The sequence below is a fragment of the Mesocricetus auratus genome, unplaced genomic scaffold (genome assembly GCF_017639785.1).
Source record: "Mesocricetus auratus isolate SY011 unplaced genomic scaffold, BCM_Maur_2.0 Super-Scaffold_15014, whole genome shotgun sequence".
Classification (NCBI taxonomy): domain Eukaryota; kingdom Metazoa; phylum Chordata; class Mammalia; order Rodentia; family Cricetidae; genus Mesocricetus; species Mesocricetus auratus.
Genome location: NW_024429186.1, coordinates 83,199,334 through 83,271,142, shown reverse-complemented (window position 1 = coordinate 83,271,142; position 71,809 = coordinate 83,199,334). Strand labels below are relative to the sequence as shown.

General features: G+C 45.1%; 1 protein-coding gene and 1 long non-coding RNA gene across 5 annotated transcripts; one reads left to right on the top strand and one right to left on the bottom strand.

Moving 5' to 3' along the window:
* The first annotated feature begins 32,550 nt into the window (after positions 1-32,550).
* Positions 32,551-65,872, top strand: Pik3cg (phosphatidylinositol-4,5-bisphosphate 3-kinase catalytic subunit gamma). Of its 4 annotated transcripts, none has more exons than XM_021230720.2 (11): positions 32,551-32,650; positions 35,152-37,158; positions 40,055-40,120; positions 40,230-40,455; positions 42,333-42,436; positions 44,469-44,615; positions 46,084-46,174; positions 46,907-47,037; positions 47,943-48,054; positions 49,314-49,471; positions 61,041-65,872. In XM_021230720.2, the coding sequence occupies exons 2-11, from the start codon at positions 35,164-35,166 to the stop codon at positions 61,317-61,319; spliced, it is 3,309 nt and encodes a 1,102-aa protein (XP_021086379.1). In that variant the 5' UTR covers positions 32,551-32,650; positions 35,152-35,163; the 3' UTR covers positions 61,320-65,872. The 4 variants fall into 4 exon arrangements, with proteins under 4 accessions (XP_021086379.1, XP_021086378.1, XP_005076296.1 ...); XM_021230719.2 differs by having other exon boundaries at positions 32,616-32,726; XM_005076239.4 differs by lacking the exon at positions 32,551-32,650 and adding an exon at positions 32,804-33,096.
* On the bottom strand, positions 52,285-61,200 carry LOC121139408. Its single transcript, XR_005876373.1, has 2 exons — positions 61,062-61,200; positions 52,285-52,492 (listed from the first exon to the last, which is right to left on the bottom strand). It is a non-coding gene; the product is annotated as an uncharacterized LOC121139408 (long non-coding RNA).
* Positions 65,873-71,809: the final 5,937 nt, after the last annotated feature.

Here is a 71,809-nt window from a genome sequence, read left to right as displayed (position 1 = left end):
GTGGTCTGATAAGATACACGGAGGTATTCCAAATTTTTTGTACCTGTTGAAATTTGCTATGTTGCCAAGTATGTGGTTGATTTTAGAGAAGGTTCCATGTGGTGCTGAGAAGAAGGTATATTCTTTTGTGTGTGAATAGAATGTTCTATAGATGTCTGTTAAACCCAATTGGATAATAACATCTAATAGTTCCTTTGTGTTACTGTTAACTTTGTGTCTGATGGTCCTGTCTAGTGGTGAGAGTGGGATGTTGAAGTCTACTATTATAAATGTGTGAGGCTCTATGTGTAATTTGTGTTTTAGTAATGTTTCTTTTATGAACATGGATGCCTTTGTATTTGGGCATAGATGTTCAGAATTGAGACTTCATCTTGATGGATTTTTCCTGTGATGAGCATGAAATGACCTCCTTCATCTCTTTTGATTGATTTTAGTTTGGAGTTTAATTTGTTAGGTATTAGGATATCTACACCAGCTTGCTTCTTAGGGCCATTTGATTGGAAAATTCTTTCCCAACCCCTAACTCTGAGGTAATATCTGTCTTTGAAGTTGAGGTGTGTTTCTTGTATGCAGCAGAAGGATGGATTCTGTCTTCAAATCCATTCTGTTAGCTTGTGTCTTTTTATGGGCAATTTAAGACAATTAACATTGAGGGATATTAATGACCATTGATTGTTCATTCTTGTTTGTTTTGGATTTGTTGTTGGTGGTAGAATTGTGTGAAGATTTTTTTCTTTTGGCAGTTGGTAAAGTGGGATTATCTATTGCCTATATTTTTCTGGTTGTAGTTAACTTCCTTGGGTTGGAGTTTTCCTTCCAGAACCTTCTGTAGGCCTGGATTAGTGGATATGTATTGTTTAAGTCTGGTTTTGTCATGGAATGTCTTGTTTTCTCCATCTATAGTGATTGAAAGCTTTGCTGGGTATAGTAGTCTGTGCTGGCATTTGTGGTCTCTTAGTGTTGGTAGAATATCTATCCAGGACCTCTGGACCTCTGGCTTTCAGAGTTTCCATGGAGAAATCAGGTGTAATTCTGATAGGTTTTCCTTTATATGTTACTTGACCTTTTTCCTTAGCTGCTCTTAATAGTCTTTCTTTATTCTGTATGTTTGGGGTCTTGATTATTATGTGGCAAGGGGACTTTTTCTGTGGCCCACTCTATTTGGTGTTCTGTAAGCTTCTTGTACCTTCATTGGCATGTCTTTCTTTATGTTGAAAAAGTTTTCTTATATGATTTTGTTGAATATATTTTCTGTCCCTTTGAGGTGGTTTTCTTCACCTTCTTCTATACCTATTATTCTTAGGTTTGGTCTTTTCATGGTGTCCCATATTTCTGGGATATTTTGTGTTAGGGATTTGTTGGACTTAAGATTTTCTTTTCTGGATGAATCTATTTCTCCTAGTGTATCTTCACTGCCTGAGATTCTCTCTTCCATCTCTTGTATTCTGTTGGTTATGCTTGCATCTGTAGTACGGGACTGTTTACCCAGCTTTTGTATTTCCATCATTCCCTCAGACTGTGGTTTTTTTGTTGTTGTTGTTGTTGTCTCTAAGCTTTCAAGCCTTGCATTGTTTGAATTGTTTTTTGCATTTTTTGCTTTGTCTTTTCCTCTATTTCTTGAATGTTTTGGTTTGTTTTTTCTTCCATTTCTTTAGGGCATTTTTGCATATCCTCCTTGAGTGCCTCTATCCTTTTCATGACATTGTTTCTAAGATCATTCTCTTCTGCTTCATCTGTGTTGGAATGTTCAGGTCTTGCTGGTGTGGAGTCTCTAGACTCTGGGAGTGTCATATTGGTTATTCTGTTGCTGAGTGTGTTTTTATAATGTCTCCTTCACATTCCTACTTCCAGTGGGTGTAGAAGGAGTCTCCTCCTCTCCTAGTGGGTACAAGACCAGGCTTCCTTTCTGGTGGGTGCAAGCAGGTCTAGTACTTTGGTGGTTCTCCTCTTCCTGTTGATAGAGGCAGTCCTAGTACCAGGGTCTTGGCAGTCTCAGGGTGGGCTGGACCCGGTCAGGATGGTATCTGAAATGAGCAGTCCCCAGGCCTCAGCTAGCTCCAAGCAAGGCACTGGAAGCTGGGCCTAAAACAGACCCAAGCTTACCTAGTCCTGTGGACAGAGAAAGGTACTAGGATACTGGGAGTCTCTGGGTGGGTTGGACCCCATCAGGATGGGATCTGCAGTGCGCAGTCCCCAAGCCTTAGGTGGTTCCAAGCAGGGCATTGTTAGGTGGGCCAGAAACAGGCCCAGGCTTACCTAGTCCCATGGGTGGAGAACAAAACTAGGACACTGGCCGTCTCTGAGTGGGATGGATCCCGCTGGGATGGGACCCCCAGTGTGCAGTCCCCAGGCTCATAAAGTTATGTTTTAAGTTCGTTTTCTTATGCTTCATCTGCGTTGGGTTATCAGGTCTTCCTGTTGTAGAGCCACTAATTCCTGGTGGTGCTGTATTGCTGCTTATGTTTTTTAGTGTATTCTTACACTTCTGTTTACCCCCCTCTTCCTCTTATCAGGACAGGTGGAGCCTGTATTTCGGGGGTAGGGGGACTCTTTCTTGCCTAACTCACAGGGCCTCTATCTCAGTTTTAATTCAAAGATTTCCTTCTTAGATGTTACCTAGCCAAAGCCCTTCAAGACATGGGTAGTGACAAAAATGAAGTTATCTCCACTTTTCACCCATCATGTGGCTCAGTAACTATCTCTCTAAAACTCACAATTAGACCTAAGGCTTGTGATCACTGTGAGTTGTCTTGTCAGTGGGAATGCTCATTCTTTTTGCCAGGGCTTCCTTGATGCAACCCTTCCTCTCTCACCCTGGAAACCATGCATCTGAAGCTGTGTGAGGCTCACATATCGCTGGTCACCCTTATCTCATTAGCTGTCATCACTCAGGTTTTCTGAAACACTCAGGTTCTCTTTGGAACACAGATCCCTCCCAGCCCCTTTCTCTTGAGACAGGGTTTCTCTCTGTAGCCTCAGATGTCCTAGAACTTGTTCTGTAGACCAGGCTGGCCTCAAATCCACCTGCCTCTGCCTCCTGAGTGCTGGGATTAAAGGTGTGCCCCACCACTATTGGGATGGCCACCATTGCCTGGCTGGCCTATGACTCTAATTCCTTCTCAAACCCCCCACACATACGGTCTATTCTTTATTATCCTGACTCTTCTTACTTCAGCAGCTTCTCATCTGCCATCTTCTCAGTCTTTTCTTATGGTATTTCTTGATATCACATCTTAGTTGCTCAAGGGATGAGACTTCTAACCCTCTTGGCTCTACCATCATCTTGGGTACTCCCCTGTGCTCCAAAGAAACAGCATGGTCTCCTGTCACTTCAGGTTTTAGGATGCGAGCCTGCACCCAGGCAGCACTACCAAGCTAGACAGTCACCCATCTCATTATACCAATTGGAAAGACCATGACTGTGAAAAGCAGAGATTTATTTAGTGTGGCTACACTGGGAGGAGGAACAAATAAAGGGCCCAGGGACCCTAACCCCATCCACAGACCTCTGAGGCACTGACTTGGATGACGAAATTGAAGGCGGGAGGTGTGCATAAGCAAACGGTTCTGCCCAAGAGGTGCGGCCTCACCTACCATTGGCCTATTGTCCAGGTTCTGGTCTGCCCTGCAAGGTGGTCTGAGAAGTTGCCCAGACTGTGTGGCGTGTCTTTCTGAGAGACAACTCCTCCTCTGGCTGACACCAGGCTTCAAACTTTCCCTTCCCTCAGTAGGAGAATCTTGGAGACATTGGAGTTCATTGTTTTAACAGAAGCCAAAGGGCACTAGACAAGTGTCTCTCTTTAAAATGTCTCTCAGAGTGTCCCACCTCCTCAACCTCTTCTCAGCCCCCATTCCTCCTGTGCCCTTGTCATGTTAGTCAAGCCTGCATCTTATTTATGGTCTCCACTCCTTTTCCTCCATAGGTAATAAAGGGGGAAGGAAGGGGAAAGCCCCCTAATTCTTTATGATCCTATAAGAGCAGAGACTCCCTTCCCATGTGCTCTTCCATGTCATCTTTGACAGGAATGAAGACTGCAGTGTGTGTGCTCCTGGTTAGGGCTCAATCTATTAGTTCCCCAGCTTCCCTCTCCAAGACACAACCCTCATCGACACCAACATGATCAAACTCTGTGGACTTTAAAGCTATGTATGATACCACAAAAAAATGCAAGACTCCCAGCTGAGCCTGAAAAGTGTAGTGTGTAGTGATTCAGCCACCTTCCAAAACACACATGCACTACTCTCTCTCTCTCTCTCTCTCTCTCTCTCTCTCTCTCTCTCTCTCTCTCTCTCTCTCTCTCTCTCTCTCTCTCTCTCTCTCTCTCTCTCTCTCTCTCTCTCTCTCTCTCTCTCTCTCTCTCCCTCTCCCTCTCTCCCTCTATCGCCCCTTCCCATCACCCTTTCTACATACTTTTTCACTTAACACTTAATGAGCAATTGATAAAGCACGTTTTATTTTCCTATGTTACGGTATTCCTCATCTATAAAAGTAGGAATTTGGATCTGTTGTATTCACTGTTCAATTTGCGGTGCTAGTGCTGGGTAAGAGCTCAATAAATATTTGCTCAATCAACAAATCGCCGGGAACAGTTTTTAAAGTCTGAAAACAGATATATAGAGATCAGAGCATGTCTGAGAGAACAAGAACAATGTCTGTGGGAAGGGTCATAGTGGGCAGAAAGCTGGAAGTGACAAACCTTTCAGAACCAGGATCCACCACTGTGAGCACAGACACAGTCACAGTCCCTGTGAGCACAGACACAGTCACAGACACAGACACAGACACAGTCACTGTGAGCACAGACACAGACACTGTGAGCACAGACACAGACACAGACACAGACACAGTCACTGTGAGCACAGACACAGACACAGACACAGACACTGTGAGCACAGACACAGACACAGACACAGACACTGTGAGCACAGACACAGACACAGACACAGACACTGTGAGCACAGACACAGACACAGACATAGACACAGTCACAGACACAGTCACAGACACAGACACAGACACAGTCACTGTGAGCACAGACACAGTCACAGACACAGACACAGTCACTGTGAGCACAGACACAGACACAGACAGTGAGCACAGACACTGTGAGCACAGACACAGACACAGACACAGACACTGTGAGCACAGACACAGACACAGACACTGTGAGCACAGACACAGACACAGACACAGACACTGTGAGCACAGACACAGACACAGACACAGACACTGTGAGCACAGACACAGACACAGTCACTGTGAGCACAGACACAGACACAGACACAGACACTGTGAGCACAGACACAGACACTGTGAGCACAGACACAGACACTGTAGCACAGACACTGAGAGCACAGACACAGACACTGTGAGCACAGACACAGACACAGACACAGACACAGACACTGTGAGCACAGACACAGACACAGACACAGACACTGTGAGCACAGACACAGACACAGACACTGTGAGCACAGACACAGACACAGACACAGACACTGTGAGCACAGACACAGACACAGACACAGACACTGTGAGCACAGACACAGACACAGTCACTGTGAGCACAGACACAGACACAGACACTGTGAGCACAGACACAGTCACAGACACTGTGAGCACAGACACAGTCACTGTGAGCACAGACACAGACACAGACACAGACACAGGCACAGGCACAGATACTGTCACTATGAGCATGGGACAAGGGTCTTAAATGGGTGGTGAGACTCTTGAAGAGGTTGTGGCAGAAAGATCCTGCAGAGAATAACCCCGGCTGCTGCTTCTGTTCGTGGGAGGCTTTGCCCAGATCTGTGCTCCTCACCGTGTCAGGCTGGGTGAATGTACATGAGTAATGACTGCTGACATTCTCTGGGCTTGCATACAGATCTACAGCCATGTGTAACGACTGTAGCTCAGCACTAAGCATATGGTTTATGGCATTTTTAGGTGCTATGAACTGTGACAATAGAATTTCCACACTCCACAACCCAATGCAGACCTCTGGGTTTAATAGGAGAAAGGGCTAAAGGCAAGCCTAAAACTATGGGGAACTCAATGGGAGAGGTTAAATTTATTAAACAAATTTCCTGCCTCCTTTAAGTTACAGGTATCTGTTGTTCTCCACCTGCCCAGCAGGTGTCAGCACAAGACAATGTTCCTAGGCTAGAGTTCATATTAAAAAGTCTCAAATTTTAAAATAGATGAGTTATGAAGGTAGGATGACAAAATTTCCACATAAGCTTATAAATGGGGTGGTTTTTAAAGGGAGCCATGCTCAACTCTGAGTGACATTATAAGAGTTAAATTGAGATGGCTGAAAAAAAAACACCCAGCTTTTGTGTATATTCCTTGTCTGTCTTGAGTTTCTGGAGCTTTGCAGAGACCTAGCGGGACTCAGCATGGCCAAACTCCAGCTGTCAGCACAGTGGGTACTGTTCCCTCGGGCTCCAGGAACCAGGATCAGAGGTGCTGGGGGAAGGTTGCACCTACACTAGACACAGTTCTCCCTCTCTGAATGTTCCCGCTAGCCAGAGTCAGAGCCCAGACAAACTGGGTTTGAACCACCTGTCCTCACTAGGCTAATAAAGCTGACAAGCAGCACTGGAGAGCAGAAAAGGAAGAATAAGAGGTCTAGTGATTCCCAGGACCATCCTCAGGATCTTGACACCAGGTTCAGGTTTAAACCAAGGAATGCCCAACTAAGCAGTTCTGCTGCGGGTGGCCCGCCCCACACTGGCCCATTATTGTCTAGGCTCCCTCCTCCCTGCAAGATAATCTGACAAGTTGTCAGAACCATGTGAAATCTTTCTCTGGCTAGCGTCGGGCTTCAGATTTCCCTTCCCCCAGCAGGAGATTTCTGGGGAAATTGAAATTTCTTGAGATCCATCATCTGAGAGCTGGAAGGAGGGACACAGGAGACAGTCTAGGACTCCTTGGACTCCTTTCCTGCCAGGTTGTTTAAATGATGCAGCATTAGAGTTATTCACATAGCATTTGCTTAAACAGAGATGTTTTAAAATATACAGTAGACGGTGTACAGGTTACAAGCAAATGTCGTTCCATTTTATATGAGGGACTTGAACATCCACAGAGTTTGGTCTCCTGGGGGTTGAGGTGTCCCAGGGCCAGTGCCCAGGAACAGCAAGGAATCTCCAGGGAGCGAGTACAGCAAGTGTGAGTGTCTGTCTTTGACACCCGGTAGCAGCTGTCTTAGGGAGTTCAGCTGCGCCCTCTTGCAAATGAATTATCCCAGCAGGGGGCAATGGGCATCCTCTGGTGAGCAACCAGCCACTTAACCTGCTGTCCTTTGCCACCCTGCCCTGATTGCATGTGGCCTGGAAAGGGCCTGGGGTGCCTAGGCCAGGGAATGGGGGGTGGGGCTCCATCTGTGCTGCTCTGGGGAACCCTCATTTCTGCTGGGCAAAGTCTTCCCAGGTGGGGCCTGTTGAGGGGATGCACACACACCCACAACCTTGTGAGTGTGCCTACACTCTGCAAGGAAACTCAATAAAGCCATTCATTAGTAGCCAGAGTGAACTTTGGAGTAGACATGCCTGCCTTTGTTGGTGGGACCTTAGGAGGAAGGGCAGATGTTTCAACCACACCGGTGTCTCACCATCAATCACACCGGTGTCTCACCATAAATCACACTGGTGTCTCACCATCAACTACACTGGTGTCTCACCATCAATCACACCACACCGGTGTCTCACCATCAATCACACCACACTGGTGTCTCACTGGTGTTTAATGGAGTCACAGAGGAGGCTAGGGTAGATTTGCAGAGTCCCCAGACTTCAGGAGTGCCTCAACCCTCCAATGACTCACCTATCGTCAGCTAGAAATGCCAAAATGCTGTGAAGCCACCATTGAACACTTGCTTTTACTTCAATGGCAGCCTCCGCATGGCCTAGAAAGGGCGCAACAGTCGGTTCAGGCATCTGAGTTATTTGTGACACTCTAACCACCTCGTGCCACACACTCACCCCAAGGGCTGCAGAGCTGCAAAAGGTGCCGTTTAGACCATATGCCGGCCTGTTGGGCACTGTGGACAGTGCTGCTTTTCATTTGGAAATTGAGTCAGCTCGTGCCTTCCTCAAAGTAGTCAGAACAGCAGAATTCCAGCCAGGGTAGCAAAAAATTTCTCATACTTCTGCTTGGATTCAGAGAACAGCCTTCTTGACAGAAGGCAGGAAGCCAGGGAGTTTGGCTCCCTCTGTGACAAGAGAGAGCAGAAAGAAACACCAGCTTCAGTCCCTCTACCACATGGCATGCAAGGTGACTGAGAGGCTGTGGAAGAGGCCACAGCAAAGGAACACAGAGCCTGGCGGGTCTCACGTAGGTGGCACGTTGAAACCTGGACAGACCTCCTCTGTATCTTTGTCTGTGCGGTTCTGGACTTCTTCACCTGGCCAGCCACTCCTCCTGGAGTAATTCCTGGTTGCTGCTCTACTTAGTAAAACCAGCTAAAGCCTCAGTTCAAATCCTCCCCCACGAAACTATCTGTCCCCATCACCACCCGGACGAAAAGTAATTCCAATTTTACCTCACGTTGCACTCACATAGCAGCAGGGATTCTCGCAGTGCGAACTGTTCCTAGGCTTCCTCGTGTGCTTGGTTACAAGACAAATGCCTTGGCTTCAGGCTGTAGCCGTTCTGGACAGCAGAAGCGGGCAGCCCTGCTGTCTGTGTTTTCCGGTCAATGATGGTCATCTTAGCTGGCATCTGCACACACCTGGGAAGGGGATCCTAACTGAGTAACCATCTCCATGGGGTTGGCCTGCGGCCACGCCTCTGAAGCGCTGTCTTAACTGGTAATTGGAGTAGGAGGGCCCGGCCCCCTGGGGATGGCGCCTTCCAGAAGCAGATGGGCCTGGGCTGCTCTACAGAGATGGCTGGACAAGCAGAGGACGCAGGCAGCACTGGCTTCTTCTTTGGTGGTCTCTGATCCAGCTCCTGCCCCGAGGCCTGGCTTTGTCTTCTGTTGGTGACAGGCTGTAACCTAGACACTAAGTGAGCCCTTTCCTTCCCCGGTGCTTCCGGTCAGTGTTTTACCACAGCAACAGAAAGTGAACCGGGACAATATTCAACAAAACATCCCCAGTGCATCTGACCCACAAAAGGGACCTTTGAGAAGAAATAGCAGGGTGACTTTAAAGGGAGCATACGGTCAGCCTTTCGAGAACTCTCCATGCTAACTTCCAGCACTGGGACAGTAGTTTGCAACCCCACCAGCAGCGAGTTTGTTGTTGTGACCTTGGCCTTCCTGAGTAGGGTGAGGTGAAATCTCGAAGTTGTTTTGCTTTGCACTCCTGTGATTGCTAGGGATACTGAACATTTTCTGAGCTGTTTTTAGACACTTCTCCCTCCTCCTCTTTATTTCATCTTCATCCGAGTCTCCTCCTCCTTCTAACTCTATGCCCAGATCCCAGGCCCAGTTGGAGTGGCTTCTCTAGTTTTTGACCCTTTGCTTTATCTGTATGTTCTTTATATATTCTGGATATTAATCCTCTGTCAGATGTATAGCTGGAAATATTCTCTCCCATTCTGTGGGCTTCATTTTCACTCAGTTGATTGTTTCTTCGGCTGTGCGGAAGCTTTTTGGTTTTATGGGATACCGCCTGTCAATTGTTGGCCTTAATTCATGAAGCCCTACCTGAGAGTTCCTTCCTACACCACCATCCCGTGGGTACCGCTTGTGTTTTCTTTAACAGCTTCAGCACTTCAGGTTTTACATTTAGATCTGCTGTGACCTACCTCTGCTGTCCCTTGGCATCTGCCCAAAGGACTGGACATCCTTCCCACTCCACAGATCCCTGCTCAGCCATGCTCACTGCTGCTCTGTTCACAACAGTGCAAACGGAAACAACCCAGATGTCCTTCAGCTGACCGATGCCTAGCGAAATGTGCTGCACATACACTGTGGAATGCTATTCAGCTCTAGAGAAGAAAATGAAGCCCTCGGGCAAACGGATGAAACTAGAGAAGATCATATGGAGTAAGGTAACTCAGTACACAAGCATCACACATGCTCCCCTCTTACTGGAGGCTCCTAGCTCCAGGTTTTCAGAAGTGGGCATGTACCCTGCAGAAGCCAGGAGAGCAAAAAGGGACCGTAGTCAGGGGACAGGAGGGGAATAACAGGAACAAATGATCTGAAGGGGAAATACGGAAAACAGGGGAGCTCTAATTAGAGAGAGATACATACAGAAGATGGGAAGAGGAGATAAATACATCTGAAAGAGCACAAATACTTATAATACACTTACATCAGAATATGTATTGAAATTTTCCCATCTGGCCTGGCAATGCTCCCTCCAAGAGCCATAGATTATCTAATAAACCCTAGATTATCTAATAAACCCTAGATTATCTAATAAACCCCACACTAGGTATGAAAAGTCCCGTTTCAGTTGTTGATCAGGATTGTCCAGGAGACCCCCCAAACTTAAAGGTATTGTTGTTGCCCTTTGTTGTCCCCCAGAGGCAGAAAGCAAGATCCTGTCACTGAAGACACCATGTACTTTAAACACAGGGGCCATAGTCTCTCCCCAACCTGAAAGCCTCCTCCTGGATCTGACCTGAAAGCCTCTTCCTGGCTGAGGACTACCAAGGTACCAAGCAAGCTTCCAACGAGGAAAGCTGCCCAGCCATGATGCCTTGAACCACAGCAATGACAAGCAAGGATCAAGGTGCAGTTGTGACATGTGTGACTTGGAAACAAGCAACAGCTCTCTAATTGGACTTACAATCCAACCAACAAGAGGGAAATCATGACTGGTACTGTAAACCTAGTCAATTCCGTGTCGCTTTTTAAAGTCAGTATTGTTGCAGAATATTTCTTTACACTGTGTGAAGATTGTCACTGTGAAGAACCACCCTGGATAAAAATCAAAGCAGTAGTTACCTCGTGTGTGTGTGTGTGTGTGTGTGTGTGTGTGTGTGTGTGCGCGCGTATGTGCACACGCACGCGCGCATGGTTGAAACCATCCAGGGCTGTGGTTTTGCTGGGCAGGGAGTATGAATCAAGAGAGATGTGAAGAGGGCGTTTGTGATGACTGATCATAGAGATTGCAGTTTTCAAAAGGGGCCTTATGTGGGTTTTATGTCAAATCAATTAGCAGAAATAGGGCCAAGGCTATTAAGGTAAACACTTGCTCTCAGCTCTGTCTTGTAATCAGCATCACCTAAGCTAGAAATCATTTCTAATTGCATCTCATTCTGCCAAATGAATTCATGTGCTCCTTGGAGTTATCTTGTGTCAAGGAAAAGACTCTCCTTTGGGAGGGCAGTCCAAATGCAGGCATCATTTCTGGCTGTCTACCTTGGAGGCCGATAACTCACTCTGCCTTCTTGAATTCAAGTAGTAAGTTATCCTGTGCCATTTGCCAGGACTGACCTGACTGTAGATAAAGTCAGAGCCTTAGCATCCAATTCCAACAGTTCAGCCAACTTATATCCCTAAGTGCGTACATTCTTGTCTATTGTCTTAGCTAATGTCCTAATGTCACCAGCATGATGGTCTTCTAGCATAAAGTGTTAATCATAAATTGAAATTTTAACTTATCAATCAAGTGTACTTTACATTTGAATTTATCTTTTGCTAACATGCTCTCTCTCAGGAATACAGGTAGTGACTTTAAGATCCACTTTAGGAGTCAATAAAATTCAATATTCAGGTAAAATTCAGGTGTGTGTGTGTGTCCGTGTGTGTCTGTGTGTGTGTATGTGTGTGTGTGTCCATGTATGTGTCTGTGTGTGTATGTGTCTCTATGTGTGTGTCTGTGTGTGTGTCTGTGTATGTGTGTCTATGTGTCTCTATGTGTGTGTGTCTGTGTGTGTGTCCATGTGTGTCCATGTATGTGTCTGTGTGTGTGTGTCTGTGTATGTGTGTACGTGTGTCTATGTGTCTCTATGTGTGTGTGTCTGTGTGTGTGTCCATGTGTGTCCATGTATGTGTCTGTGTGTGTGTCTATGTGTGTGTCCATGTATGTATGTGTGTGTCTATGTGTCTCTATGTGTGTGTGTTCATGTACTAGAGACCATGTGTGTATGTGCATGTGCATGCAGAAGCCAGAGATCAACCTGATCCTTTAGATACTATGCTCCTTGTTGTCTGAGACATGTCTTTTACTGACCTGGAATGTGCTGGTTAAACTAGGCCAGTTGGCTGGCAAGCCCCTGGGATCAGTCTATTTCTCCATGCCCAGTGCTTGGATTACCAGCATGCACTACCACATCTTTTGCTTGTTTTTAATTTTGGAGATCAAACACATGTCCTCATGCTTACAGTTCAATCAATCTATTTTTCTATCTCCTCAGGATTTTAAAAATATATTATTAAAGTATTACTGAAACATAACCATGAGCATTCATGCATGTATTGTCCATAATTGTGTTCCTGACTCCATTGCTGAGTAACTGAAACAGAGAACATAGGCCCAGAAACCTGTATACTTACTGCCTGGCCCTTAGTAGACTAGTTTGCCAGGCTCACCCCATTATTTCATTTATCTCCATCACGGTACCTGCCATCTGTAACTTACATGAGTGTCTATATCGTAGCTCTAGAATGCAGGCTCCATGATGGTAGGGTTTTGATGCTGTCATAAAAAACTGTCTGTGAGATGATATCCAAAAAACATCACCTGGGAATAGCAGCGCAATGGGACTAAAAGGTGTTGCGATGGGCGGACGTGATGCGGAAACTGCAGGCTATCAGAGAGGTTGAGGCATGGGACCTTCAGAGATGGGGAGGCTTGCATCAGACAGAGATAATAATCCTTGGGCACAATGCTAATAACAAGAGTAGTGTCAGCCCAAGAGTAAGCAGACAGTTACTGGACAGGTGTCCTTTTGTGGAAGGATGAGGTGGTGTCTCTGCAGACTGTGCACAGCAGCCTTTTGTGGAAGGATGAGGTGGTGTCTCTGCAGACTGTGCACAGCAGCCTTTTGTGGAAGGATGAGGTGGTGTCTCTGCAGACTGTGCACAGCAGCCTTTTGTGGAAGGATGAGGTGGTGTCTCTGCAGACTGTGCACAGCAGCCTTTTGTGGAAGGATGAGGTGGTGTCTCTGCAGACTGTGCACAGCAGCCTTTTGTGGAAGGATGAGGTGGTGTCTCTGCAGACTGTGCACAGCAGCCTTTTGTGAGCATCACGTCTGGCATCCATGCAGAAGCCCATCCATCACAGCATCTCAGCCTTGTCTCCTCTGGATGCTGTAGTTAGTGTTGGCAGAGACTCCCTTTTGAGTCTGACAGCATTCACCTTTCCTTAGCTGTTTTGTCTGCAGTCTTCACCTTTGGATGTACACATCTTGATCAGTAAGTGATCAATAAGTCTCCACCACTGGGTGTATGGCACCTTCATCAGTAAGTGATCAATAAGTGTTCACCACTGGGTGTACAGCACCTTCATCAGTAGGTGATCAATACGTTTTCATCACTGGGTGTGTGGCACCTTCATCAGTAGGTAGTTTATTCTGACTTCAAACCCTCTAGCAATTTCCCATATTCAAAAAGTTAGACAAAGAGGACAGTTATGTGACCCTTTGCAGCTAGGGTGCGAATGGGGAAGGTCCAGTGTGCAGCAGTTACTGATTTATAAAATGATGAGGCCTGTAAGTGGTGGCTAGATCATGAGTCTCCTCTCTCAAGAAGGCGATTTGGGAAGGCTGTTCAGGCTGGTGTACAAGCGATTCGCTCTGCATTGGCAGGCATGCCTGCTGCTGTCCATGGAAGCAGGAAGCATAGCAGACAGACAAACCTGTCAGTGCCTTGTTCCTGACCACTCTGGCTCCCAAACTGTGAAGTTTCAGTTTGGCTTTCCACTAACAACTTGGCTTCAATTACTCTGTCATAGCAGCACTAATCAGAGCTCGGTACTCTTGTACATGTCAGCCTTCTTTTATTGTGATTTTTAGGATGGTTGCATTGCCTGAAAATTCCTCTCAGTCTGAGCCTTGATTATTTAGATTGATCAGATGCTATTTAATTTTAGAATTATGAGTTATTGATATGTTGATAGCGATAATGAATTTTCATTGAAGAGGTTTAAAATCACTTAACCTACTGAGCTGTTGCCACAGGGTAAGATTTTATTTTTTGTTTTTATTATTAATAAAGATAAAGTATTATTGAAACACAGCCATGAGCCTTCATTCATGCATTGTCCAGAGCTATTTTCCTGCCTCAATAGCAGAGTATTGAAACAGAGAGCGTTCTATAACACAGTATGCATGTTTAAAAAGAAAGGCTACAAAAAGTTACCTATGAAACGCTACATGGTGGAACAATTTTTGCCTATGCGTCATCTTCTCCCTTTCCTGCTAGAAGGGTCTTGAAGCATTTATTACGGAGCAGAGGGGAGAGATGAGCTGGTGTCTGTCCCCATTCTCAGTCCTGTTGGTGCTGTCCCTGTTCATTTCCTGACCCAAAGCCAAAGAGAAATTAGGAAGTAATAAGGAAATCACTGCCTGAGGTTACCAGATGTGGCTTCTGATAAAATAATCTGGAGGGGGGGAAATCTCAAATAGAACTTTGCAGTAAAATGCCCACAAATAAATCCATAAACTAAAGGACTGGCAGTCACCATGAGCTTTAGTGAGTCGTCACCTCTGCAATAAGATCGGGTTGGGTCACTTCTGCAGCAACATACTTTTCTTAAGATCTGGTCTGTCATTGGGAATCTTGGATTTTCAATTCAAAAACAGGGTTGATGATTTAGTTCAGTGGGAAAGTGCTTGTCTGATGTGCACAATGTGCTGGGTCCAATCCCCATTATGCCCAACCCCACCACAACCCTCATCAAAAAAGGTATTTTTATCTTCCAAGACAGGAAGTCTGTTGTTATTTCCCTCCACATAACACACTCTTTGCATGTTTCTAAACAAGACTGAGATCACCACTATTGTGCATTTTCAGAATTTTTAACATTTTCCCCTTGCTTTCCCAAATATCTAAGCATATAGAAACAGGTGTGTGTGGAGTGGGTGTTATAAATTTCATGTTTGTTGTTCCATGTCAAGAATACCTATTGTGAAGGCTTTATTCAAGTGGCAGGTTCATTTCCCTTCCTCCATCTCTAGAAGCAAAGTTCCCAGGCCTAAGGAGGAACAATACACAATGCCTGAAATTCCCCATGGAAGAGTCCCATGGAAGGCTGGATCGCTTTTTATAGAATTTGTTTATCCGACCTTCTCTAATTACTCTGTAACCTAGCACCTCTAACCATCTTTCTTCCCTCCCTGATTGCTCATCTCCATAGCACAGACTGTCCTGGTATGTGTTATTCCTGTAGTAAACTTTTTACACATCACCTGCCTATTCCACTGGCATGGAAACTCCAGTCTTACATCCCACTGAATTCCTGAGTTTGGAACAGTAGCCAACATATAGAAAGTGCTTGACACAGTCATGCCTGAGCTCCCTTGGTGGGCGAGTTCCATGATCTCAGACAGGCATCAAAAGATGGAGGATGGGCAAGCGCCTGTATAACTTGGCATGGCATTTACTTATAACCTACACACACTCTCCTTTATACACACGCCATCTCTGCTTTGTTATAGTAATACAATTGGCTGTATGATTTGGGGAATGGTGACAGGAAAGAGGTCTGCACATGTTCAGTACTAGTGGCATTTTTTTTCTAAGCATTTTTGGCTCAGACTGATTAAATACAAGGGTGGAGAATCCATGGCTGCTGAGAACTGTGTGGTTATTGAATCCAGCGGACACCCTCAGTCCTCATTCCCGATTGTGCCACGTCCTGTTCCCCTGGCAAGGCCACTGTGTGCCTTTCTCCTTCCTGGTTGCAAAGCCTCTCCCTACCCTCCCGTTCATGTCGGTAACCCTGGGACTACGGGAACTGTTGCTGTCTCTCACAGAGTCCCAGGACACCTCCATCCCTCGGGCCGCCTGCAGTCAACCCCTGATTCAGGAGTCTCAGAACTCTGCTCCCTCGCCCACCTGTTCTGCTCTGCTCTGAGGAGCCGTGTCTGAGACACCAAGTTACTGAATGAGTGCACAGTAATAGTTCACACAAACACAAATTACCCCTTGAAAATGCCTCAATAACAACACAGGCTTCCATGTCATTTCTCTCCATTCTATTCAAAGACTGAGATTTACCACTTTAATCTGTGCTACAATTAAATACCAAGAGAACATTCTAGAAAGGGCTCAGCCTCACCAGTGATTTCAAAAACAGTAATTATAAACATTATAAACCAGTAGGGAAGGTGTAAGGCTTCTCTGAGTTGTGCTTCTGATTTGAGAAGCATTGCTCGTTCACCAATAGAACATCTTAAGTGCATTTGTGTGCTTCCCACAACACTGATACCTTCATTTCTGAGGTAAAATAAGCTCACTTTGTGTTCTTCAGAGAGCCACCAGCAAAGCTGCACACATTTGCATGGCCAACTCATTAAATGGCCTCATCTCTGAATCCCATGTTTGCCTTGCAAATGTCATCTGTCGATTTGCATTGTCTCTCCAGTCCACAATGACTTACATTTTAGTCAAGAGTTCTCCAGATACTTGCTATAGTTCCAGACTTCTCAAGATAATTCAGATGCTTCAAAATATATTTCCTTGGCTTTTATCTAATTTCAGTTACCTGCATTTCTTCTGGAAAGAACCATCCCTATCTGTTGGTCCATGAAGACATGCAATGGAGAGCCATGGCTCACAGCCAGCGAGGCTCAGACACTTCTGCCCATCAGTCTGCCACGCCTTTGTGATGAGTGCTAGGAGCCTAGCACTGAGAACTAAAGGGAGCAGGGTTAGTAACTCCATAGTATTGGGCACCCAGGGATTCAAGGAGGTGGTGTGGAAGGAGATGTTTAATATAGTGTGTACATATTTTGTTGTGACTTTTTTCTACATAATTTCCTCATTAACACTAAAGTTATGACCAGGTCAGCCAGATAACTGAGCTGAGCAAAGGCTCCTCCCGCTTATGCCTGACAGCTTGAATGTTACACTTTGATTCCTGGAACCCATGTACAGTGAAGGAGAGAAGCAACTCCACCAAGTTTTCCTTTGATATCCCTATACACTACATGGTAGGAGCAGCACCCACATCTGCACGCATGTGCGTAAACACACACACACACACACACACACACACGTAATGAACTGGAAGTTTAAAAGTCCACCTAGAAATGATGATTGCTGTATGTCACATATACAAACTGTATAAGCAGCTATTAATAAGGCAAGAAGTAGACTATCTCTATCCCACACTTAGAGGCAATCTTAAGATTCTCATAATTGAGTGAGCCTATAAGCAAGATATATAGACTTAAGACTTGATGGAGGCAGAGTCCAGGAAACAACATCACAAGATACATCAAACACTGAGATTTATTTTCATTCACTCTTCTTATAACTAGGCAAACAATGACTAAATTATCCGGACCCCCTCACAAAGTATACCACAGCTCTTAAAGCTTGTGAGGAACCCATTGACTCAGAAGGGACTGTCAAATATTAAGTCCCAATGCCATGCAAATGTCTTTAATCACATTGTTCTATTTTTTTCTTTTTACAAATCTAACAATGGCTGGTTTACTTCTTTCATCTTCTGGCACATCTTCCCTCCAGCCACGTGACTGGTGTCTACGGTTATTTTTTTTTTCCTGAGGAACACTCTCTCCCTGGGAGTTGGCATCTGAGGAGCAGGTGTGAGAATGGCTGGAGCTGAAGGGAAGGGAACCTTACCTGCCTGATGACAGTATAAGCTAAGCTCAGCAAAGGTGAGGGGGCTCTGAAGAGACAGGAAGGTGAACCCTCCTTTCCCACCACCACCCAGGCCCACAAATAAAACAGGAAAAGCCACACCATTGTGCCATGCCATGTTATCATTTAGCTATAACCTGATGACCGTACGCTGCATGTCTCCAGGTTGGTCATAGGAACTTCCTGTGGTGATGGGTAGGGAACACTGCAGACGGAAGAGCAAAATGATGAAATGATGAGTAGGTCCTGGACGACTCTGAAGCAAAGGGCAGGCAGAAACATGATAGACACCTGGAAGTTTCTGCAGTCACTACTTTTTGTTTGTTTTGTTTTTGAGACAGGATCTTATAAACTTAGATTAACCTCCTACACACCAGGTTGACTTTGAACTTCCGATTCTCCTGTTTCTGCTTCCTAAGTACTGTGATCACAGGCATAAATCATTAAGCCTAGTTTCATGTGGCTCTGGAGACTGGCCCCAACATTTTATGTATGACAAGTCTGGGCACTTTGGTCATGTGCAGGACACAAATGGTGTCCTCCTGGAGGATCATCGCCAGGATCATCAGCCCAAAGCAGGGAATTGGAGTATTCCAACTGCAGTATTCACTCTGAACATTTCGTGTGCCAGAAAATAACTCAACCGCTTACATTCCTGTTCTTTATGGTACATAGTACATATCACTATCAGTGTTGCTGTGATTAGATGGGGAGGGAGAAAGGACAACAAAGTAATAAAAGATACAAAGTAATCAAGACAGTGAAACAGAGGGGTTTTGACTCTGGGACACAATAAAATGGATATCGTTCAGGAATTATTATGGAGTTATACCCAACCAAATCTGTGGTCATATGGATGCAGTTTTGAGAAACAGGAAAGGAAAAACTCCTGGGTTCAGCCATATCCATCTGGGCAGATGTTGGTGCCATGAACTACACAGAAAACACAGGAGGGAAGAGAGTCTGAGCGTGGGGCTTAGTGTGCTCAGTGCTAGGCCACTGAGAGGCCTGTGGGACACCTCGGCAAACCTCCAGGACACTGCTGTGAATCGTAAGGGAAACAGACAACCACGTGAGACCTGGCACACTGCACTGTCCTTCGGAAGCCCTTGGAGACAGCTGGCTGATTGCCGACCAAGCACCTGAAGGTGGAGGTGTTCATCTTCCATGGAGAGGCTGCAGACTCTCTGAACACTCTGCTGCAATACAACAAAGAGTGCCTGGGGACAGCCAAAGGTCCTCTGCAAACCAAACCTTGTCTTTCAGTAGCATGAGAAGCAAAACAAATGGCACTCAAGGGGATGGATACAGTGATTACTCCAAGCCAATATCAGACCTTGTGGACTCGCCTTACCATTCATGAATCTTGGGAGGTTTCTCCTGGACAGTGCACATTAATCCACCTGCCTCACTCAAGCTGGGTGGAGCCTGGGTCGCCTTATAGTACAAATCAGAGGAAAGATGTGATTCAATGTTGATTAATAAGTGGTGCGCATTACGTTGCATGTCACATACACAACAGCAATGGTCACTGTGTGGGCAAAATGTCCTCACAATGGAACTACTTCTGATGGTGTTTTGGTGTGGAAAGGATATCAATATTTGGGTGTTGCAACCATGAATAGGACAACTTGATCAATCAATAACCATCAGATTAGAAGTAACCAACAGTGTCGCTTCTATACACCCACTTTAAAGCAGATGCATAGGCACCATATCATTTGGTTACTCTGAGAGATGTCTCTGCTGTTGTTAGTAATACAATAGTTTGAGAAAAGGTTTAAGGCAATTTGCAAGGATCTGGAAAAGATATAGAAGGATTATCTAGACAGAAGTAATTAAGGGGCATTACAAGCAAAAATAACACACACAGCAATGAAAAAGGATGACATATTCAGAAGACCATGGAGTGCCCAGCACACTGGCCATCATAGCATGTGCTCTAAGGAGGAAAGGGAGTGAGAGGCCGCCAGACACCAAGAAGTACGAAGTGTGAAGCGCACATCCTGAAACTTACCTAGCACGGGTAAGACTAGATGGTCAGGGGCAGCACAGATGCAGAAGCCGAGTTACAAAGGCTCACAGGGGTCACCTCCTCACTCGACACACACATCTTCATGTGCGATCTCATCAGAGAGGTCCTTTCTAATCAGTTCACCTGACTACCCCTTCTATCATTCGCTTTGTACCCGCTTACCGGTTTATTTTTCTTCCTAGCATTTTCATGTGTGTGTGTGTGTGTGTGTGTGTGTGTAGTGTGTGTGTGTGTAGTGTGTGTGTGTAGTGTGTGTGTTTAGTGTGTGTGTATGTGTGGTGTGTGTGTAGTGTGTGTGTGTAGTGTGTGTGTATGTGTGGTATGTGTGTGTAGTGTGTGTGTATGTGTGGTGTGTGTGTAGTGTGTGTGTGTAGTGTGTGTGTATGTGTGGTATGTGTGTGTAGTGTGTGTGTATGTGTGGTGTGTGTGTGTAGTGTGTGTGTGGTGTGTGTGGTGTGTGTGTGTATGTGTAGTGTGTGTAGTGTGTGTGTGTATATGTGGTGTGTGTGTAGTGTGTGTGTGTGTAGTGTGTGTGTGGTGTGTGTGTGTGTGTGTATGTGTAGTGTGTGTGGTGTGTGTGTAGTGTGTGTGTGTGTGTGTAGATAGATGGATTCTTGGACAGATGATACATAGGTAGGTAGGTAGGTAGATAGATTTATAGAGCTTTGATATTTTCTACAGCTATCTATCTCTATTTCTCTACTATCTATGATATATAGATATGCTGTAAGATAGATGACATACAGATATAGAGACAGCTGTTGGGAAATATTAAACCCAATTAGGTACAACTTGAAAACAAATGTGGGTGGTGGGAAGGCAAAGCCTCAAAGATCATTCCAGCTTCTAGCTTGGTTATTTGGATTGGCATTGTAGAACAGGTGTTGGAGGAAATGAAGCATCAGGCAAGCAGAGAGACTTGTTTTGGACTTAATCAAATTCAGGCTGGTTTGGGGTGAGTGGCTCACTGTGCAGCTAGTAATAGACAGGTTGGGAGTGTTGATGTTGCTGGTTTAGTGTTTTTGCAACAGGATGGTGGTGTTTCACACAGCCCAGATTGACTTTGAAATCATTATGTATCAGAAAATGAGCTTGAATTTCTAATTCTACATTTCTATCACGCAAATTGTGAGACTGCAACCATGTTCCACTGGGACTATAAAACTAGTCAAATAGAGATCACCTGAGTGCAGATTCTAGGCAAAGCTCTATAATGTTCTGGAAATACGCTTGAAGTAAGAAGAAAGCCATGACTATGCCATCAAGAAAGAAGCTCCCTCTGAGGAACCATAGAGAAAAGAGTCAAGGGGACTTAATGGAGGCATCAGACAGGAAGGAACCAAAGAAGCCCTGGTACTCACTGAAACAAGGCAATGTGTTTCCCTTTTCTCCCCTTCCTCTGCCCTCCCCTCCCCTCCTTTCCCTTCCTCTTTCTTTCTCAAAATATAATTTCTCTATGCAGCCCTGGCCGTCCTGGACCTAGCTCTGTAGACAAGACTGTCCTCACAGAGACACCCTGCCCCTGCCCCTGCCCTGAGTGCTGGGATTATAGGTGTGTACCATCACCTCCCAGAAACAATGTGTTTTCAATTGAGAGCATGATCCACAGTCTCAGGTGCAATAAAAGGTTGTCATGGAAGAATTTGTGTGGAAATCCAAAGGTGATTTCTACAATATTCCAATAAGGACTCTTAGCATTGCATAAAATTAATCCAAAGGTAATTTCTGCAGTATTCCAGTGAGGACTCTTACTCATCATTGCACACAGTTTATAGAATTGCTACAATCTCTCTATCTTGGTCTCTTCTGAACTTAGATATAGAGACAAAATAAATCAATTTTGGAAGTTGCCAGCCTCTGCTGTCTCCATGAAAAGACAGCACCATTTTCAAGGGGCTAGTACCCAAGTTGATTTAATTACATCACACTGGCATCTCTGTGTGCAGATCATTAGCGTGTAGTAATCATCTAATGAGGTGCTGTCTTGGGTAATTAATGAGAACAGTGTATGAAGTCACTGCTTTGAGCATGATTTGCAGACATGGCTAGCTAGCTCATCATTGACTGGAGTAAATGAGGCATTCCAGGGCAATCACCAGAGATCCCCTTAAATCCAGGTCGAAGGTGGTGAACTGCAGAGTTGCAGCTGTCTCTATTTTCTCCTCTGCTTTCTCATGGACACTCATTCACATCCACTATCACCTAACCGGGATGTTATGTCTCCTGCTGAAACTGCTACTCATCCAGCTCAGGTTGAAACACTCCCTCCCTAACTTCAATAAACTGAATTCTGCTTTTTGCCTCGATCACCAATCAGTTCTGCCTTCTCTGGGAAAACTCAGCTTCTTACTCCAATAACATGGTGACTGCTGTGCCCCAAACCCCCAGTTTCTTCAGATGAAATCCTACCCCTGAGAGTGTTAGGAGGTAGGTCCTTTGGAGGGTGCTAAGAGCTGATTGAGAGTGAAGCCTCCTGAGCAGTGTAACAAATAGGTTGCTCTGGTGTTTCAGTAAGATGTGGATAGAACTCAACCAAGAGTCACAGATGAGCAGGATAGGTCCCCCTCCCCCATAGCTGGCACCTGGTGCTTTCTTGTCTCAGAACTCTGAGAGTGGGAAAGTTGTTCTTTGTGAATGAGCCCGTGGTCTGAAAAGGGACACTTCCAAGCTCTGGGGCAGTCATTAGATAAGGCTTTACATCCTGAAGCCCTGGAGTTAGGGAGTTAGGGAGGGAAGGGACCTTGCTAGAAGAACGTGAAGTTGTAGCTGTCTGAATTGCCAGCCTGTGGGGGAAAGAATGTAGCTGTCTGAATTGCCAGCCTGTGGGGAAAGAATGTAGCTGTCTGAATTGCCAGCCTGTGGGAAAGAAAGCAGAAATTTCCTGAGACAGAGGACTCTAAAAGCTATGGTCTCAGCGCTCGAGAGATGGCTCAGTGGGTAAGAGCTCTGGTTGTGTCTCCACAGGACCCAGGTTTTCCCCAGCAAACATATGGCAGCTCACAGTCCTCCTAAACTCCCGATTCAGAGAATCCAGTGACTTCTTCTGGTCCTCCTGGGCACTGCATGGGTGTGGTGCACAGACACATGTTGGAAAAACAGCCACACAAAAATAAATAAATAAATAAAGCAAAAACAAAATACCAAAAATCTACTGTCTTTTGACACACCGGTACTCCAATCACTTTGCCTTTTCTCTGTGCTGGCATCCCTTTCTTCACAATATCAAGTGAATATTAAAAATGCTTTCACTAGTCTCCTGAATTTGTTATTGCAGAGTGAGGGTCTTGTTTCTCACAATGGGGTTGGTCTTCGTGTGTGTGTGTATGTGTGTGTGTGTCTGTGTGTCTCTCTGTCTGTCTGTCTATGTGTGTGTGTGTGTGTCTGTGTGTATGTGTGTCTGTGTGTGTGTGTCTGTGTGTGTGTGTCTGTGTGTGTGTGTCTGTGTGTGTGTGTGTGTCTGTGTCTCTGTGTGTGTGCTTCCTCAGGCCAGATATTTAGGAAAAGTGTCTTCCTTCACACCTGAGTTTTTGTGACGAGGTCTCTCACTGAACCAGGGGTTCACGAATTCTGTTAGAGTAGCGAAACAGCAAAGCCCAGGGCTCCTTCTATTTCCACATCCCCAGGACTAGATTACATGTGCACTCTGCTCTGCTCTAGTTTGACTTTTTCACACAGGCTCTGCAGGGTCAAACTCTGGCCCTCTAGCTTAGGCAGCAAACACTCTATCAGCTAACCCAGCTCCCTAGCCCAGATTGGCACCTTTATAAACGAATAGAGAGCTTACTTGGCCCTTTCTCCATTTCAGGATAAAGTGCCTGTCAAACTGCCAGCAGCCCCTACAGCTTACCTAGAGCCCTATCTGCCACGGGCTTGATCTTGACCTCAGACTTCACAGCTGCTATAACCATGAGAGACAAATTTATGTCTTTCTTTTTTTTTTTTTGTTTGCTTTTTGTTTTTTACAAGACAGGGTTTCTCTGTATTGTTTTGGAGGCTGTCGGTCCAGCCCGGCCTCGAACTCACAGAGATCCGCCTGCCTCTGCCTCCCGAGTGCTGGGATTAAAGGTGTGCGCCACCACCGCCCGGCGAGAAACAAATTTATTTCTAAGGGCTCCCAGCTTAGGATGTTGTGTTGCCTGGTACCCCAAACGGATTAGATAGGGTGCGCCTGTCTCTGTTAGCTTCATAATCTCTATGAACAGCTGGGTCTCCCTAAGTACCCCCAGCTGTTACTATCTCTTCTTCATGCCTCTCTACTGAGTGCTCCTTGTTCATGCTATTCTGTTTTCCAAAAACTCCCCACCTCTTTGACTAAACGCAGAGTGTGCACATGTACAGAATCCACACGCAATGCGTCCGGCCCGATAAATCAGTCATCACATTAAAAGACACTTTCACATTAGTTCTGCCTCGGAATCCAGATCAGCAAAGCATTTGGAGGGAAATATTTGAGGACTGGCTAATTAATTCATATTAACAACATTTCTAAACTAGTTTGACTAAGAAAATATTAATTCAAGTAAAATTATATTAAAATTAAATACCCGACTTTTTTGCCATCATGCTGGGTGTGAAGTTACATATTTGAAAAGGCAGCCATACTGAAGCTAATTAACACCATTTCCAGATAAATCATAGCAAAGGTGGAAACTTCATTGTTTAGCTCAGACACTTTCTTTAATGAGAATGACACATGCTTACTTTGCTACATGGCTGAACTTTATGTCTTTGAATGTTAAGACACTAAAGGGATTGTATAGAAATTGCAGACTCTGGAGTATAAGCAAAAATTGTTTAAAGGAGTGGAGGATGGGTGGAGTCCGTTGGAGGATGGGTGGAGTCAGTTGGAGGATGGATAGGTGGAGTCCGTTGGAGGGTGGGTGGAGTCCGTTGGAGGATGGGTGGGGTCTGTTGGAGGGTGGGTGGAGTCCGTTGGAGGATGGATGGGTGGAGTCCGTTGGAGGATGGGTGGAGTCCATTGGAGGATGGGTGGAGTCCGTTGGAGGATGGGTGGAGTCCGTTGGAGGATAGGTGGAGTCCGTTGGAGGATGGGTAGAGTCCGATGGAGGATGGATGGTGTTAGTTGGAGGGTGGGTGGAGTCAGCTAAAGCAGTTACGAAGCAAAATGAACAAGGTGGGTGTGGTTAATACCAGCACCATGGAGACAGGGGCAAGGAAATCTCTGAGAGTCTGAAGTCAGTCTTGTCTGCATAGCAAGGTCTAGGCTACCCAGGGATACATAGCGAAACCATGTCTGAAATAAAACTAAATTTAAAAAATGTAAAAATCTTGAGCCCAAATCCAGTTGCCTTTAGGGGACTCACTTTCCAGCTTTCTCAGTTCCAGCCAAGGTGCCACAATCTCCTTGGTCACAGACTTGGCGCTTCTGTCTGCTCCATACTTCCTCACGCCCAGACCACTTGTCCTTAGTGCACGTCCTCTTCACCGTCAGAGCTAGCGTCTGGTCTACCACATGGACGGTAAGGTCTTGTTAAGTACATCCCAAAGGCCTGTGTGTCAAAGGCGTGGTCCCCAGCCTCTGGTGTTACTGGGATGTGTAGAGCCTTGGGAAGCGTGGTTGGGGAGGAGGGGTGGACACAAGACAAACATAATGGATGTTTAACATGTAAACCAGCTCATTGCCAGCTCTGTTGTCGGGATGTGCATCATGGACATGAGTTGACTGAGACCAAGTTTACAGTCACTAGTGATGGGTTCCCAGCACAAAGGCTCAAATACTGACTTGCTACCAGAATCCCTGTCAACCTTTATTCACCATTTGTTTCTTGCAAACAGTGTTAACAATTCTGTTATAATTCTTAAAATGGAGACAGAGAGAGGCAGAGGCAGAGACAGAGAGACACAGAGACACAGAGAGAGACAGGGAGAGATGCCATCATGTGACAGAGCTTGAGTGGAGGGCTTTTCATTGGGGGAAGGAAATGGGACAGTGGGGAGGGGAGGGACAAAAGACTGGCCCTGAAGACAGAGGTGGCAGAGGAGAGAGACAGAGAGAGGAAGCAGGTAGATCTTGTCTCTTAAAGGGGGGCATAGTGCATGTGCACAGAGACCAAGCAGTCAGGACCAGAGCACTACCTGTGTGCGGGCAATCGCAAGCACGCATCCTGCCAGGTCCCCCGGGGCAGGCCAGTGCAGGTACCTGAGTGCTAACATGCCTCCCTTTTGTTTATTATTTTAAAAGGTAAGAATTAGAAAGGGGTAGCAGGTTAGGCGGGATGAAGGCACTGAGTTCTCAAAATCACTTCCTGATGACCTGGGGGTATGGCATTTGGGAGACCTGAGATATCTGGGGTGCTGGCCAAGCCCAGGAATAGCCAGCTGTTTCACTTCCCTGTCCAGGCTCCGCGGGACCATCCAGTGCGGCCCGTCCTCCGTGGGCGCGTCCACTGCCGGACCATTCACTGCGGGCGCGTCCACTGCCGGACCATTCACTGCGGGCGCGTCCTCCGTGGGCGCTTCCACTGCGGAACCATCCAGTGCGGCCCGTCCACTGCGGGCCCGGCCACTGCGGGACCGTCCACCGCGGGCGCGTCCACTGCCGGACCATTCACTGCGGGCGCGTCCACTGCCGGACCATTCACTGCGGGCGCGTCCACTGCCGGACCATTCACTGCGGGCGCGTCCACTGCCGGACCATTCACTGCGGGACCGTCCGCCGCGGGCGCGTCCACTGCTGGACCATTCACTGCGGGACCATCCACTGCGGAACCATCCACCGTGGAACCATCCAGTGCAGGCGCGTCCACTACGGAACCATCCAGTGCAGGCATGTCCACTGCGTGCTCGTCCACTGCGGGCCTGTACAGTGCCTCTGGGACCTGGCAAGATGCTGGGCAAGCAGAGAATAAAGTTACATTTAGGGGGACTTTTTTCTTATGTCTTGATAATTGAGGGAGGGAAGTCCCAAGACCAGGAAAAGGAAGGAGGTTTAGGCTGTTGGTTGACTTAATTGAGGGGTGCATCTGATCTGTGGATCCAGGTCGGCTCTGTGGAGCTTACAAAAATGTTCACTTTTTTTTTAAAGATACGTTTCAGACACATTAAAAACAAGCAAAGGGAATTTAATATCCTGAGCTTGTGGTTATTATAGTGGGCAGTACCCTGCCAGAGCCTGGGTAACAGCCTATCAGAATTCTGTTGGTTAGTGTTCAAGTTACGGGCAGTGACACATCGAGAAAGGAATCCGGAACATGTTTCACTCTTTTATACATCTCAAATCTTGTCCTCCTTATCACCTGTCTCCATATAAGCAGACCTTAAAGCACCTGTCTAATCCACCAGGAGATGCCGGTCACCACAAAGCAACGTCCTTTAAACAAGCGACGGTAAGAAGCGACGGTACACTGAAATCTGTTCCGTGAGTCTGTCTGTTTTCCGAGTCTGTAACAAGGCAGATTGTGTCTAGACTCAGTATTAGCTCCAGGAGACGGAGGGCAGCTGAAGCCGTGGGTGCTGCTGTAAAACTCAGAAAGCTACCTCTAGCCTAGTCCTCAGGCAGCGTCAGACTCTGAGGAGGACAGATTAAAAATGACAGGGACTTGCTGGCTACCTAGGCAGCCACCCCACAGTCCTCCACAGTCATGAGGGAAGAGGGCTCACTTGTTAGCACCAGAAGGCCCAACAGAAGAAGCAGCGATACACAGAGGGGACCGTTACAGACCCCAGCTACTTACATCCTTTAAATGTGCCCCACATCTTAACACCTCCCAGAACTTGGAAACAGCTCCTCCATCTAAGAGCCAAGGGTTCAATGCATCAGCCCACAGGGACAGTTACACTCAAGCGGTAACTCTTGTACAGACTGCCTCAACTGTGGGAGCTGTGTGATGAGTTCTTCAAGAGTCAAGATCTGTTGGAAATTCCAGGTGGCAACTTTAAACTGTTTCTTTTTCTGCATGAAAAATCAAAGAAGCTGCACAGCCTAAACGCAGCACCCAGCACTGCTGGAACCTCACTCTGGGGCTGCCCATCAAGGCGGTGAGGCCCAGGGTCTCACTGTATCACGGGGTGAACCACGGGGACATTGAGTGGACCCAGTGACATGCTTGTGGCATGTCAAAACGACCCAAGAGTTCAGTAGCTCAACTCACCCAAACACCTTTTTGCTCATAGGTGTGTTAAACAGGGGCCAGCCAGGGAATTCTTCGGGTCCCTGTATCCTACAATGAGAATTCCACAGTTCTTGTCGTGGCCTTGTCAAAAACTTGTGACCTGGACTGGAGCAATGGCTCAGTGGCCACAAGCATATACTGTTCTTCCTGAGAACCCAAGATCAGTGCCCAGAACCCATGTCAGGTAGCTGAGAGAACGTCCAGGAGTTACGATGGCGTCTGGCAGCCTCTTCCGCCTTCACAGGCGACTTTACCCGTATGCACACATACACACACAAACACACACACACACAATTAAAAACACAATTGGCCTGGCGGTGGCGGCGCATGCCTTTAATCCCAGCACTCGGGAGGCAGAGGCAGGCAGATCTCTGGGAGTTCAAGGCCCGGCTGGACCGACAGCCTCCAAAACAATACAGAGAAACCCTGTCTCATAAAAACAAAACAAAAAAACAAAACAAAACAAAAAACACAATTGGCTGTAGTCCGATCTCTTTTAGCTTCTCCTAGATTATGGATTTCTTATGTGAATTTCATTCTTTCAGACAATGACTGTCTTTCATGGTTCACTCTGCCAGACTGTTCCTTCCCATCACCTCTGGCCGCTCATGCTGATTTCTTTGCCTCCCCACTGAGGGCGTCCCTCTGGAGGACTGACTGGAAAGGACAGCACCCTGCTCTGAACTCTCCAGTCCTTTCAAGGTGTCACTCCGAGGACACGTCTTATGTCTACGCTGGGTGACAATGAGGCCCTAACATCTTCTCTGCCCTGCTGGGTCACAGTTCTCTGCAGAAATGTGCCAACACATTAAAGGTGCATAGGCCAGTGGGTAAGCGGGTGGCTCTCCAGCGTTTGCTTGAATGGGGGACCCCCTTTCCCTCCAGATGACCCCTGTGCCCTTATAGCCACGTGGGACTACAGCTAACACAACATGTAGGTCAGACTTGGTAAGAACTGCCCCCTCATAGAGGACTCTGCAAGAACAGTAGTTACTCAGGTGTTTAAGAAAGTCTGGAAGTGGCTTACTGATTAGGCAGCTGCAAGTAAAATGACTGTGTCTAATACTCACAGAGAAGAGTAACCACTGTGAGTGTGGTCAGAAGTATCTTACTCAACACCAGTGAAGCTAGCATCCCATCAAGAAACCACAGGATCTGGCCGGGCGGTGGTGGTGCACGCCTTTAATCCCAGCACTCGGGAGGCAGAGGCAGGCGGATCTCTGTGAGTTCGAGGCCGGGCTGGACTGACAGCCTCCAAAACAATACAGAGAACCTTGTCTTGAAAAACCAAAAAAAAAAAAAAAAAAAAAACAGGATCAGTGGCCCACAGGACCCTCCCCTCAAGTCAGAACACACCGCTTTAAAGGAAAAGGGAGAGCGAGCAGGAAGGAGGGAAGAGAAAGGAGAGCAAGAGTTCTGGGGAACTGAAGCACACACGCACACTGACTCTCACACACTCAAATACACACATACTCAAACACACACTCATACATACACACACATATACACTCAAACACATACACACTCACACACACACATGCGCATGCATGCACACCCGCATTTGTGGACTATTCCTTGACCTGCAGAGCTTTCTCATGTGATTAGATAAAGGGTATCTCCAAGCTGTGCTCAGACATGAAGAGTACTCCTCCTAGGTACAACACGAAACTAGCAAGTACAGACAAGGCCTTGGCCCTTAGCTACCCCCTTAATGAGTACATCCTTCAGGGGGGATCTCACTGTGCTGCCAGCTGTGTTGAAGAAGGCCAAGCTGGTTACAGAATTATGGAGGAAGGGGGCTGTCACTTGGCCAACACCATCCCACAGACCCCAGCCCCAGCCTCCTCTCTAGAGCCCTTTCTCTGAACCTGGAGAGGCTGAGTATCCTTCTGGCTTCCTGCTAGTGTGATGTGACTCCTGCTGTAATAAAAACTGAGAATCTAGGGCTTTAGAAAGAACAACACCCAGAAAGATCTGAGCATCAGCTGCTGTTACTGTGCTACCAGAGCTCCGGGTGCAGGCTTCTCCTGTCATCCAACGAAAACCCCACCCATGAAGGAACCATGGCTGATCTGGAAACTACAGCCCCTTCCTGCAGTTTTGTCTGCCGGGGAATGCGTGAAAGAGGCAGGTAAGCAGACAGATAAAATCCTTAGCTCTCTGCAGATCATCTTGAAGGCAAGGTCCCAGGGGAGTCTACAGGGAAGCCTTTTCAAGGAGAAGTTCTTGCTCACAAGGACGTGGGAGCAGCAGTCTGGGTCTTTAAGTTCAGCCAACAGTAACAAGAGAATGACACTGGAGATTGTCAGGTGACATCAACCCAAAGGCTCTGAAAGGCTGGTGGCTCCTCAGGTGTTAGTCCAGCTGGACTCCCTCCTCATCCCACGCTCTTCCTGATGTCCATGTTCTGACACTGGAAAGGGGGTGCAGAGCAGGACTTCTGTAGATGGTTGGAAGGAAAGAAGGAACGATCTGGACTTTGACTGACCTGAAAAGATGTGAGAATATCCCTTACTGGGCCTTAACTTTCTTGTACGTACAATTCCAGAAACACAAGCTACTCATCATGCAAATATTTATCTAGGACTTGAATGCTTTGTGTCAGAGCCTGGGAACGGTGATGAACATGCGATCATTCATCTTCAGAGCTTAGGTGTCCCCTGGAGATGGGAGGGTAACCGCAGTAAAGTAGGGGAGGTTTTCCCACGGAGACACAGTGATTGACTTTCTGTTTTGAGTCTGTCCTGTCTTGCCATGCCTGTGATAGCCGGATGTTATATAGCATGGGGCCTCTCTCTGCATTTTTTATTTGTTTGATTACCGCATTTAGAACACAGTGCTGGACACATAAGACTCTCAGAATGGACAAGGCAGCAGCATGCTGGTAGAATAAGGAGGAAGCCTAGAGATCTGCTGACCTAAAATCTCTGAGGATAAAATACCCTTATTAGGAAAATGAGGCTGTGTGTGGAGACGTACCCTCAAGGAAGGAGGCATGAGACATGTCTCATTCTTCTACCTAAGAGCATTCATCGGAGATAGTAAAATGTTAGTGGCTATGTGAGAAATTTCAAACCACAAATGAGCCTCAAGTATTCTGCCGTTTAGTCACAGAATTGGCAAAATTTGCACAAGTGAACTTAGGTGAACAGTCAATGGAAAGGGACCCAAGAGAGTCTAACATTCCTGAAATTGCATATGTGCTAGTGCATATGTGTGGAGCCCGGAAAGTGGGGAATTGGCCTCCTGTGGTCCCCTCGGGTCAACACTCCCGCTGGAGAAACCTGCTCACCTCACTGCTGCCTTCTTCCCCTCTGAACAACTCAGGCTGCCTTGAGACGTCTAAAGACACCAACCTCCCAAGGGTGCATTCTTACGGAGAAATACGCTTGGGAAGCTGAGATGCCCCTCTGCATATCTGGAAGGCAGCCTTGGAACTAAGACTTGCCTGCTGATATCGACTCTTAGACCACTATTTTAAAAGCTAAGACCTGAAGGGCCTGTACTGTTTTTCTTGTTGCTGCGACAAAATACCCAACAGAAGCAATCCAAGGAGGAAAGGGTTGATTCTGGCTCCCAGTTTGAGGGCACAGCTCGTCACAGCAGGAAGGCATGCTGGAAGCACAATGTAGCCGCTGCTCATGCTGCATCTGCCATCAGGGGAACAGAGCAATAGATAGCTGGCCCTCCACTGGCTCCAGTCCAGAACTGCAGCCCTTTGATGGTTCCACCCGTGTTTAGAGTAGGTCTTCCCACACTTCGTTTAACCCAGTCTAGAGACTGGCTTATAGCCATGTCCAGAGGTTTGCCTCCTGGATTCTAGATCCTGTCAAGTTAATAATCACGAGGAGAGGAGGCAACGGATCAGGGACTCGTTTATCTTGATATCAGACCAGTTCAAAGAAACTCACAATGCTGTGCTTCTGAGGGGCCGGTGAGGCTACCTATCCTTGCTGTTCCTGGGACCCAACAGTCTAGTGGGGAGAGTAAGCTCTGGTGTAGAAACACCTGAGACAGAAGAGAGTTGGCTGTGCTTAGGGTTCTAGAAGGAATTGGGGGTCCTTGGAAAATACAAGACTCCTCCATGTTCTCTAAGCCTGTATGAACAGGGAGCCATCTCAGCAATTACCGCCTGATGCTGATAGTTTTCCACTCCCCAGTGTCCCCAGGATAGCAGCCTCTTCCTATTCTGTCTGGTTAATCAGTGCTCACAGTAAGCCCCACCCTCAGCACACACAGCCCAACAGTCCACAGGGTTCCTCCTCACCCTGCCTGTCTCAGTACACACCAGGGTCTGTGTGAATTCTCAGAGGGTAGCAGGCTTCGCTTGGCTAGTAACTCTTCTTAGCAAGTTGTGTAATATGGTGGTTGTGCGGCCCCTTACTCTACTTATAGCTACACACATGCTTCATTTGTATAGTTTTGGTTTGGATCTCTGTCATTTGTCAGAGTCTCTCACAAATTTTGAAAAATTAATTCAAAAAGTGAGAAAGAAAAACAGTGAGGAAAATGCTCTCTCTCTCTCTCTCTCTCTCTCTCTCTCTCTCTCTCTCTCTCTCTCTCTCTCTCTCTCTCTCTCGCCCTGTGCTTCAGCAGGAAATGCATTTCTGACACTTTGAAAATGAGCAATCACATGTATAATCAACTTGGTTAAAACTTCCTTCCTGGTAACTGCAACACTTCCTCTGCATCTGGATATGAAGGGAGCCCCAGAAAAGCAGAAGAGCCGCGAGGTGCCCTGGGTAGGTTTGAATTTGTTTTGTTTTTATGAACTAAACAAATGACTCTTCGGCTCCACCGCCTCCAGAGCTGTGTCAGGTACTACTGCTTTCTATTGTTTGCTTTGTTAGTTCTGACTCGGGACAGTCACACTTCCTTCTCAGCTAGAATATTTTTATCTGGAACCGTTGCCAGTTCAAGATGAGCCCACCCCCTGAATGTCTGAGTTTCATTGTCTCACTCAGTTTAGACTGTGTATCCACAGGGTTCCGGCAAGGGCTTGCAGGTGCATCGGCTCTTTCTGGTTTTGTTTGTAAGGAAGGGGGTGGCTTCAGAGCCCATAACAGGCAGGGTTCATAGTCTTACAAGTACTTGCCTGAGGATTACTACACAGACAGTGCTTTGTTTTTTGTTTTGTCTTCTTTTTTACGAGGACAAAGCTGCTTAGTCCCAGCCATGAGGAAAACCAGTGAGTATTTGGTCAGTCTCTTTTCTTCTACACTTTGTATCATGATATAGTATGATTTCTTGGTGTCACTGTGACACATCTTACTGAATTATATCTGTACACTTAAATAGGACATGTTCTATTTTAAGTTCATGTCAGTATCAATATTGCATATGGTTCTTTTGTTAGCTATTCTACAATGTAGCAAAAGACTACAATAATTCTTTAAGCTACAGAAACCATTGTTTGGGACAGTTGGTTTCATTTATTTACTAAGTATAACATCAATATATTTTAAGAGGAGTGAGTATTGATTTTAAAAATAACAACTTGAGAGTTGGACATAAGTTGAGATCCAATGAAGCTGTCTTTTATAACTTGTAATCAAACTCTCCTCTTTTGTATATAGCAAATATTCCACTGTTCTTTAGGAAAAAGCTAATTATAGATCTCATTGACATAAGTTAGAGAGTAAATGGCATTTTCTGAAATATTTTGTTTCAATATTTGAATGTGGTTTAGAGTGTAATGCAGTACCAAGGTAGCAAAGTGTTTTATGATTCATTTTTCAATTTTAGTACTCCAAGCATTTCAGTCATTATTGATGAGTTTCTTAGTGGAAGAGATAATATTTACTCATAAATGCTTTGTAAATACTTGTTAATTGTTAAATATTAAATAAGGACAAATACTTATTAAATATTTGCAGAAAGAAATATGAGAAAAATAAATTTGTGATTTTCTGACACAGAGATGAACAAAAAGAAAATAAATTATTGCTTAGGGTCTAAACAGTAGGTCATTGGAAGGCAGAAATCATATCGTCTACCTGTGGCTCCTCTGTTTAAAGCAGAGGCAGGTCAAATCGACTGACTCAGTTAAAATGACCTAGAAGTTCATATTGGCAAAGTCCAGGTGTGATGATTCCTCTACCCTAATACAGAATGATAGCTAGAATGTTCCACATTCCACAACTTAAAATGTTACGTGTCTCCAAGTGGCTTTGATTACAGCCTTTGCCAACTTTGCTATTTTTGAGTGTTATGAATGAAATGACTGACTCTCTTAAATAGAAAGAAAAAATGAAAAGGGTAAAAGACAGGAAGTTGACTAAGGAGAAGAAGACTCTGGGTTCAGACAGTTCGAAAATAGAGAAGATGAAGCAAGATTGGGTGTCTGTGTTAGAGAAGTGTGAGACTAAAAAAGGAAATACGTTGGCTTGTTTTTCAAGTGCTGTTCAGGGTCTCACACTGAGCCCAGGAAACTAGGACTTCACCCTTGATTGGATTGCTTTACCTGTCCATGTGTTTCTAGGTGCTTACAGTTACCATTCTGAGCCAGTAAATGTCGGACACTGGAAAAAAGTTGGACCCTATGCTAGATGAGTTTCTTACATGTTTTTGTGCACACGTGTGTGAGTGCAGCACATGTGGGCAGGCACGCCTGCAGAGGCCAGAGAGAACGTGCTTCACTCTTCCTTTCAGACAGGTCGCTCACCGAACCTGGAGCTAAGCTGATGACCAACAAGGCCCAGTAATCTCTCCCATCTCTGCTCTCCTTCCTTCCAACATATACATACACAGACAGACAGACACCACATAGGCCCATGGGGGCTTCTGGGGGCGGTAGGATGTGAACTCAGGACCTCATGTTCGTACAGCAAGCACTTTTATCCATTAAGCCATCTCTACGGTCCCAAGGTGCTTAGCAAATTTCTAATTAAACATCACACACACACACACACGCACGCACGCACGCGCGCGCACGCACGTACACACACATGAGAAAATGCGCCTGTGCTGGCATGTATGCATCACCCAACCAAAAGAAGTATCCTGCCTTATTTAACGTTTGCCTCCACCCACTACGTGTAAGTAACCAAACTGCCAGATAAAGAGGTTAAGGAGGCCAGGTCACCCAGACAGCAAGTGGCTGGCCTAGGACTATGCTGTTAAAGACAGTGCTGCCTCCAGCTCGCTGGGTCCCTCAAGGCTCCCATTACCCGCTGCACCTTCTCTCAGCCAGCATACAGGAATCTACAGTCTGTCTCCTGACAAAGTGTTTCTGCATTCCCAGGTTGCTTAGGGCATGGAGCTGGGGAACTATGAGCAGCCCGTGGTTCTAAGAGAGGACAACCTCCGCCGGCGCCGGAGGATGAAGCCACGCAGCGCCGCCGGCAGCCTGTCCTCCATGGAGCTCATCCCCATCGAGTTCATCCTGCCCACCAGCCAGCGCATCAGCAAGACTCCAGAGACAGCGCTGCTGCACGTGGCTGGCCACGGCAACGTGGAGCAGATGAAAGCCCAGGTGTGGCTGCGCGCCCTGGAGACCAGCGTGGCTGCCGAATTCTACCACCGGCTGGGCCCGGACCACTTCCTCCTGCTCTACCAGAAGAAGGGACAGTGGTATGAGATCTACGACAGGTACCAGGTGGTGCAGACCCTGGACTGCCTGCGCTACTGGAAGACGATGCACAAGAGCCCCGGCCAGATCCACGTGGTGCAGCGACATGCGCCGTCGGAGGAGACCCTGGCGTTCCAGAAGCAGCTCACCTCGCTGATTGGCTACGACGTCACTGACATCAGCAACGTGCACGACGATGAGCTAGAGTTCACTCGCCGCCGCCTGGTCACGCCTCGCATGGCAGAGGTGGCTGGCCGTGATGCCAGACTCTACGCTATGCACCCTTGGGTGACGTCCAAACCTCTCCCCGACTACCTGTCCAAAAAGATCGCCAACAATCGCATCTTCATCGTCATCCACCGCAGCACCACCAGTCAAACCATCAAGGTCTCCGCAGACGACACCCCTGGCGCCATCCTCCAGAGCTTCTTCACCAAGATGGCCAAGAAGAAGTCCCTGATGGACATCCCCGAGAGCCAAAGTGAGCAGGACTTTGTGCTGCGGGTCTGCGGCCGCGACGAGTACCTGGTGGGAGAAACGCCCCTCAAAAACTTCCAGTGGGTGAGGCAGTGCCTCAAGAACGGGGGTGAAATACACCTGGTGCTCGACACGCCCCCAGACCCAGCCCTAGACGAGGTAAGGAAGGAAGAATGGCCGCTGGTGGACGACTGCACCGGGGTCACCGGCTACCACGAGCAGCTGACCATCCACGGCAAGGACCACGACAGTGTGTTCACGGTGTCCTTGTGGGACTGTGACCGCAAGTTCAGGGTCAAGATCCGAGGCATTGACATCCCAGTCCTGCCCCGGAATGCCGACCTCACCGTTTTTGTGGAAGCGAACATCCAGCACGGGCAACAAGTCCTTTGCCAGAGGAGAACCAGCCCTAAGCCCTTCACGGAAGAGGTGCTCTGGAATGTGTGGCTGGAGTTCGGCATCAAAATCAAAGACTTGCCCAAAGGTGCCCTGTTGAACCTCCAGATCTACTGCTGCAAAACGCCAACACTGTCCAGCAAGGCTTCTGCAGAGACGCCAGGCTCCGAGTCCAAGGGCAAAGCCCAGCTTCTCTACTATGTAAACTTACTGTTAATAGACCACCGGTTCCTGCTACGCCACGGGGACTACGTGCTCCACATGTGGCAAATATCCGGGAAGGCGGAAGAGCAAGGCAGCTTCAATGCTGACAAGCTCACATCTGCAACCAATCCCGACAAGGAGAACTCAATGTCCATCTCCATCCTGCTAGACAACTACTGCCACCCCATAGCCCTGCCTAAGCATCAGCCCACCCCTGACCCGGAAGGAGACAGGGTCCGAGCTGAAATGCCCAATCAGCTCCGCAAGCAACTGGAGGCGATCATAGGCACAGATCCACTTAACCCCCTCACAGCAGAGGACAAAGAACTGCTCTGGCACTTTAGATATGAAACCCTGAAGCATCCGAAAGCGTACCCTAAGCTATTCAGTTCAGTGAAATGGGGACAGCAAGAAATTGTGGCCAAAACATACCAGCTGTTAGCCAGAAGGGAGGTCTGGGATCAAAGTGCTTTGGATGTTGGCTTAACCATGCAGCTCTTGGATTGCAATTTTTCAGATGAAAACGTAAGAGCCATTGCAGTTCAGAAACTGGAGAGCTTGGAGGACGATGATGTCTTGCATTACCTTCTCCAGCTGGTGCAGGTAGGCGCCGGTGGCATCAGTGGGAACCCTGTCTCAGAGAACGTGTTTGCATGCGCACAGGAGCCCTCGGTAGTGATCCCATATCCTGTGTTCAGGTTCATGATCTGTCAGACTGGAGCTGATGACGGCTCGTCAGAAAGCGTTGACTTTTTTTATGTCTTTGAGGCTTTGCTAGCAAGCATTTAAAAGACACCAGTACTGTCCTTCACATTTTAGGAGAATTGCCCCAGTGGGAATCACATTGTCCTTATTGATTATTTCAGTGATGGACTGAACTTGTTGCAAGCGTCCTTGCGCCAAAGCTCCAAGTGATGTGTGTGTGTGTGTGTGTGTGTGTGTTGGGTCATTTGATTCCACCAGTAACTATGATGGTGGTCAATTAGAATTTGGATTTGCATTTTATGCATATGGAAACTGAGATACAGGAGACTAAGTTATGTGTTCAATACTACATATTAAAAAGAAATGAACCAGAATTAGAGGTCTGATTAGCCCAGGTTTTATCATTTTCACAATCAACAAATATCCTGCATAAATCTAGTGGCAGGATAATGCAGACTAGAAAAGTGTTAATCTCTGTGTTTATCACAGTTCATAGGACAACATGTCATATCTCTGGGTAAAATCTTTTAAAAGCTTTTCTTTATTCTTGAGAATTTTAAACAGGTCTACATTGAAATGTGGTCATATATACCCCCTAGTTCCTCTTCAAATTATCTTCCTGTCCTTATTAATGTATCTTCTTCTCAAGTTAATGTCCCTTTTTTCTAATAACTGATGAGTGAAATTATCACTATCTACATGTATGTGGGTGTGGGGCCATCCCCTGGAGCATGGAATCTTACCAGTGGCCACATCTTCCAGAAAGCATGACTTCTCCTATCCTACCAACTCTCCATTGCCAACAGCTCCTCAGTAAGCAGTGGGCCTAGAGATCCCCCCCCCATGACCGAACTTCAGTGCAGGCCTCAACTGCTCTGTGAGTTCATGATGGCTTTGAGGCCTGCTCCACAGGTACTGTGATCCTGGTCAAAGGCCTAGAGCTGGGGAAATCATAGGGTAGAGCTTGCTATTGTTTTGCTAAATGGTTGGGCTGGGTAGAATCTTGACAGTGGCCCTCTTTAAACATACATAGGACTCAGTTCCCATGATGCTCCCTGTGGTCCTGCGGGGTCAGAAATACACTTGCAGTGTATCTGGGTTGGTAAAAAACTAATGAGTTTTAGTAGTTCTCAACTTATGTTCCTTGACAAAGGAAAGGAAAGAAAGATGAGCTAGAAATTATAGTAAAGCATAGATGTGCTCATTCCTTAGTTCAACAACTTCTTCAGTAAGAAGACAAATGCTCTAGGTTTGCTGCAGTGCACACACACACACACACACACACACACACACACACACACACAGTGTTTAATAGCAAATTATGATAAGGGCTCTGGGAAAACCGTAGAGTACTATGAGTTAATAGGGGGTCAGGTGACACTTAATTTTGATTAATGTATCTAGGGAAAGTTCTGAGTAGGTAATACTTGATTTGACATTTTTATTGTCATTTTCCAAGATAAACTTTGCAGAATTCAAAGATGAAAAACATTTTTCTTGGAAATATTTTTGAGTGAAGGAAGTCAATCAGTCTTATTAATATTGAATGTGAGAGCTTAAATTTAAAGAGAAGTGTTTGTTGTGCAGCAAATTCAAACATTCAAACTCCAACTGAATGACTCCCTGTTGGTTAAAATGGTCTCTTGGTTACGATCTGCATCATTGTAGAAGTGAAACACAAAGAAAGACCAGCTCTAGGGTTAGAAACTTAACACATTTAAAATGAGTTCTGTTGGCTGAGAAACCACATTCTCAGAACTCGTCTGAAACTCAGCTTCTATGGCACCTACTTGATCACACCCAAGAGAAGCACTTTTGAAGGGGGGCTAAGATTGAAACATTATAAGGTCAGCATTGATCAGGTCAAACTGGGTACCCAGAGTGAGAGCTGTGAGCATACCAAGAATACTTCAGACTCCGAAATACATGCTGGAGTGAAGCATCTTCTGTTCCTTGGGGGAAAAGAATGACCATTTAGTTAATTTTAGACTTGCATACATTACCTACCTTCTAGCTTAATATATGCATTGATAGATTAATTAAATGGTATTTGTTGCTTTTAAAACTATTAACTATTTCAAGCTTATTGAAAAATAAAACATGAAAATAAGCATGAACCCACAAAGATTCCTTTACTTTTCCAATTTGATTGGTGATTGTTCTTCAGTAATAAAGCTGTGATTTTCCTTGTCAACATCCAACCCGGAACCAACATTGTAAAAGCAATCAAACACTAGCAGTGAGGGTCAGGTTCTGCTTGAGGGAGTATAGACACCCAGAGATATTTGACAAAAAGCTCTGCACACAGACAGAAGGGGGGTCGCCACAAAGGGGGACTGCAGGGCGATAGGATCTTCACACTTGGCACTTCTTGGAATCTAATGTTCTTCTGTTAAGTACTGTTGATGCCGCCCGTTTCCTTTGCAATGAGCTCTCTTCCCTTCCACTTTAAAAAATCATTAGAGCCCTGCCTACCTCTCCCCTTCCAATAACCCATTTCGTTCTACCTTGGAACAAAAGCCTTTGCAACTTCAGCATTGCCGTTACCCTGATCACAGCACTGAGCATCAGGAGTCCTTCGGCCCATTTGGTCCCCTTCTAGTCTAGGAGGCTACGCAATGGCCCCATCCTCAGTGTCCACCAAAGGAGGGGCTGGAAGGGAGTGGCTGGGGAGAGTCTCACCACCTAGCTGAAAGATCCACTTGCCCAGAGTCGTGCTTTTTACCCACTTCCTTTCTCCTGACTGACCACCAATGGCTACAACTCTTCAAATGCTCATGTGTTCTTCCTTCAGGCTGTGAAATTTGAACCATACCATGACAGTGCCCTGGCCAGGTTCCTGCTGAAGCGTGGCTTGAGAGTAAGTATGTCTGCCTTGATAGCAGCATGACAGTTTAGGCTACCAGGAATTGCCTGATAAACCTGCAGCATTAGTCCTCATGATCTCAACCATCTTGTACCCATCTCAGAACAAAAGGATCGGTCACTTCTTGTTCTGGTTTTTGCGAAGTGAGATAGCCCAGTCCAGACACTATCAGCAGAGGTTCGCTGTGATCCTGGAAGCGTACCTGCGGGGCTGCGGCATGGCCATGCTGCAGGACTTCACACAGCAGGTCCAAGTGATCGAGATGTTACAGAAAGTCACCATTGACATCAAATCACTCTCTGCTGAGAAGTATGACGTCAGTTCCCAAGGTACAGTGGCTACATTTTCTCAGTTCTCTTTCTAAATGCTGTGATCACTATGATTCTTTCTGGAATTCAAGTTGTATTTTGCTAAAGGCAGCCAAGAAAACAATTTTTTTGGTCTCTTGTCTGCATGAAGTAGATTTAAAGCTCTGCTTCTGCAAGATGTGATGTTTTAAGACCATAAATTCGTATGCTCTTAAAAAATGAAGCTATACATATGAAATTTGGAGAAATTGAAGAACCATATGTGGATGGAAGATGTAATTTTCAATGGCAGTTTCACATATGAAAGGTTATTTCCAAATCCTCTCCTTTTCCTGTCTTTGAATCTGTTCCTGCTGATCTCAGATTTTCAGAATATTGAGAGGGTAGCTGATTTTAAAACTTTATAACATACATATGTTTATATCTCAGAATAATACTCTCTCTCTTCCTCTCTCTTCTCTCTTTCCTCTCTCTCTCTCCTCTCTCTCTCTCTTGTCTCTCTCTCTCTCACACATACACACACACACACACACACACACACACATCTCCTCCTCCCTGTAGCCATTTCCAATATCTTGTCTCTGCTCTAGGAAAATTAATCACTCTTGTAAGGTTTTGATACCACATGAAATTGTCATCATTAACACATCTTTCTGGCATGATAAACTGTATGAAGCTTGTGCCTAGTAAATATCTTTTACTCACTTAGTAAGCTGGACTCAGCACTATAGCTTAAAATAGACACTAACATCCCTGCCCAGTTATTTAAGCTTTTGAATATTTTAAATTGCAAGCCTTCCCTTTTGATTGTTTTCTAGTACAATAACATGCTACCCTCTAAAGTCTTACATATGGACTGGCCTCTTTCCTGTTACCCAGGCACTAATCTGTACTCTGTGTGTTTTGCCTGGAGAATTTTGAGGTTGCCACATCTTTTGTACATAAGCTAACTTCCTCTTTTGAGAAGAATTTACAGAACTCTGTCTAACCCAACTCTATTTAATTGTGTCTAAACATCTACTCTAAAAACCAGATGGCCATTGAAAGTCTCAGGCTGGAACTCCTGGAATCCAGTTAGAGAGAGGGAGGAGTGATGAGCAAAGGGGTCAAGACCAGGCTGGAGAGACCCACAGAAACAGCTGACCTGAACAAGGGGAAACTTATGGTCCCCAGACTGATAGCTGGGAAACCAGAATAGGACTGGTAGGTGTCAGTTAGGAGGCCTGAGCAATCTATGGGGCCTCTGGTAGTGGGTCAGTATTTATCCCTAGTATACGAATGGGCTTTGGGAGCCCATTCCACATAGAGGAATATTCTCCCAGCCTAGACACACAGGGAGGGTCTAGACCCTGCTCCAAATGATATGACAGATTTTGAAGATCCCCCATGGAAGGCCTCACCCTCCCTGGTGAACAGAAAGAAGATGGGATGGGGGGGTCGGTGGAGGCTCGGGAGGAGAGGAAAGAGAGGGATCTGGGATTGACATGTAAAACAAGCTTGTTCCTAATTTAAATAAAGAAGTTTTTTAAAAAGCAAATAAAAGTGAAGTCTAGAAGTTTTAAGAAAAGAAAAGAAAGTCTCAGGCTAGGAAAACGACCGCAGTGTTAGCGCCTTAGACTCCCTCCCAGCATGTCCTACCCTGCTGTTCTCATGAGTGTTCACACATATCCTCTGCCTTGCAGGGGCATTTCCAGTTAAGTTCCTCACAGTAGTCCTGACTTACTGGTCTGCTCATGGTTAGACCCCCAAAGGTACAGCTCTGTAGCCCTTTTCCTACTACTATTTTCCAAACCAAAGACATAGAATATTAAGGAAATGCAAACTCAGGTTATGTTGAGATAGTAGATAGTCTGATGTCTTGTGCTCACTTAACTTCTGTATGCTTTTGACAATTGCAGTTATTTCACAGCTTAAGCAAAAGCTTGAAAACCTGCAGAATTCCAGTCTCCCCAAGAGCTTCAGAGTTCCCTATGATCCTGGACTGAAAGCAGGCACCCTGGTGGTAAGTATCAGCGGGTTGTCTATGTTCCTTATGTCTCACCAGCGTCTAGCATGCTTTTCAGAGTCAGGGCCTTCACCAGGACCTTCTGAAGACACAGGAAGCTGGAGCACCCCCACGGGCTTCTGTCAAGCCCTTCTCTAATCACTAACACACAACACCCCATTACTTAGCAATTCCCCTTTTATTGCGTTTTAAATCAGCTTACTGGTATATTCTTTACATAAACAGTTGTCTGTAGCATGAATTCAGTGAGCTTTTACACATAAGTACTTCTGTTCAACCACCAGCAAAATCAAGTTACTCAACATTCTTTTAAACAAAAATATATGTGTAGCTAAATAGATTAAGCCATTTTATACATTTGCCCACATATCATGTGGGCACTCTCTCAATACCACTCTTCTTGGATCTTTAGTAATTTATCCTACAAGCTGTTGGCAATACCATCTTTCAGAACTTAGCTGAAATGTTTACTATGCACTTGTTTTTTGTTTACTATGCGATTGTTTTTTCACTAGACATTTTTCTCTTGCAGTACGATTTTTTTCTGGTTTGCCTATGTCCCAAAGAGAATACTCTGGCTTTGTCTTTGATGCTCCATTTATGATATGGCCTTTTTCCACTGTTTGTTTCCAGATTTCTTTCCTCCCTGGTTTTCAGCAGGTTGACTATGGTGTGTGTTGGCACAAGTTTCTTGCGTAAAGCTCCAGGCCATGTTGCTCCTTAGACTTGTGGGCATCAGCTCTATTACACTTGGAGATTGTTGGACTACTATTATTTCCTCTCACCCTCTTCTGTCCTCTCTTTGAGACTTGAGTTGCTATACTGTAGACTGCTAGTCCATAAACTCAGAACGGGCACCTTTTCTCCATACTTTAACCAAGAAAGAGCCGCAGCAGTAAGCCGAAACAGCTTCATCTATCTTCTTTGCTCAGGGACCACAGGGTTCCATCATCTGTCATCTAGTGTCTGACAAGAGTGATCCATGTGTTTTTCCTGGTCTAGTTGCTTACAGGGCAGAAATGCCCGCATCAGTTAAATCTCATGAAAAGAAGGAGAAACACCTCCTTCACATCTTTAAGTTTATACAGTTACTAGTAAGGTGGCCTCATAGCAAAAGCACATACAATCCACTGTCACTGGTTAGGTGGCAGCAGAAATTATGATATATCGATGCAGCTTTCCAACTGTGGCTTTAAAAACACAACATCATATTTTATTTCTTTCTTTTTATGTTGTGTGTGTGAATATGTTACCTGCTTGCCATGTATGTGCAGTGCCTGAGGAGAGCAGAATAGAGTGGTGGACCCCCTGAAATTGGAATTACACACTCTGGTGAGCTGCCCTGTGTGAGCGCTGTGAGCCAATCCCAGGTCCTCTGCAAGAGCAGGGCTCTTGGCTGCTGAGCCATCTCTCCAGCCCCCGCAATATATTTTTGATCCATGGTGCATTCACTTTTGACAAAAAACCAGAAAAGTTAGGTTTGGGCTTATGACTTCTGTCACACTGCTTTGTTTTGATATGGGGTTGGGAGGAGTGGGCTGGGAGTCCTGTGCCCAAGTACCAGATCTCCCATCTCTTCCTGCTAACTCTCCCTGAGTTGGATTTGCCCTACATTGATTCTTGAGTAATAATATTTCAGACACTGCGGCAGCCCTAGAACTCATCTTTCAAGTTAAACCTCAGGCAGGGAATGCAGAAGCAGATGCTAGCATACGTGCTCAGAGCTAGTGGTGGTCATTACCAGTGCCCTGGGAGCAGGGTGAGGTGGTCCCTGCTGCACCCAGGGGCTTTCCACAGACCCTTAGAGTCCCTTGGAGTATAGTCTGAGAGCCATTGTTTGAAAGATTGTGAATTCTCTCACATAGATAGCATTTTCTGTTTAGATGAAAACACCTTCTGTATTCTTATCCAAATATTGAAAATTATTTCTCAACCAGGACTTTGCACTGTGTACAGAATGCTCTACACAAGGATCAGTGCCTCCTCGGTGTGTATTCATCATATGTGATATTGTAACCACTTCTTGCAGATTGAAAAGTGTAAAGTAATGGCCTCCAAGAAAAAGCCCCTGTGGCTTGAGTTTAAATGTGCTGATCCTACAGTCCTATCCAATGAAACCATTGGGATCATCTTTAAACACGGCGATGATCTTCGTCAAGACATGTTGATCTTACAGGTAGGCTAGTGTGAAGAAACGGGTTCTTTTGCAGTCATCTGAAGAAAGAATTCTGTATTGGTCTGAAACATGCCTTCCTTTCCATTTTCCCCATATGACAAACAGCAATCAAAGGCTACTTAATGGAGAGTTTTACTTGGTGAATGTTGCTGTGGATCATTACACATGTCATCTAATGAGCAACACAGTTCCCTCCATCCTTTCAAAGATGAGTACTCAACAATCCCCAGCAGCCGAATCACCTGCATCACTCGGCCCCTAAGCACTCCATTCCATGCATGGTGCACAGGCTGTGGGATGACCTGCTCACAGTCCCCGGTTTATCCCGGTTCACAGACTTACCAGCCCGCCAGTAGGCGTGCGTACTCCTTAAATACGTCCCCTTAGGTACTCATGCGCAAGTTCCAGGAGGTTGTATACAAAGGAGGAAACAGTGAGCAGGCCGGTGATGGAGTGATCTCACCAATGAATGATGAGGGGAGGAAGTGAACGTGGAAGGTATCAACACCCACAATTTTCAGAATTTTTTAAACATTTCCATGTAGACTTTAATTCCACAAGTTGCTCTCCAACTTCTAGTGCCTCATCATAGAAGAGGGAAAAGTTTCTAAAACCTAATATTATTTAGAATAGAGAAAGCATACTAAGTTAAAGGCAGGCTATTTAAAAACAGTAGTTTCAGCTTTCCTTAAGATTCTGTTTTGACTTATTTCTAATACATTGTTCTGTTGTTGTTGTCATATTTTGTTTTCTGTCCAAGAAAGATTTTGTAAAATAAAAAATGAATTATTTAGTCCTTTAAAATATGAATTTAGTTTTAAGTAATCTGTAGAATCTTTTGAGTTTGCAAAGATAAGCATTTCAAAGTCACAAAAAAAGTTGCTTTCCTGTTCCTCTAATTCTGAAGGACAGTTGGTGCTTAGACTGTTTTATTGTTGGAGCTCACTGTTTACTGAAGCTGTCTAAGCCATTACCCTCTGAATGGAAACAATAATTACACTCCAGATACAAGGTTAATACAAGAACATAGAAGAACAACCAGCTAATGTTTGGTATTAATAGCATCGCTAATGATTTTACTGCCTTGGTTGTAGCAGATAGTTTTGCAGATATCAGAGTAGTAAACACATAAAAGGACATTACATTTGTGGGGAAACATACATAACAAAATGGAATTTTTGATAAGATAGAGAAAGGTGGCAAAAACAAAACAAATCAAAAAACCCTTTCCAAGTGAAAACACTTCATTTCTTTCTTTAAGAGATACCCTAGGGACTGAAATTGACACATTAGCAATGGCAGGAAATTTTTGAGTATCAGGCTGATCAATAAAAGTTGAGTTGTTGCTTTGTGTTTTATATTTACTTATATAGTGTGTGTAACCATGTAAGATTCCTGGCTTTTCAAGAGAGAAGAAAAATGCATTGAACAGCTAGTATAGTAGAAGCATCTGTGCTTTGTTTCCCAGATTCTACGCATCATGGAGTCCATTTGGGAGACTGAATGTCTGGACCTGTGCCTGCTGCCCTATGGCTGCATCTCAACTGGAGACAAAATAGGTATGTAGTTACATCAGCGGTGCAATGAGCTCACACTCTCAGTGCAAGCATGGCTGGGAAGTTAACGTTAAATCACAAGGTGGAAATGTCCCCAGGGTGCCGAAAGTGACTCTCACTTCAACAGTGACATGTTGAAGACACATGGACACCTGACTGGGACCTGTGACCACACATGGGAAGAACTTGCCCTCTAACTCTCCTCCACCTCTCATCACCGCTCATCACTCTGCACGTTAAGCTTTTCTCTCGCAAATAACATTTAAAATTAGACAGGAAGAACTGTCACTTCTTTTTAAATTCCAGAATTCACATTACTGAAGCTATTACATACTCCACTCAGGTACTTTTATAGGCGTTTAACATTTTCATTTCAACCACACTTATTTTTATTCAAGGTTCTGATATGAGAACCATACAAAACGTTTGGTCATGTTACCTAAAAAGGGGAAGGTAGCAATCACCACGCCAAAAAAAAAAAAAAAAGCTACACTTGGCACGTAAATGACTTTATTTGTTACTCCTCAAAAGCAGCCATTTCCTCTCCTTATTAGGGGATATTGAAGACATATTACATACAACCTCTGTTATTACCTTTCCTAAAAACAAACAACAAAATAGCTCAGAGATGGAAAACAGACCTTTGGCCTAAAAAAACATCAAATAAAAAGCCTCTTGCCCTCAGCCAAGACTGAGCAGCATCAGCCTCGCTGAGCACTGTGACTCTCCCCGTAGGAATGATCGAGATCGTGAAGGATGCCACAACCATCGCTCAGATTCAGCAAAGCACAGTGGGTAACACGGGGGCATTCAAGGATGAAGTCCTGAGCCACTGGCTCAAGGAAAAATGTCCTATTGAAGAAAAGGTGAGTCCTCGCCCCCACCGGAGGCTCACTCCTCAGTCCAGCTTGCCCTCTATCAGTCATGACTTCTGGTGTGGGCAGGCTCTTCCCACGGATGTCTCTGCCTCCCAGAATAGTGGTGATTTCAAGGGTTTTCCCCTGACAACACAGCTGATCTGTGAGACAGAGTGCCTAGTTTGAGACCCAGGAACATTTGCTTCAGTTTTGATTACCAGTCAGGCTTTGCACCGAATTTGTTTCTGTGAAATAGGCTGTTAGCACTTTTATGGCTATTTTTGTGCTTCAACACAAAGATTTAAGTGTCACATATACAATCTTTCATATAAAACAAAATAACTTGCAACTTGCTACTATGGATCCGAGTGGTGGATGACGGGTGTTAAACATGTCCATCTTTCTGGAGGGCACATGCTGTTCCATCACAAACCAGTTGAGCTGTGTTGGTGCTGTTTAAAGTTCTACTGCACGAGAGCAGCGTTTCACGCTTGCATGGGTAGCAGCCTTTGGTAGAGGGAATGTAATTAGTAGCCTTTGTTGATCTGTTACACATGAAGGCTTGTGAAACCATCCATCCACTTACGTGGTCACAAGCAGAGCACAAATGCAGAAATTTCTATGAGTTCTGTACAGTTGTGGGCAAGGAGAGGGTGGGAGCTTTGAAGAAGTTACTGAGGCCTTTTGCTTCTTGGGTCTCCCTCATGTTGTGGTGTTTGGTTAACTCTTCACTGAAAATACAAGTAGAACAGCGTGGCAGTTGGCACTTCCCTGATAGAAAACTAATGAGACTGGCCTTGGCTTGCTGTCTGAAGTGGCTCCTGGAATGCTGTCTTTCTGGTGGGCATCTGTAGTTGACTCTCACTGCTCTCTGTAGCTGGAAAGTGACTGACATGCCTACGCACTCTCGTCAGTTTCAGGCAGCAGTAGAGAGGTTCGTTTACTCCTGTGCCGGCTACTGTGTGGCGACATTCGTTCTTGGAATAGGTGACAGACACAATGACAACATTATGATTTCAGAGACAGGTGAGTTTACCCACAGTAAAATAAAAATTTTATTGTAGTAAAAAATGCATATATAACATAAAACACTCTGTTTTAAGCATTCTTAAGTGTTCATCTAGGTAAGGAGCATAAACAGTCCTATTATTTTGCAGCCATCACTGTTGTCCCTCTGAAGCACCTGTCCTCATTAAACATCACCTCTCCACCACCCCATGCCTCCGGCACAGAGTAAGAGTTCAAGTGGAGCCCAGGCCCAGACGTCATTGTGGATAGGGACACTGGTCACTTTAGACGGAGGATTGATGGGTGAGGGAAGAAGGGGCAGGAAATGAGACTAAAACAGAGAGAGGAAGTTCCAGTGGAGGTAGAAACAGAGAGTCGGGAGTATGTCCTAGAAGCTGGCAATGATAGGAGGGACCAACACTGTCAAATGTTCACAAAAAGCAACTAGGACAAACCATAAAACACAGGACAGATCCTCTGCTCTAGAACACCCGAGTCCCTAGCCCTCTTAGCCTTACTGGTTCATGACAGCAGCCAGTAATGGCCACCATGCAATGAGATGTTCATATGGGGAATTTGAGCACGTTCTTATAGTCTCCCATGGACCATTGTCTGCAAGTCCAGCACTCCAGAGACTGAAGGAGAAGGATCACAAATTCAAAGTTAGCCTGTGCTACACAGATTCTGTCACAGAAGTTATTTTAAGAGTAGAGTTTTTAAAAAGCACTAGATCTTGGAGCCAATTACTTATTCTTTGCAAGAACAGGGTTAACATAAAATAATAGTACATTTGTGGATTACAGAAATGATAAAAGACCAAGTAAATAAGAACTAATGTGGCCCTACTGATAATGTTAGTAAAGAGATTCAAAACGGCATTTCTGTATCGCTGCTTAAAAGTAAAAAGCTAACACCCCACTTGCTGGATGAAAAACAACATCCCTCTATCAGTTACATGAAGACCATGGCATCTCTTAAACATGACCCTCATGTGTTAGCTAGAGTTTAATTGACCTACCTGGAATGCTTTGGACACAACTATTTTTTAATGACACATTTGGTGTCATCTAAAGATTAAGACTATCAAAAGATGCTTGTGGCTTCTGCGGCTTCTGCTTCCACACACGTTAAGACTGAAAGTATCAAAGGCTAATAAGAGTATAAAATGCTTTCACTCAAAATAGTTCATTTCCAGGCAGCTGAAAAATTATTTCAGAAAACAAAATGTTTGTAAGCACTTATGCCATGTAATGATGTCAGGCATCTCTTCTCTTAAGGAAACCTATTTCACATAGACTTTGGACACATTCTGGGGAATTACAAAAGTTTCCTGGGCATTAATAAAGAGAGAGTGCCATTTGTCCTAACTCCAGACTTCTTGTTTGTGATGGGAACTTCTGGAAAGAAAACAAGCCCACACTTCCAGAAATTTCAGGTATGTCACCCCTCTCTTCGTCACCTCCTGTCAATACCAACCAAATACACTGTGGAATTCACCTCTTGCTCCCCTTATGGCATGATCACCTACGTCCTCCTTACCTGCACTGATTGCCCCCAGCACACACAGAACTCACAGGGACCAGCTCACTAAAACCAAGAGCAATGTCCCATAAGGGATGGCCCTGGGTGGTGCCAGTGCTGAGGACAGCTTCAAGAAAGGACAGTCATGGAGACTGAACTGCTCCAGGCTGACTAGAAGACTCAGATCAGGTACGTTTCAGGGCTCACCAAGTGTGAGTTTCACTTGGTTTTTGCTACTGTGTGTGCGTTTGTCATAATGCGAACGGGGAATTCTTTTTGCACACACTGGCTTTGTTGATAGTCACCTTTTCATTGGCAGTCCCATCAGCTGACCACAGGTTCTTATGTGAGCTCTGGAGTCTGCTTGAAAGTGTTCAGATTCAAACACACAATGGGAGCGTCTTATTTGCCAATATAATAACTGTGAGTGAACACCACTCAGAAACATTGTAAGGACACCCATTTTATAACAATGCGAGCACAAAACAGAAACCAAGGGTGATTACCTAAGAAGTCCCTTGGCCTTGGGTGGTCTGCACATCGCCACCTTCTGTAATGTGCCTTCAGTGTGGTTTGAGGTCTCCTAGAGTCCAGCATGACTCTCGGGAGATGCCGTGAGCCTTGAAGTGCAGGGGAGCAGCTACCCATGCGCTGATCTGTGACTGGTGTTCGTGATCCGCTGGCTGGTTGTCTGGAAATGATGAGATGCACCCTTCTGGTCAGACGGCTTTAGGAATGTAGGTGTGTGCTTTTGTGCATACAGTTGGGTTTCAGACAGTCTTCAGGAACTGGACACATTTGGGGGGTCCGGGGTGGAAGAGTTTCACTATTTAAAGAAGGGAAAACACTCAGGTTCACTCTCTTGAGAATGGAGTAGATCTGACTAGCTTTGTGCAGAACATGACAACAGCAATAGTAGCTCAGAGCAGCAAACAAATGCATGGCATTTTACCTCCATTGCGGGCCTCTTCTTTGCAAAAACGCACGGCCTCTTTCTTTTGCCAGTGAGTGATGTTCCCTAGGAGACTGAGCCTCTGTCAGTTGCTGATGACGTCTTCATGAACCACACAGAGTTCATGTCACTCCACCAGGTCCCAGCAGCTCTCTCCTTGTCTTTCTCTGTTGCTTCTACCATTGTTTTTCAGTTTAGAAAGACATTTGTGATGAAAAGATTTTTATAATGAGGAAGCCAGGAGAGGCTCCCGGCCCCTCGGTAATACTTAGTCAATGCAACACCTGTATGGGGAGTGTCCTCAAGTTTGTGTGCTTTGGTCTAAGAGCATTTCTTCATTCTTTGTGCCCAAAGCATGCTTCTTAAGCCACCAACCCCTACCCTGTCCGTCACGCGATATTCATGTAGTGTGTGTCACCCACAGCACACCTCTGTGAGTGTGCTTAACCTCTGTGTTTAGAAGACTGGCCAGCATTTACACTCCTGTGAGTATTACCTACACAGCGGCCAGCACAGGGATCACAGGCGGCCCTGGTGGCCGGCAGACTTGCGTATGCTCCCAGCTGTGTCCAGGCCGACAGCTACTCATCCTTCCAGGGCCTTGCTTTCTCGTCTGTAGAGAAGGACGACGGCCTACTTAGGGTTTTCCTAGGTGCTACTTATTTAGTAGGAATTGAAAAGACAAAGCTTTTATTTAGTTCACAGCTCGGAAGGTTCCAGACCAAGACCATCAACCGCGTGACTCATCGTTGCTGCAGTGAAATCTGCAGAATGATTAGTTCCACAACAGCAGAAACCCTGCTCACACCTTGGAAATGTTGAAGAAACTGTATTTGAAATGAAGGCTTGGACCGCATGTAAAACGTGACAAAGTAGCCTGTTAGGTAGAGATAGCTCTTCACTCTCCTCTGCCTGTCCCCACCCCGCCCCCCTCACCCTCTTCCTCACCTCTTTGAAAAAGTTGTTGTATCTCTGGAGCTACATCCATAAATTCTCAGCAATATCTCAGAGTCTGGTGTAAGAAAGCCACCATGTTTAGGCAAACTAGGAAACATACACATTTGCATTTTGAACTACAGGTCCTTTTGTTAGTTTTGGCCACATGATGAATAGCCTATTAGGCAGGGCAGAGAAAAGATGAGCCACTTTTGTTAAGGTCGAGGTGAGCCTTCTTCATATACAACACAAACGTGAGCCCACAGGACAGTATAGCAATGGGACAAAGAGTTCTGCAGTGCTCCCTCCCTCTGTCCCACCCCCTGCTGTCCGTGGCTACAGGCCTAACCCGGGCTCGAATCCATCAGTTACTTTGGCGGGGTGGCGGGCGGTGGGGGCCTTTAGGGACAAACTGTGATTAGACAAAGACACAAAACTGAGGCTCATCGTTTGAATCTATGAACATCTGCAGCCTCCAGGGCACAGGCATGGGTTAGACGGATTTTAATGATGACAGTTTCCATCCCTTTGACTGACCAGATACTTTTTAAACAAGATACAGAAGTTCCGTGGTGTGCTAAAGAATGGCTTATTTTCTTGTGTTATGACGGTGTGTCCATGCTGCGGCATGTGTGTGGAGCTCAGAGATCAACTCCTGGGGGCCAGCTCTGCCCTCCATCTCAAACCCTGCTTGCCCGGCTTGCGGGCGGGCCAGCACCTCCACTCTTAGCTGTCTCCCCAACACTCCTTCTGTCTTTCAGGGGCTGCAACTCAGACAAAAGCACATCTTTGGCTTCAATGCAGAAAATGCTCTGAGGACAAGTAATTATGAAACTGAGTTGAAGTTAATTAAAGATATTTTAATGTAGCTTTTAAGCACAGCCCTTAGGAAAAAAGAAATCTGCTGTAACCAAAGTGCCGCATTCCGGAGCATGGGTGTGGGCTAAGAGCTGACTTCAAGGTCTTCATAAACATGTAGAGGATCCGGGATTCTCGAAGCTGTTGTGTTCCAAGGCTGCTAAGGGGCCTCTGGTCACAGGATGGCGCCTGAGATGTGAGAATCAATGGATAAAGAGCAAGCCTAGAATCTACAGGGAGGCAGGGCATCTTCACTCTAAACCAAGTGACAGTCTTGTTGAAGGTTCCCAGAAAATGCTGGCATAGCAACGAGACTAAATCCAACACCAGGTACTGAGTCTCCAGCCTGGCTCCCTGCTTTTTAAATATAAAATACCTGTATATGGAAAGAATACTGCCTGAAAGTCAGCACCACTCATAGCAAATATTAACCACGCTTGTCGGTTAAGAAGAGGTTTTGATCAGACTCTGTGGTGGGAAGCTCTATCTGTTCCCATGTCCCTGTAATTTTCTCTCTCTATCCTGCTTCAATTTCAGTGAATAGCTATAAACATACATAGCATACAAATTTGTTTAAATCAAGGGCAAATGAAATTTGGATTCCTGTTTATTTTAAGAATTGCATTGATTTTTGGGGTTTTTTTTGTTTTGTTTTGTTTGTTTTGTTTTTTTGTTTTTCTAAGCAGAGAAACCCTGTCTTGAAGAAAAAAAAAGTAATGTAAGAAATTGACAATGATGGTTGGGGCAGAGGAATAATAGGTTTGAGGTCAGCCTGGGCTATCTGGACTATTTACCAAGCTCCTGTGCATATGTGTGCCTGTGGTGTGTGTGTGTGTGTGTGTGTGTGTGTGTGGTGTATGTGTGTGGTGTGTGTGTGTGGTGTGTGTGGTGTATGTGTGGTGTGTGTGTGTATGGTGTGTGTGTGTGTGGTGTGTGTATAGGTGTGTGTGGTGTGTGTGTGGTGTGTGTGTATATGGTGTATGTGGTGTGTGTGTGTGGTGTGTGTATAGGTGTGTGTGTGTTGTGTGGTGTGTTGTGTGTGTAGGTGTGTGTGTGTGTGTGTGTGTGTGTGTGTGTGTGTGTGTGTAGCAAAGCACACATCTATACCTAGATAGCAGGGCATGGGATACGTTCCTACAGGACATGTTCAATGCAAGCTCATTCCACAGCCAGATCTGTGGAAAGAAAGATAGTCTTTGCCCACTGCAGGCACTGAACAAATGTGTTGGATAAAGCTGGTCACCTCGAGTGCCAGACGGCGCTTGTTTGTGCAGCAGAGACAGTTTGAGGAGGGACTTGCCCCTAGATGTCACTGCTAAGAAGTCATTCCTGGGCGGACTGCTGCTGTTTACGTGTACCTGCTATCTCGTCCCCGTATCAGACTGCTCCAGGCCTTCAGCCTACAGGTGTAAGCATGGGGCCAGTCTCAGCACAGAGCCCGACTCAGGGAGTAGCTGAGAACCCGAAGGTCCCACGTCTCCAAGAGTCAGGTTGGCTAGCTCCCGGGTTATTCTGTTTCTGCCTCAGCATCTCCACCTGCTCTAGGAGTGGAAGGCTGACTCCTTGCTTTGCATCTCTGGAAACACAACTGTCCTCGCTAAGCCCAGCCACAGGCATAATGGAGACCTTGCCCTCCCTCTGTGTGGTCGTCTTACCCTCTCGGATGTCTTTTCCTTTTCGTGGGAGGTCTGAACCCTGGTTATGTCTACTACCTGCTGGCTGCACTTCCCCAGCCTCCTGCCCCATCCCCTGCTGCCATCCAGCTGTGTTCACCTGTGTAAGATAGGACTTGAACTCAGTGTGCACTTACTCAGTCCCTGCTGTGTGCTTCAGGGCCTCTCCCAGCCCAGCATGAAGACAAAGTACTTCCCATCTCTCCAAGGAAGATGTATGCAAAAAAGGCCAAGAGTTTGAATATGTTGATATGGTATCTCCCTCAGACAAAGGAGGTTTTGGTTTATCTGTTGAACTTAATCTGGGAAATATACAAATCTAAGACTGGAGGCACGGTATCAGAACACCCATAAATACATTTATGCATTATTCCACCCACATGGAATGTTGTTCAACACCCAAGATATTAGAGCTCTGGTACTTTTAAACACTACTCGACATGTCAACAAAGTCATCCTCTAGATGTTTGGTTTCTTTTAGAGGATTGCTGTGTGTAGCCTGGCAATACTATGAGGTGCATGTTTCATTATCTTCCAAGTGTGCTCTCCACAATAACCCTCTGGGGAGATTTCTGTAGGTCTCAAACTCTATAAAAGCACTGCTTCTCATAAATGAGGGTTGGTTTTGTTTTTAGCTTCTCAAAGCTGGATGGAGAAATGGCTTAGATAGTCCCTTTGGCTAGAAACGTAGTTGGAGATCACTCTGTGTAAATACATGAGATCTATGGGTAGTTTTGTTCGTTTGTTTTCTTTCTGTGGTCTATTGTGGATTCTTCCTCTTTTCAATCTACCTTTGTTACGTTATCTTTTATATCTCTGAATGGATCACCCCAAATCTTTCTCGTACAAGGCTAAAAGATACATAGATAACACACACACACACAGAAAGAAAGACAGACAGACAGACAGACAGACAGAGACAGATAGAGACAGAGAGAGACAGGGAGGCCGTTCTTAAGACAGACAAAAGAAAACAATTATAGCCTTTGTACACCTAACAATTTTTTTATCTAAATATTTGAGAGACAATGGTATATCCCTTTCCCTGGCAAACAGCTAGTTTGAGAGTCATGTTCAAGTCCATAAATATGGAACTGCTCATTCTATCTCAGTAAATGAGTGACTGAGGGTCAGATACTCTTTGTTCAAACTCACCACAGAGTGCTTCTTCCTGCATGATTAGGTCTGCAAATCAATAATCTGTCCCAGTTTGTCCAGATAAGTACTAAGAATGTTGGCTGACCAATGCTTTGACGTTTGTGTTAAAATGTATGCAATGTATGCCGTGGAGTAGACTGTGTTTGTCTCCACTCTGTCCCTTGGGCAGGCGGAGACAACCGTGTTGCTGTTGTCACTCAGGGCTAATATTGTCAGGTCTCTCTCCACCTCCCTCCCATCCTGGAGCTTCAGCTTCACAGTCCTGACGTTGCTTCTCCAGGGAAGATGCACAGTTCATCTCTAGGGGAGGATTGGGGGTCTTGGTTGTTAGAAAAGCACCCATGTGACCTTGAGCAGTCTAGAACTACTCTTCAGTGGTTAAGAATTATTTGATAGCATGTATAAAATTAGTTGGCTTTAATGAACCAGCAGCTGGGGAGATTAATAAATGGAGTCAAGATTTGGGTGCTGAAATGGTAATGAATTCCTTTGTTTCCAAGATGTGTGGAGGTGGTAGCCTATAAAAACATTTCTTTCTTTCAGGGTTTAGATGCTACAATTAAGGCATTTAAACAACAATGAAATTAAGAGCACATGCACTATGCAGGCTCAACCTATTTATTAGCTACTAATGGAGAGCACTCAGCTAATGTCCTCAGTGGTAATGGAACGTTTTCCACGTTAAGTCCCTAATCACACTCTTTCCTTCTTCACTCAGTAGCACGCAGCCTCTTAAAGGCAGTTAGGAGGAAGAGTGTTGGAGCCCTGAAAGAAAAAAAACCTCACTTTCGACAGCCAGTAACTTCTGTGTTCTGGGTTTTCCCCTGAGCTCCCCAGCCACATCCTTGTAGCCACTCAAGCCACAGTCCTCTGGGCTGAAGTAGTGTGACCAGGACACGCTCACAAGCGTTGTCACTGAGTACAAAGGACAGAAATCAGAAATGAAACTTCCGGGGCTTGAATGGGTGGAGTAGTAGCAATCATGATCCCCAAAGCAAAAGAAGCAACTGTAGGGTGTGACATCCTATCTACCCTTCCTCGGCGGGCCCGTGTGCAGACAGCCCACTGATCACCCACTCTCACAGCCTAAGCCACTAACTCTGAACTGTCTAAGCAATCATTTTAGATAGATGGTCTACATAAGAATCTGATGTCCTGGTGGGAGCTGTGTTCCACGATGCAGCTCTTCATAGTCTTTAGTAGTGAAAACCAACCAGAGACATAGACTTACATCTCACAACAACCGTATGTAAAAGCTATTGCTGTTACTGTCGTTCTCATCCTACAGATGGAAACACGGAGGGCCAGAGGAGTTAAATGACTACTCTGATTGTCAGTAAGAAAGACAAAATAGGAGTCCATACAACTAGCTGTAATATCCGCTGTCAGTCTGAGTCTATGCAGCCAGCCTGCGACGTAGGGAACATTCGGTTAGTTTTAGGGAAGATGCTTCTTTCTCATAGAAGACCCTGCACATGAAAGTCAGAACTACTCAAATAATCTGGAATCAACAAAACTCACTCATGCAGCCAGAACCCAGCTTGGTGGTGCCATGCTCATCAGGCACACATCAGGCTCTGAATTCGCGCTCCAGCATCCACGAGAAGATGCTAAGCCGTGAGGGTGGGGTGGCCTTTCAGAGAAGCAGGACAGTGGCTCCTTTCCCTTGTGCATCTCTTTGGACACAGGGACAGCTGAATCTACTTATCATCACCTGAAAGTATTTACTGAGCACCTATGGATTGGTGTGACAGTAACTTTGCCTGAGGTTAATTTCCCTCCTTGAAAATATTCCATTAAAAAGAGACTGACCTCACAGTGGGCTCACATAGCAGGAAATTTGCCTGGAGCCCCCAGAAGGATAGAAAATAATTAAAAATCAGAGCATACTCTAGTTCCAAACCAAAGATGTCTCCCTAAGTCTGCGTGAAAATCGCAAGAGTTGGCAAATTAATGAGACTGTAGCCCAAGGTGATGTCTGCACTTAGCCTCTGTAATTACTAAGAAACTCGAGATGCCTCGGTGGGTTGGATGAGCAAAGAAAATGATTTCCGGACATCAGAGGCATCATTTAGGATGCAAAGGCACTAATGTACTGGATAAGTCTGGGCTGCTGCTGGAACGGCCCAGACGAGCTCTGGGGACTGCTTCAGCCTTCTCCCTCCATGCTGAGCAGAGAAGAGATTCAGAGTTCTGGTCGGAAAGGACGAAAACTGACACACCCAGTGCCCTCAGTCCGGGCAGCCTTCTGTGCCTGTGTTTTACATAAGCTGCCTTACTTGTATCAAAATGAGCTGGGCCGTTTTACTTAGAATAGTATGTCCACCTTCCACTGTCCAGTGTGACACAAGCCTGGCCTCTGTTATCATTGTGGTCACCGTGCCACATGCAAACGGCACAGTGCTGCCGCTTGAGACTGAAAAGGCCCCCCTCTGCATGTGTCTGAACACTTAGCCCCAGGTAACAGCAGCCTTGGGGAAGCCGCAGAACCTGAGGACACAGGACAGCTGGAGGACACAAGTCACGGGCTCTCCGAGGTTATGTCTGCTTCCGATTCCAACCTGAGTTCCCCGCTTCCTGTCTACTGCAATGTGAACATGCAGCCACCGCAAGCCCCTGCCGTGATAGACTATCACCCTGTGAAGCGTGAGCCGAAGCAACGCCTTTCTCCCTTGGGTTGCAGGCATTTTCTCACACTGATGAGGAGAGGGCAAATAGTAGATACAGACAACGCCATCTTGTGTTGATTGACAAAGATGGGAAGATGCTACGTAGGTTCTGCATTTTTCCTTCGTAACTGGCTGTCACGTGTTTATTTATTCTCCAATAGAGCCCTTCTCGAAGTCTCAGAATAGGTGACTAAGGGAGTTTTCTTCAGCCTTCTGTTCTGTCTCCTGTTATGGGCCATTGAGGTCGCCACCTGCTTGCATGATGCTCTCAAAAACTTTCTCTTGAAGGTAAAGCAATTGAAAGGGAGTCCAACCTTTAAAAAGTTCAATTCCTAGAAGTGTCTGGAGGAATTGCATAGATTCTTTTAAGAGTCGGGTTTTTGAAACATATTTCAGACAGAAATTTTCACCTATTTTACGTGTACAATTCTGAGTTTTGAAAAATGTGACATGCACACCACAGCTAAGTCCTATCACAACAGCAGCTATCTTACCAAGCGATCCATCCTGTGATGGATGAACAGGTTGTATCTGTAAGAACCTAAGAGAACAAAACTTTCCCTTTGTGTTCGTGAATGTGTCTGTCATGCTTTATGCTTTGTTCATTGGCTTACTAGTGGCATTCATAGTCTCCCAGATGTATTGTCTGTTCTTGTGTCTGACAGTGTGAATTTTCACACATCCTTGTTTGTATGTTAGGATAGGAGAGAGATCCCTCACATTGCATAGATGCTTTCTTTGTTATTCCCTCTTAATAACGGCTTGTAGCTCTCACCAGATGCATTTACATTTCTATAATTTTTGCATTGCTTCTGTCCTTGCAAAGTGCCTTCCTAATGCCTGATTAGTCCAGTATTTGCCCTTTTCATGAATGAACCTTTGATTTATCTGGAATTCCTTTTGGCATGCCCCAGAGAGTGAAATTTTAACTTTATTTTCCCCAAGTAATTAATCAGTTATCCAGATCACATTCATAAAAAAGTAGTTTTTCTTCACTAATTTCAGAACGTGTGTTAATTACATCTCATATTTGTTATTCGCTTAGTTGCATCTCCACACTTTTTATTCTATCCCACGAGTTTTCTTGTCTTTTTTTAAACAATAGATACTACTTCACCCTTTTTTGTGTTACAGCCTCATACACTGTTGTAAGATCTGTGGCAGCAAGCACATATTCTTATTGCTAAAATCTATCAAAATGTCTTCTCAGACCCTAACTATGCTAGATAAACTAAAACCCATACCTGAATTTAGTTAGTGAGAAATTTTACTGAAATATCACTGCTTGTAGGTTAACCCAAGATAATAGATTTCCTGAGAGGAGTTTTCTCCCTGAAGTACATGCTATGTTGTCCTGTGTATAAATTTTCCTTTATGTAATGCAGTAGAATCCTACAGTTTAAGTGGGCTCTGCATGTTTTTGTGATGTGTTTATTCTAGGTATAGTATTCTTCTTGTTATCAATACACACAGCAGCTGCTGTTTTTGTTTTTCTGTGTTACTTGCCAACTGGTGGCTACTATTTACATTATTTTTTAAAAATTTTTGTTCTCTGTTTTATAAAAAGCTTGCATGGTTGAACAGATGGTTCAGTTGGAAAATGCTTGCTGCACAAACAAGAATGAGGACCCAAGTTCAGCTCCCAAGAACCCACATAAAAGACGAGCATGGTGGCCGAAGCCTATAGCTTCCCAGTGCTGGAAAGGCAGAGAGGGGTAGACCCTGGGGTCCACTGGCCAACTGGTCGAGGGGAATTGCTGAGCCCCAGGACCAGCGGAAGACTCTGCCCCAGGACCAGGAGTGACTCAGGAAGTCACCCAATGTCTTGACATTGACATCTGGCCTCCATGTACATACACACACAAATACACAAAACATAATTTACCAAAAACTGGTTATAATAATATTTGAATTTTCTTTCCCTCGGGGTTCCATAGAAAAGAGCATATCATTTATAAATAGTAACAATTTTTCTCCACTTTTCTGATTTTATGCTTCATTTCTTTTTCTATTTTTATTTTCTGGCATTTAAAAATTTTTAATTATTTTATAATATACAATATTTCACAGTTACATTTTAATGTAATATTAATTTTCATATTTTTAAAACTCAGAAACTAATGTTAACATAGTTTAGTCAGCATATCTTACGGTTTGGGAGTAAATGCTGTGTAGTATTCTGTGAGAGGGTTTGTTTTTTTTTACTTTTCTCGGTATCTTATATGAAATATTTATATCCATAATCATTAGCATTAGTTTTCTGCACATCTCTCTTCCAGGTCATTCTGTCAAGGCTGAGTTCTGATTTCACAGGAATCAGCATCTCTACCTTTTCACATGCTTTAGCACAGACAAGCCTGTTGCTTGCTAGGTGGGCCTGATGCGTCACCTGCCCCAAAGGTGTTTACGGAGGCAGCAACCTTTGCTCCTTTGTTTGTTCATTCATTCGTTCCTTCCTTCCGCTCCCTCCCTCCCTCCCTCCCTCCTTCCTTCTTTCCTTCCTTTTGGTTTCTTGAGGCAGGATCTAACTCTAGACCAGGCTTACCTGGAACTCACAATGATCCTCCTGCCTCAGCCTCCAGAGTGCTGGGCTGAGGAGCCTAAGCCACCATACTTGGCTCAGCATCAGTTTTGAGAGAACTCTCTTTCACTTAGTGTTTGGAATTTGTTTTGAAATTTCTAAGTTCATTCAACAATTTAGAAAATCAGATGGTGAAAAGCAAATTCTTCTGTTTTTAAAATGCAATAAAGTGTTAAAAATAAATACGAGGGCTAAATTGAACACTTCTGCATTTCTTTGGATTTCGTCAGCTCTCGACAAACATTACTTCCACTTAACATAAAGCCTATTGATTACAATATGGTTGTTCAAAAGAGACTCATGCCTCTTCAGGTAGGACAGGTATTTCTACCCTTAATTTCCTAGGAGAGAACCTGACTCTGAAGGGTACCCTAACAAATAGCATGAGACTTGTCTGAGTCAGTCCCTTTTCCTTGATCACACACTGGTACGTTTACAAGATTATAGTAGTTTACATTCTCCCCATGATTTTCCCTGAGCCAGAGACCTGCCTTGTCCACAAAGAATTCTTTGTGTGAACAGTGACGTATAAATTCCAGCACAGCCTAAGGCTCTTCAGAAATGGCCCTTGACCACAGTCAAAGGCACCGCCAAGCTGGAATCCTGGAGCCCCAGCTTGGGACCCTGATAACAGCATCTTCCTCTCCTTTGTCCAGGACATCTGTGTCAGGGCTTACCTAGCTCTCCGCCATCACACAAACCTGCTCATCATCCTCTTCTCCATGATGCTGATGACGGGAATGCCCCAGTTGACAAGCAAAGAAGACATTGAATACATCCGGGACGCCCTCACGGTGGGGAAAAGCGAGGAGGACGCTAAGAAGCATTTCCTGGATCAGATTGAAGTCTGCAGAGACAAAGGGTGGACAGTGCAGTTCAACTGGTTCCTCCATCTCGTTCTTGGCATCAAACAAGGAGAGAAACACTCTGCTTAGTATTCAGTGCTAGAGCCAAAAGCAATTCTGTGTTCAAAGCTTTGAAATCAGCGTGTGTCAGTCATCAGGCTTCTATTTCAAATGCAATAGGACACTCTGAACACTGACACTTCAGAAATACAGTTTTCCCCAGCTGAACTCTGAACTCTTTCTTCACCAAAGGAAAAACGTTGGCATTAATGATGGTTTGATTAATATTCTGTGTGTGGCTTCTTGGCTGGGTTTTTTTCTCCCTCTCGGTCTCCATGATGTTGACCAATATTCTAAGTTTAAATAGACTGGTGGCTTGCTTATCATGCCTGATGATCATGTATCGAGTGTCTCTGAGGTTCTTTAGTGGAGTAGTTGGTGATTGTAGAGTAGATTGTAGTTCTTTAGTAGAGTAGTTGGTGATTGTAGAGTAGATTGTAGTTCTTTAGTGGAGTGCTTGGTGATTGTAGAGTAGATTGTAGTTCTTTAGTGGAGTGCTTGGTGATTGTAGAGTAGATTGTAATTCTTTAGTGGAGTGCTTGGTGATTGTAGAGTAGATTGTAGTTCTTTAGTGGAGTTCTTGGTGATTGTAGAGTAGATTGTAGTCCTTTAGTGGAGTGCTTGGTGATTGTAGAGTAGATTGTAGTCCTTTAGTAGAGTACTTGATTGTAGAGTAGATTGTAGTCCTTTAATGGAGTAGTTGGTGATTGTAGAGTAGATTGTAGTCCTTTAATGGAGTAGTTGGTGATTGTAGAGTAGATTGTAGTCCTTTAGTGGAGTGCTTGGTGATTGTAGAGTAGATTGTAGTCCTTTAGTAGAGTACTTGATTGTAGAGTAGATTGTAGTTCTTTAGTGGAGTGCTTGGTGATTGTAGAGTAGATTGTAGTCCTTTGATGGAGTAGTTGGTGATTGTAGAGTAGATTGTAGTTCTTTAGTGGAGTGCTTGGTGATTGCAGAGTAGATTGTAGTTCTTTAGTAGAGTAGTTGGTGATTGTAGAGTAGATTGTAGTCCTTTAATGGAGTAGTTGGTGATTGTAGAGTAGATTGTAGTTCTTTAGTGGAGTAGTTGGTGATTGTAGAGTAGATTGTAGTCCTTTAGTGGAGTGCTTGGTGATTGCAGAGTAGATTGTAGTCCTTTAGTGGAGTGCTTGGTGATTGCAGAGTAGATTGTAGTTCTTTAGTAGAGTACTTGGTGATTGTAGAGTAGATTGTAGTCCTTTAGTGGAGTGCTTGGTGATTGCAGAGTAGATTGTAGTCCTTTAGTGGAGTGCTTGGTGATTGCAGAGTAGATTGTAGTTCTTTAGTAGAGTACTTGGTGATTGTAGAGTAGATTGTAGTTCTTTAGTAGAGTACTTGGTGATTGTAGAGTAGATTGTAGTTCTTTAGTGGAGTGCTTGGTGATTGTGGAGTAGATTGTAGTCCTTTAGTAGAGTACTTGGTGATTGTAGAGTAGATTGTAGTTCTTTGGTAGAGTACTTGGTGATTGTAGAGTAGATTGTAGTTCTTTGGTAGAGTACTTGGTGATTGCCCCACGTGTTTACTATGCATTTTGTCTTCCCTGTGTTCTTCAAGCTCCTGACAGAAAAGGGTGCAAGCACTGCCAATCTCCACTGCATTCTCCAAACGTTTCTAAGCATTCCCTCTGTGCCCACAGACGCTGGTGACATGCTAGAAGCAAGGAGTGCCAGTTAGCCTTCTGAGTGCCTTTAGCAATCAGTCTCACCGTGTGCAGCTGGGGTGCATAGGTGCTGAAGCAAACTCCCAGCCTGAGCCTTGACCCTCCCCTGCCGGCGTGGCTCTCGGGTTATGGCTATGGAAAATGGAGGTAAGACCTTTTCCCAAGAGTGAACCACCTAGTACAACCTGTACTTCTCTGGCGCAGAAGCAGGTGACTAAATGGACCCTTGGATCGCTGCACATTCATCCCCCTGCCCCGCCTCCCACCTCTCCACCTCCTGCATGTACCCCTGAACTTGGGAAATCTTCAAGGACAGTTTCTCCCAACATACCAAGTGGCTTGAAAAAGAAAGTCTGCTCTAGGCATACAAGAATTATAGGAACTTATTTGTGGAGCTGCTCCATGGATTTTTTAAAAAATATGTTATTAAAAGATGGGTTCCAGAAAATATTAGTTTCTAAATGCTTTAATTTCACATTTTGAATCTGAACAGTTTTTTTTAATGGAAGGAGTTACTGCTATCAAATGTATTCTAAGCTTATAACACAATTTCATATTCATCTTTCAAAACTTGAGACATTCTGGGGTTCATAAAGAACCATCTTCTTTAAAGTACTTTCTCATTTCTTAAATGTTATGTTGTTTGTTATTAGTGTTGATCTACCCTTAGAGAGAGTTCAATAAATTACCTAATCAAATATCTTTACTTGTCACTAGTCCCATAGAAAATGCTGTCATTGGTGTCCATATTTAAATATTATCAGATACTTTTTCTGATTTTTAAAATTTCATAATAGACTCCACTTAGATGGAGCCCAACCTTTCTTACGTGTTTGCATAAGCCATGTAGCACCTAATTCTGTTTCAAATAAGAATCATTGGGGACACTTTAAAAATGCAAGGGCATTTTTTAAATCACCTTACTCTCAGAGTATAATTTCATCAGTTTGAGATGAGCCTGGGCACCATTTTCTAAGAACTCCAGTTGAATCTAATATACGCGCAGGGGAAGAAGCCTTATGTGTCCCGTGAAGCTGTAGGTAACCCTCCTTTCTCACTGGGCCTTCCGTGACTCATAGCTATCCTGGAAACTAACCCTTTTCAAACCATGCTGTCTCCTGTGCAGAGAGCCAGACCCCATGCTGAAACTTTATTCTCTCTATGATGGAGGTCAGATGTTTTATGGCATTTCCACACCACGGTTCCTGCTAATCTAAGAACAGGAAGAGTGATGCATTCTAACTCCAATGAGAAGCCATTCCTAGGCTTCCAAAGAGAGTCATGCACACTTTGCACAGACTTTGTCTTCCATTTGAATTGCTGAAATTACCATTGATAAACTAATTACAGAGTGTATCTATATTTAGTTTTTGACACACATACACACAAATTAGTTCTTTAAATGAACCAGCTTTTTTATAAAGCTGAAAACCATGACACCACATACTGGGTTTCATTTGAGGGAGGGCCTAGGCCTTCTTTCTTGTATCTGGGCTGCAATAGTATCCTTCCATAGGGAATGGACTCCCAAAGTCCATTTGTGCACTAGGGATAAACACTGGATCCACTGTTAGAGGTTCCATAGACCTCCCAGGCCTCCTATCTGGCACCCACATTCAGAGGGCTTGGTTCAGTCCAATGCTGTTCCCCAGCTTTACAGCTAGGGGCTCTGTGCTCTCACTAGGTCAGGTCTGCTGCTTCTGTGGGTTTCTCCAACATGGTCTTGGCTCCTTTGCTCATCCCTCCTCCCTCTCTACAACTGGATTCCAGGAGTTTAGCCTCCAACAGGAGGAATAGAGGAGAGCAACAAAAGAGACACCTTAATAGAGGGAGCCGGTATAGGTTTAAAGAGAAAGCCATGGCAACACCTTAAAGAAAGCAAACTTTTCCTCTCCCAGGAACTATTAATTGCTAATAGTTCCTGGCTAGGGGTGGGGCTTGTACCCTCTGATCTCCCTGCTGGGATTAGGTCTGGCTTGAACTTTCATGGAGGATTGTTATAACTGCTTCAAGTTCACGTGTGCAGTGGCCCTGCTGTGCCCACAGGACGTTCTTTTCTTGAATTGTTCACCATCTTGTCTCTTACAGTCTCTCTGTCCCTCTTCGTGTGATCACTGAACCTGGAGGAATTTTCCAGTTAGGACTGAATATTGTACAAGCTGTTAAGCTCTGCACTGTGGCCATTTGTTTTTGTTTTTTTTTTAACTTAGGCTTTCCTTTTTTTTTTAAGATTTGTTTATGTATACAGTGTTCTGTCTGTATGCAGGCCAGAAGAGGGCACCAGATCTCATTACAGATGGTTGTGAGCTACCATGTGGTTGCTGGGAATTGAACTCAGGACCTCAGGAAGAGCAGCGAGTGCTCTTAACCTCTGAGCCACCTCTCCAGCCCCATGTCTCTATGGTAGCTGTTATCTCCTGCAAATAGACACTTTCTGATGTGGGTTGAGAGATGTACTGCTCTATGAGTATAACAACAAGTCATTTAGGGTCAACTAAGGGAGCTCTGTAGCATCTTTTGGAAGCTGTTGGTCCTATATTAATGGCAATTGATTATATTTTTAAATATATTAGAAAATACAATTGTGAAATTGCAATACTTGTCTTTTGCAGGATAGGCATTGTTTTCTATAATTGGCAATTATGTTTAAGATGTGAAGAGAATAAAATAAGCTAGGATTTCTTAAAGATTCTGTTAACTGATTTCCAGTTTTAGCCAACCTAATAATTCTGCCGAACACATTGGATTCCACTCTTAGTGCTTGTTCACATGTTTTGAAAAGCTCATCTCAGGACAGACGCCAGGGAATTCTTAAGCACATGCGTGGCTGGCCCTATCTGGCAGCTAAGATGGTCTCTTGTATTTTAATTACAAGTTTTAATTTAAATTAAAAAAAAGAACTTGACATCTTGTGTGTTTTTTAGTGTTTAAACTTCCAAATGTTCTGAAACTCCCATTTTTATTTTAAGAAATTGTTATTGAGTGTCCATTGCTTATGAGACACTGCACAGTATGCTGGGAACATTGAGTCTGCAACAAGATGGACTGAGTCCCATCTCTTACAGTGTTCATCATATGCTGGTGATGCAAATATCCTGTGTGTGTGTGTGTGTGTGTGTGTGTGTGTGTGTGTGAGATTCATGCGTGTGTATGGATCTCTGTGTATGTGTGCCCATGCCTGTTGTGATGCATGTGCATATGTACACCTGTCTGTGCAGGCCAGTGATCAACACTGAGTGCCTTCTTCTATTATTCTACATATAAATTCTCAAGACAGACTCTCTCGCTCAAAGTGTAGCTCACTGATTGGCTAGAAAAGCTGACCAGAAAGCCCAGAGGACCTCCTGCCTTCCCACCCTCTCCCTCACATGCTGGGTCACCCATGCAGACTGCACGGTATCACCACACTGCACCCTGCTTTTTTTTCTAGGAATACAAACTCAGGTGTTTATGCTGTGTGGCAAGCACTTTACTGACAAAACCGTCTACCTAGTGACAGCGCATTGTCAGCGAGTTTCAGTCAGTGGGTTCCTTTGCAGTGCAGCACCGACATTTACACATAAAGACAAACTCTCTATGGCCTGGTTTCTAGCGAGCAATCTGTTTCTTAGTAAGTTTGTTGTAGGTTGAATTGTGCCCCACCTCCTGGCTCTACTATCTTTGAGTATGACCTTATTTGGAAATAGATTTTTGTCCATACACAATCAAATTAAGATGAGGTCCAATGGCTGGTATCATTGAATGAGGAGAGAGGACATACAGGGGAAGAAGCTTCCGCAGGCCGAGGAACATGTAGCAGTAACGGGAGCTGGAGAGGATGTGGGAGAACCCTCCCTTTGGCCCCTCCAAGGATGTGTGCTCCTGCCAACATCTCGATTTTGTACTTCTGACCTCCAGAAGTGTGGCAGGATCTATTTCTGTTATTTTAAGCAACACAGTCCGTGGTACTTGGTTCTGATACCCCCAGCTTACTGATACCAAGTGGATAACACAGTGTTCCATGGAATTGTATTGAGGGTAGGTAATGGTCACAGAACTTACATGGCAACTTGATCGATGTTTTCTACTGCTATCAGAAAGACTTAAACATATATAAAATGTGACAATGGTAGTAATGATGAGAAACTCTGAGCATTCAGTGTGTAAAAAAATTAAATGTGTCTCCTGAACTGAAATTTCCAGAAGAATAAAATGCATGTGCCCAGTAACCCAATGCATTATTTATTAAACACACACAGTCAGCGTAACTCAAGTTTGCCTTCCCTGTCCGCAAAGATTGGTCACTGTCCAGAGCTGGTGCTGACTTGAGGGAAAGGGTACTCTGTTGCACACCAGAAGCAGTGAGAGCTGGCAAATCGATATATGACACTCTGACAAAGCTTATCAAACTCAATGTATCTATTCCTGCTTCAGCCAATCCACGTCCAAGAATCTGTCCATCAGAAAGGATGAGTCACGTCAGGAGCTGGGTAGATGGCTCCACAGATAGAGGGTATGCTGTGCCCACTAAGGCACCTGAGTTCAGGTCCCCAGCACCCAAGTAAGAGTTGGGCATAGTGGTGTGTGTATCTGTAAAGCCAGTGCTGAGGAGCAGAAACAGAGCTCAGTGGCTAACTAGCTGTCAGTGTAGCAGAATTTACACACTCCAGGTTGTGAAAAGCCCTGTCTCAAAATACTAAGATAGAGGGAAGGAAAAGAATGTACCTGATGCCAACTCTAGTCTATGCTTGAGCACACACATGCACACCCACAGATAAGAAAAAATTTAATAATAAAAGCACAGTCACCATCCTTCTAACTAAAATTTACAAACACCCTAAACGTCTCTCCAGAGGAGATCCATTAGCTAAGTGTCACTGAACTATGAGCTGGGCATGTAGCTCATCTGACAGTGGTTGCCTAGTGTGCACACAGGTGTGGATTCAGCCCCCAGCACGGAATAAACTAGACATAATGGGGGCATAGCCATAACCCCAGTGTGAAAGCTAAAGGCAGGAGAATCAGACATGCAAGGCCGTTCTCAGCTACTTGAGTCTGAGGCCAAAAAAAAATGGAAATGGTAGCAAGTTTGGGAGGATATACACATGCCCTGTTGTCTGTTGAAGAGTGCTGGGGAATTGAACCTAAGGTTTCACACATGGGCAACAAGCACTCTACTGATAAACTATATCTCCAGACATTTTTAAACTTGTGTATTTCAAGATATCACCCCTTAATCACACACACTTGCTTTGAACTCACTATAGCTTCAGCTTGTGATCCCTGCCTCAGCTTCCTGAGTGCCTGGGAACGATAGCTTATACTATTACTAGTGATTGTTGTTTTCTGTGCAGTTTGGATTTTGGGGAATTTGAGTTTCTTAACCAGGAAGAAGCATTAATGTTTTCATTTTGAAAAATACATTCTGCATGACAATCATCTTTTAACTAGATCATGCCTCACTGAGAGCTAGCTCAGAAAAAAAATGTTTCTCAAAAGAAAACTAAACTTGAAGTCCATATTACCAAGCAGTGCTATCAAAGCTACCAATTAGAAATTTGGGGAATGAAGATGGCCACTTTCAAGGCTTCTTCCTTACCTGGCCACTAGGTGGTGACCTCTGACCCTAAGACTGGCCTACCTTTGTCTCAACAACAGCAGTGCTTTGGAGAAGGCGGACCTGCCAGCTGCTAGCATCCCAGTCAGGAATGCCCTACCTGCTGCAGCCCCTCAGCTCAGCAAGTCTGTGCTGCCTGTGGTGTGCAGAGCTCTCCAGCCCGCATCTGAAGTCTCCCTAGACGTGCAAACAGCCTCATTTTCACTTCTTAGGAATGGCAGGGTCTTCTAAGCATCTGCTCAGTATCACAAGTGAGCAAATCTCCCTGCCTGCTGCTTTGGTAAGAATTGCTCCTTCAATGTGGTTGTGAGTCAGGCACTTGGAGGATGTCCTGGGGGACAGTGGCCTACCAATGCCAGGTTCCTTTGCAATGCAGAGCAACTTGGGCTCTTCTCAGACTGAACCCTGACAAGTGCTACTATGAGGCTTCCAGGCAAAAAAAAATTTCCATTCCATATCAGATAATTAGAAACCTTCAAAGTGACACCAAACTTCTGGGAGGAATTATTTAATCAATGCAAATTAGCTCATGGTTCTGGGCCTAACATAGATTCAACAGAGAAGCTGCAATCAATTTTAAATGTTGCTCTCATTCACTTTTTTATTAGCTTGATGGAAAATTTATCTATGTGAAATTCAGTAATTTTTAAATGTGTAATTTGATGAGTGTTAATAAACCTGTGTGCTCATGTATTTACTCCCATGGTCAGGATAAGGAACAATTTCGTCATTCTGGAAGGTTTTCTCACACCTCTTTGGAGCTAATCCTCTTCCATCTCTCTCTCTCTTTTTAAAGATCTACTTACTTTTGTTTTATGTGTATGTGTTTGGATGTTTTTACTACATGTATGTCTGTGTAGCATGTGCATACAATGCTAGCAAATGCCAAAGAATGGGCATTAGATCCCCTGAAGGTGGACTTGCAGGTGGTTGTGAGCCTCTCTGTGAGTTCTGGGAATTGAACCCAAGTCCTCTGGAAAAGCAGCCAGTGCTCTTAGCTGCCGAGCCATCTCTCCCACACCTCTGGACATTTAAGAACCAACAACCGAAGCCTCTGTCAGTATAGTTTTGCTCCATACAGTATTTCACGTCAACATCCTCCTATAACATCGTGTTTTAGTGTCCGGCTTTTTTCAGACAACGTGATGCTTCAGAGTCATCTATGTTGCCCAAACAAAATGTCATTTAGAAAAGCTTGCTTTCCCATGGCTTTACTCTAGAGCCAAACACCTTCAGGGTTTGTTGCCTGCTGTGCAGGATATGCCAAGCCAATGACTTATGCCCTGTCTAAGATTGCTAAGGAGGATCCCATTATGGCTTTTACTTTGTTGCTACTTAGACGACATAGAACATGTTCATGAACCTCCCACACTGCCCATTGGGTTCCCAGGTCGGGTGCAATGGTCGACTTTAATGTCAGCTTGCCAGAAATTAGCACCACTTGGATAGGATCCCATCTGAAGAATTGTCCTGATGCCTAAATCAACATGGGAGACCAACCCCCATGTGAGCAGCATTTTCTGGTAGCAGCTCAGACTTTTCCCCCCAAGACAAGGTTTCTCTGTGTTTCCCTGGCTGTCTTGGAATTCACTTTGTAGACCAGGCTGGCTTCTAACTCAGAGATCTGCCTGCCTCTGCCTCCTGAGTGCTGGGATCAAAGGCGTGCACACCTGGCACAGCCCAGATTTTTAAAATGCACGGTGGAAGGAGCATTATCACCATTCGCTCTCTCAGCCTCCCCGAGATGCCCCGTTGATTTACCTGTTGCTACCGAGAATGCCTCCTTCAGTGACAAACAGAACTAGCGCCTCCTTGATCAGCAGCTATCCAGAAACTTGCCAGGTTTTCCATCCCAGATTGGAGCTGTTGAGATGCCCAGCCTTGTGGACTGAGCAACAAGGTGATTGGCCTCTCTGGTGTGAGGTGACCCCTGTGGGGCTGCGGTCACCCGAGCACCAAGCAGCTACAAGATTCTTAGCATCTTTGGTGTGGGACAACTGTGGTTGCTACTTTAACCTAAACCAAGTAGAATCTCCTCCCCCAAGTTCATTTTGGTCAGTGTTTATCACAGAAAACCAGGACAACATGGGTGAGGCCTGAAGAGTCCTCAGGGTTTGATTTCCCACGAGCTCCCGGGTGAAGTCTTAGGACTGCAAGAGTCTGCAGATGTCTGGCAGACTCTGTGAAGGAAGAAAATCAGACAAGAAGGTTGAAGACATGTCCATTCTGTGCTTAAGAAACACTACCCAGAGACATGGTTTCCAACATGTGTGAAAAATACAGACCTCGGCCAGCTACCTCAGTGACAGGTTCTGTAGTGCTTGGTGGCCTCAGTGACAGGTTCTGTAGTGCTTGGTGGCCTCAGTGACAGGTTCTGTGGTCCTTGGTGGCCTCTGCCTTCTGGTACTTCTGCCTTGTGTGATCCCCTTGCCTTACATTTGAACTAGGCTTTGCAACATGCTCCTGGCAAACAAACTGTGGTAAAGGTGACATGGGGATGTTTCCAAATTAGGCTTTAAGAGCCTGTGCCTGTCATCCCAAGGCGTTCTCTGGCTCTCTCATTCTCACACGCTCACCCTGTACTCCATTCTCGGGTTGCCCTGTGGAAAGGTCAGTGTGACAAGGAAGCCAAAGACGTCTCTAGCCACTGGTGACCTCCACCAGAAGACACAACAGCAAGTAAGGACATGGACATCTTCAAATTGAAGCCTTAAGAGATCCAGAGACACGGGGCCCATCTAACTCATGCTTTGAGTCCTGACCAGTGGAAACAATGAGGGGCTGGCAGAATGGCTCAGCCTGAGGCCCTGGGTTCTCTCCACAGCCCCACAAGCAGGCGAAGAGATAATCTGAATATGTTAAAATAAGAAAATGGTAAGATAATATGTGCTTTCAAACCACTAAATTTGGAGACGATTTGCTATGTGTAAATAAATAGATAATATATTTAAGAATTGTTTTAAAGATTTTTTAAAGGCAAAATAAGCTGGGTGATGGTAGTGCATGCCTTTAATCCCAGCACTTGAGAGGCAAAGACAGGTGAATCTCTGTGAGTTTGAGGCCAGCCTGGTCTACAAAGCGAGTTCCAAGACACCTAGGCTGTTACACAGAGAAAGCCTGTCTCAAAACAAAACAAACAACAACAAAAAAGGACAAGATAAATTAAGGAATGTTTAAAAACCTAGAGCAGAGTCATTTGCTGGTAATGTGAATCCGATCTGGAAATGTCAGTCACACAGCAGCTGC

Excerpts from the sequence above, each read along its gene's own strand:
- Pik3cg (XM_021230720.2), top strand. The coding sequence starts at position 35,164 with ATGGAGCTGGGGAACTATGAGCAGCCCGTGGTTCTAAGAGAGGACAAC. Across the intron at positions 46,175-46,906 it reads CTCAACTGGAGACAAAATAG|GAATGATCGAGATCGTGAAG; the intron begins GTATGTAGTTAC and ends CTCTCCCCGTAG. Across the intron at positions 48,055-49,313 it reads CATTATGATTTCAGAGACAG|GAAACCTATTTCACATAGAC; the intron begins GTGAGTTTACCC and ends TCTTCTCTTAAG.